General features: G+C 43.3%; 1 protein-coding gene and 2 long non-coding RNA genes across 9 annotated transcripts; 2 read left to right on the forward strand and 1 right to left on the reverse strand.

The window, feature by feature from the left end:
* The first annotated feature begins 14,919 nt into the window (after positions 1-14,919).
* On the forward strand, positions 14,920-15,651 carry LOC147992863 (uncharacterized). Its single transcript, XM_087539159.1, has one exon. The coding sequence runs from the start codon at positions 14,920-14,922 to the stop codon at positions 15,649-15,651; it is 732 nt and encodes a 243-aa protein (XP_087395285.1).
* A 7,154-nt stretch (positions 15,652-22,805) lies between these two features.
* LOC125530426 (uncharacterized) lies at positions 22,806-28,333 on the reverse strand. Of its 5 annotated transcripts, none has more exons than XR_015609784.1 (4): positions 27,047-28,333; positions 25,166-25,277; positions 24,189-24,414; positions 22,806-23,354 (listed from the first exon to the last, which is right to left on the reverse strand). It is a non-coding gene; the product is annotated as an uncharacterized LOC125530426 (long non-coding RNA). The 5 variants fall into 5 exon arrangements; XR_015609782.1 differs by having other exon boundaries at positions 22,813-23,354; positions 24,163-24,414; XR_015609786.1 differs by lacking the exon at positions 22,806-23,354 and having other exon boundaries at positions 24,051-24,414; positions 27,047-27,122; positions 27,532-28,333.
* Positions 28,334-28,539: 206 nt separating this feature from the next.
* LOC147992864 (uncharacterized) lies at positions 28,540-31,950 on the forward strand. Of its 3 annotated transcripts, XR_015609789.1 has the most exons (4): positions 28,540-29,095; positions 29,195-29,317; positions 29,416-31,320; positions 31,622-31,950. It is a non-coding gene; the product is annotated as an uncharacterized LOC147992864 (long non-coding RNA). The 3 variants fall into 3 exon arrangements; XR_015609787.1 differs by having other exon boundaries at positions 28,556-29,095; positions 29,416-31,950; XR_015609788.1 differs by having other exon boundaries at positions 28,557-29,086; positions 29,416-31,950.
* Positions 31,951-72,089: the final 40,139 nt, after the last annotated feature.

Raw genomic sequence — 72,089 nt, forward strand, 5'->3', positions numbered from 1 at the left:
GCAATTGCCAATTGATTTAGGAGACAAAGACCCTTCAGAAGCAATCCAAGACTTGTCTATTGGCAAAATTCGTCCAACGGAGGTGAAGGAGAGTACCTCGTCCGTCCAAGTGGAAGCTTCTACTTCACGACAAGGTGAACCAAGAATTGACGCGGAACCATCCACAAGTGGGACACACCAAGATGAAGAAGACGAGGAAATGCATCAAGACAAACCTCAACAACCTCCTTCTCCACCACAACAAGAGAACGACAACGTCAACAATGAAGAAGGCCAAGAAGAAGAACAAGATGAAGAAGATGTTCAACGAAGACCCAAGCAAAAGCTCTCACGAGTTCGAGCAAGAATTGCCAAAGATCATCCCGTCGAGCAAATCTACAATGATTTTCAAACCGGGAGAATCACTCGCTCAAAAACTTGTTTAGCTAACTTTTGTGAAAACTATTCATTCATCTCTAGCATTGAACCTATGAAGGTTGAAGAAGCATTGGAAGATCCAGACTGGATAAACGCCATGCATGAAGAGCTACACAACTTTGAGAGAAACCAAGTTTGGACATTGGTTGAGAAGCCCGACGACAACCACAACATCATTGGTACCAAATGGGTGTTTCGCAACAAGCAAGATGAAGATGGACAAGTGGTTCACAACAAAGCATGTCTCGTCGCCCAAGGGTACACACAAGTCGAAGATATGGACTATGGTGAGACATATGCTCCCGTTGCTAGACTTGAGTCCATTCGCATATTACTTGCCTATGCTAATCACCATAATATCACCTTGTACCAAATGGACATTAAAAGTGCTTTTCTAAATGATGAAATAGAGGAGGAAGTTTATGTCAAACAACCTCCCGGCTTTGTCAATCCTAAGAAACCAAATCATGTTTACAAACTTCACAAATCCCTTTATGGTCTTAAACAAGCTCCTAGAGCATGGTATAAATGCTTGACCAAGTTCCTTATTGCAAGTGGTTTTGAAATTGGAAAAATTGATTCCACACTTTTTAATAAAAGGGTTAATGGAGAACTATTTGTATGCCAAATTTATGTTGATGATATCATATTTGGTTCAACTAACCCTCTTTTTAGTGAAAAGTTTGGAAAGCTAATGTCGGAGAAGTTTGAGATGTCTATGATGAGTGAACTCAAATTCTTTCTCGGTTTGCAAATCAAGCAAACTAAGGAAGGTACATTTGTCTCTCAAACGAAGTACACCAAAGACTTATTCAAGAAGTTCAATATGCAAGAATGCAAAGGTATGCCTACACCCATGCCTACTAGTGGACATCTTGATTTGACCAAAGATGGTGAACCGGTTGATCAAAAGGTTTATCGCTCTATGATTGGTTCATTATTATACCTATGTGCTTCACGTCCCGACATTATGCTAAGTGTGTGCATGTGTGCACGATATCAAGCTGCTCCTAAAGAATGTCATCTTAAGGCCGTGAAAAGGATAGTGAGATATTTAATTCATACACCAAATTTTGGCATTTGGTATCCTAAGAGGTCTTCTTTTGATCTTGTTGGCTATTCCGACTCGGATTATGCTGGAGACAAGGTTGATAGAAAGTCCACTTCGGGTACTTGTCAATTTCTTGGTAGATCTCTTGTGTCTTGGTCTTCCAAGAAACAAAACTCGGTATCCTTATCCACCGCCGAAGCGGAATACATTGCCGCTGGTTCATGTTGTGCTCAATTACTTTGGATGACCCAAACTCTTAAAGATTATGGGATCTATGTGAAACATGTTCCATTGCTTTGTGACAATGAAAGTGCTATCAAAATTGGTCATAATCCTGTACAACATTCTCGAACTAAGCATATAGAAGTTCGTCATCATTTCATTCGAGATCATGTTGCTAAGGGTGACATTGATCTTAAGCATGTTCTCACCGATAAGCAATTAGCGGATATATTCACTAAACCACTTGATGAGAAAGTATTTTGCAGGTTGAGAGGTGAATTGAACATTATTGATGCTTCGAACTTGGAGTAGGAACTCCATTGGATACATGCAAGACATGAGCTTATGACTAATCCATGATATATCTCTTATGATGACTATCTTATGTCTTGGATATATTTGTACCTTGCATGTTATCTAACCCATGTAGGTACTTGGTTGAATCTAATTCCATGAGATTGCAACTCACTCACATCTTGAGCAATCTCTACATCACCAAGTCTCTACACAATGGTGGTTGAAGACAAGGAAGCACAAAACCTTTCAAACATATCCTTTGACAAATTCTATGTTGAGCTTCATTATTGTCATTTTTGGATACACAAGTGCTCTTCCTTGCAAGAACTAACCCATGTAGGTAGATGAACTCAAACTCCAAGTGGTGCTCCCAACTCTTGATGAGCTACATCAACCTTGAGCACCCACACAAGTTCAACCACATGAGCAAGACCCACACCACCACCCAAGGTATGTTATTCCATCTTAGAGAAGCTTTACTCCAAGTCATGAGTCAAAGCAACTCAACAAGATGTGAATACATCAAGATGCTTAAACGAAAAATGGTAACCCCATTTTGAGCTTAAACGATGAGTATGACCTATGATCAAGTGTTCTCACTTGACTCCTAAGTCAATATACTCTAACATAGGTGACTATGTCACCGCCCAACTCTAGATGAAGTTCTCTTGTGTTCTTTTCTGTGTTATTGCATTTGTCTCATGCATATTTATTTTCTTTCTCTTTTTCAAAAAAAAATTCATCTAGATCTTTCAGTTTCTTCTCTTTTCTTTTTGTTTTTGTTATGCATTTTCTGCATCCAATTCCTTGCAAATCCTTCAGATAATTCATTGCAAATCTTTGTGAGATCTTAAATGTTTAGTGAGCTGAGGTGACAAGTGTTTTCTCTGTGTTGAACTCGGTTTCACCGACTTGTAGTTTTCGGTTCAACCGAATCCTTTCGGTACCACCGAAACATGCCACTCGGTGCCACCGACTTCACAACAGGAAAAATAGTTTGCCACTTGTTCTATATTTCTTCTATTCCAGCTCCACTCAATGAATCTTGTCCTCTACAAGCATCACAGTTTTATCCATTGCTTTGTGCTGAGTCTCAAGGACCAAACCCATTCGACAGATTCCAGAAAGCCCTTCTTGGAAATTGATGTCAAAGGGGGAGAGAGATCACATCAAAGATTATCATCTACAAGGGAGAAAGTATTAAGGGGGAGAAAGAGATCTCCAGGGGGAGAGAATACTCAAGGATCCCAGATGCTTGATGTTCAAGAGGAGAGATGCCACATGTCTTTTGGGGGGAAAGACATGTTCATATGTGCTTATTTGCATTAAGTTCTATTCATTTGTATCTTTCAGCTCTGATTTTCTGTTCCCTATCTTCTCCCAATATCCCATGTCAGATTCAGGGGGAGCAAGACACCTAAGGGAAAGAAATCATTCAAATTCATTGCATATCTTTACTCTTGGGGACATGTCTAATCCAATGTGGTACCTTGTAGTCACTCTCTACATGTCATCCCAGTCTTGGTATTCTTGTGGTTTCTTTTGTTTGCTCTGGCTAGTGGATGTACCTATGTTATCTAACCCTGTTTGTGCAGGTTCATTCCATCCTAAGCCAACTTAAGACTACAAGGTAAGTGTATGCATCAAAATCATGAGTATGAGGAATTCTTGCTTATGTACATATTGTTTGCAAGAAGGAATCATGAGCATGAAGGTATTTTCCTTAATAATCTTTTCCTCTGATGCATATGGCCAAGATACATGTAACACATTGCCTACTCTGTCATGATTATGCTCTCACATGCTTCTATATTTTATATTCACATGATTGCATACATGTAGGGGGAGCCAATGTTTGTTACATGTCCTTCCAAAGCTTTACTTACTATTCTTTGTATCTTTATCTAAAGCTTTGATGTATGTTGCCATAAATTACCAAAAAGGGGGAGATTGAAAGCACAAGTGCTCCCTAGGTGGTTTTGGTAATTAATGACAACATATCTCTTGTTGGACTAACGTTTCTATCTAGTATGTTTCAGATAAGTTCAACAATGGAGTGGCATGGACTAAAGGTTGTGGGAACTCCTTCAGGATGCTAAGGACAAAGGATTGGCTCAAGCTCAAATGATCAAGACTCTTCATTTTACATTTTAGTGATCCAAGATCACATTGAGTCCATAGGAAAAGCCAATACTATCAAGGAGGGATGAGGTGTTGCTTAATGAACCTCTTGCTTCATGTGCTTAATGATATGCTCCAAAACCCTCAGCCACTTTCCCACTTCCACATATGACCTAAACCCAAAGCCAAACTCGAACCTACCGATTCTTTCTATCTGGCGCCACCGAGTTTCACTTGTCATAGCCACTGCCAAACCCTAAGCAAATTGGTTCTACTGATGGGGATCTCGGTCTCACCGAGATGGGATTGTAATCTCACTGTGTATGTCCATTACCAAAATCGGTCTCACCGAGTTTAGGCAATCGATACTACCGAGATTACAATGTAAACTCTCTAGTTAACTTATTACCAAAATCGGTCCAACCGAGTTTAGTAATCGGTCCCACCGAGTTTACCTGACCAACCCTCTGGTTAGCTTATTACCAAATCGGTCTCACCGAGTTTGTGTAATCGGTCTCACCGAGATTATGTTATGCCCTAACCCTAACCATATCGGTCCTACCGAGTTGCATGTCAGTCCCACCGAAAATCTCTAACGGTCACTTGGTTTACTAAATCGGTCCGACCGAGTTTGTTGATTCGGTCCCACCGAGATTGGTAAATTGTGTATAACGGTTGGATTTTGTGTGGAGGCTATATATACCCCTCCACCTCCTCTTGACTCATGAAGAGAGCCATCAGAACACATCTACACTTCCAACTCATATGTTCTGAGAGAGAACCACCTACTCATGTGTTGAGGCCAAGATATTCCATTCCTACCATATGAATCTTGATCTCTAGCCTTCCCCAAGTTGCTTTCCACTCAAATCTTCTTTCCACCAAATCCTAATCCTGTGAGAGAGAGTTGAGTGTTGGGGAGACTATCATTTGAAGCACAAGAGCAAGGAGTTCATCATCAACACACCATTTGTTACTTCTTGGAGAGTGGTGTCTCCTAGATTGGCTAGGTGTCACTTGGGAGCCTCCGACAAGATTGTGGAGTTGAACCAAGGAGTTTGTAAGGGCAAGGAGATCGCCTACTTCGTGAAGATCTACCACTAGTGAGGCAAGTCCTTCGTGGGCGATGGCCATGGTGGGATAGACAAGGTTGCTTCTTCGTGGACCCTTCGTGGGTGGAGCCCTCCGTGGACTCGCGCAATCGTTACCCTTCGTGGGTTGAAGTCTCCATCGACGTGGATGTAGGATAGCACCACCTATTTGAACCACGCCAAAAACATCCGTGTCTCCAATTGCGTTTGAATTCTCCAAACCCTTCCCTTTACATTCTAGCAAGATGCATGCTTTACTTTCCGCTGCTCATATACTCTTTGCATGCTTGCTTGATATGTATTGTGTATGTTGAAATTGTGCCTAAAACTCCACTCAAACCGAAAAAGTTTAAAAACTGCAACTTTAGCACTAAGTGTCTAATCACCCCCCCCCCCTCTAGACACATCTACTTCAAGGTCCTACAAAGTGCCTCCTTGTTTTGCAAAAAAAATTATTCATCCCGTTGACAGCTGGGACCCGTCAGATTTGGTGACTGACTTGTGGGCCTACTAAGCGGACGCGTACACACAGCTTTGTCAACTTAATCTACAAATGATTCTAGCAGCTGGACCGTTGGATGTTAATCCAACAACCGTGCTCCTTCTTCAACCTCTGTTCTTGCTCCTGTCTCCCGTGGGCGGCACCGCGGCTGTACTGCCGCGCACCCGTACCAGTGAAGTTTCCCACTCCTCTCCATCTGCACTCCACTGCCCCGTCTTCCCCATCTTTGGGTCGTTCCAGTTTGGGTGCGCTCGGCACGGTGTGGTCAACGTGGTCAACAACCAAGAGTCATCGGAAGATGACTATACGTGAGAGGCTGATAGTGGGGACGCACCACGCCCATGGACGCATGCATGCAACGGAACGCAGCGAGGTCAACGTGGTCAAGGAACGACTTCCATCGGAAGTATACTGTACGTGGAGAGTCTCAGCTGGGTCCACGGCCGCAGCAAGTAAGTGCCTCCTTATTACGCGGAAAATAATGATTCCTCCAACTGACAGCAGGGACCCACTGGACGGGCCACCGTATTTTGCGAAAAAAAAAGTTTGCCCCCTGACTACTGAGACCCACCTGACGGGCCACCGTATTTCATGAAAAAAACATTCCCCCCGCTGTCAGCTCGGACCCACCGGAAGTGCCTCCTTATTACGCATAAAAAATGAATACTCCCCCGGCTAGCTGGGACCCACCTTGGTGGGAGGCTGACTTGTGGGCCTACTAAGTTGACGGGGACGAAGGGCTTTGTCAACTTAGTCAATATGAACGATTCTAGCTCCAGTGACCGTACGATGTCCATCCAACGGCCGTAGTGCTTCTTCAACCTCTGGTCTTCTTGCTCCAGCCGCCCAAAGCAGCGCCGGTCATGTCGCGTGCTCCTGCCTCCCGTGGCCGGCTGTGCTGCCGCGGAGGCCTCACCGCCCCCTACTATTCCCACCGCTGGCTAGGCCCTACGGCGATGGCAGCCTCACACCATAGCCAAACCAGTGAACCCTCGTACTCCTCTTCGCGCGGGCTTCCACTGTTGCGTCTTCCCCGGCTCCGCGTCGTCCCCTTCCTAGGCCTCGCCGTCGTCCACCGCCATGGTGCTCTCCGCGCAGCGTGGTCAACGTGGTCAAGGAATGACTTCCATCGGAAGAGTACTGTACGCGGAGAGGCTGACAGCTAGGTCCACGGCCACAACCCTTTTTTTTGATTTGCCAAGTAAGTCGCTTTGCCAGGCCTATTGGGCTGCAAATCTTTCAAGACGAGGAGAGCTTTCATTCAGCTGGCCGAGAAAATGGCCCATCAGTAATGAGAAATGGGTTGTACATTTTTAAAACACATCAAACCGGCAATTATTTTCAAATATATTTTTTTTCATTTCAAGATTTTAAATTACATTAATTTTTATGCATGGAGAATTTGTTGGATTTTATATTGATATACATTTACTTTTAAAATCAGTTTTAATGTGAGTCGAAATTTCGGGATTAAAAATAGTTCGGACCGCACCGAAATATGCAAATTTTCGTATAATTTTTTAACCATGGCCACAATATGGGCTGTAATGCTAACAAAAAGAATATGGGCTCCAAAAAACCCTTAATAATTAGCAAATGGGCTGTAAATTATTAGAAATAATGGCAGATGGGCTGTATGCTGTTTTCCACATATTTGAGGCTTTCCTAAAAAAAGGTTGCGGCACAAGCAGTGACTGTTGGATGGCCATCCAACGGCCGTCGTGTTTCTTCAATCTCTGCTCTTCCTGCTCCAGCCGCTCAAACAAGCACCGGCGGGACTGCCTGCTCCCTCCTCCCCACGGCCGGCTCTGCTGCCGCGCAGGCCTCACTGCCCCACCGTACTCCCGTTGCTGGCCTAGCCATCCCTCTACTCACCCACACCTGCTATTATTCTCCGGCGACGGCAGACGAACCAGTAAACCCTCGTACAGTCGTACTCCCCTCCACGTGGGAAACAACTGCCGAGTCTTCCCTACCTCCGTGTCGTTCCCTTCCCAGGCCTCGCCGTCGTCCACCGCCCTAGTGCTCGCGGCCTGGTCAACGTGGTCAACGACCGACATGCATCTGAAGTGGACTGTGCGTGGAGAGGCCGACAGCTGGGTCCACGACCGCACGCAAGGAAATGCCTCCTTATTACGTGCAAAATAATGATTCCTCCACCTGACATCAGGAACCCACCGAAAGGCCTCTGTATTTCGCGAAAAAAACATTACCACCGCTGACAGCTCGGACCCACCAGCTATATCTTCGCACGCAAGGAAGTGCCTCCTTATTACGCATAAAAAAATGAATACTCCCCCTATTAGCTGGGACCCAGTATAGTGGCAGGCTGACTTGTGGGCCTACTAAGTTGACGGTGACGGAGGGCTTTGTCAACTTAGTCAATATGCACGATTCTAGCTCCAGTGACCGTACGATGTCCATCCAACGGCCGTAATGCTTCTTCAACCTCTGGTCTTCTTGCTCCAGCCACCCAAACCAGCGTCGGTCGTGCCTCGTGCTCCTGCCTCCCGTGGCCGGCTGCGATGCGGCGGAGGCCTCATCGCCCCCTACTACTCCCACCGCTGGCCAGGCCATCCCTCTACTCACCCACGCCCCCTGTTATTCTGCGGCGACGGCAGCCTCAAACCGCAGCGAACAAGTGAACCCTCGTACTCCTCTACGCGTGGGCATCCATTGTCGCGTCTTCCCCGGCTCCGCGTCGTCCCCTTCCTAGGCCTCGTCGTCGTCCACTGCCCTGGTGCTATCGGCGCGGCCTGGTCAACGTGGTCAAGGAATGGCTTCCATCGGACGTGGACTGTACGTGGAGAGGCTGACAGTTGGGTCCACGGCCGCAGCAAGGAAGTGCCTCCTTATTACGTGCAAAATAATTATTCCTCCACCTGACAGCGGAGACCCACCGGACGGGCCACCGTATTTCATGAAAAAAACGTTTGCCCCTGACTGCTGGGACCCACCAGCTACATCTTCGCACGCAAGGAAGTGCATCCGGGCAAAAAAACGATTCACCCCCTGACTGCTGGGACCCACCAGCTACATCTTCGCAGGCAAGGAAGTGCCTGACAGTCGGGACCCACCTAGTCGAAGCGTACGTAGCGTTGTCATTCTGGTCGCGAACGTGTAGGTACATATATACTGGTGGATGTAGAGGTGCGCATGTGTCGTAGTAGAGGCATGTACGTGTCGTAGTAGAGGCACGCACGTAGCATTACATGTATGTTCAGCGGCCAGGGTGCAAGAAAGAAAATACGGCCACATATGTGTACATATGGGCGGGGTCTCGAACGCCTACTCCTGCATACGTACGGCCAGGGCTCGTGTACATGGCTGGGTCGGAACGGAGAAACAGCGTCGTCGTCGTGTTCATGGGGAGGTAACGGAATGCGCCGTGTTCATGGGGAGGCAACGGAATGCGTCGTGTTCATCTGGAGGCAACGAAACGCGTGGGAGCCAACCGGCTGGGTCGGAACAGAATGCGTGGTCGTGTTCATCGGGAAGGCTTGGACGGAACAGGCGATGGAAACGAGGCCTGGCGTACCGCACAATGGAGGAAACAGACCTCCTACATTCGGAACGGGGTCCTGTTGATCGGGAGGGTCTGGCGTACCGCAAAACGGAGGAAATGGACCTCCTACGGTCGAAACGGGGGTCCTGTTGATCGGGAGGGGTGTGGCGTACCGCAAAACGGAGGAAACGGACTTGTGTTGGAGCGCTACGGTCGAAACGGGGGTCCTGTTGATCGGGAGGGGTGTGGCGTACCAAAAAATGGACGAAACGGACCTCCTATGGTCGAAACGGGGGTCCTGTTCATCGGGAGGGGTGTGGCGTACCGCAAAACGGGACTCCACGGGATACTGTTCATCTCCACCGTCGACCTCCTCCAGCCTCCACGGGCTACCGTCGACCTCCTCCAGCCTCCATGGGCTCCTGTTCATCCAGCCTCCACCGTGCGCTACTCCACCGGCTACTATTCAACCACCCCTCCACGGGCACCCCTCCACCGTCTACTATTCATCCAGCCCTCCACACCACGGGGTCCTGTTCAACCACCCCTCCACGGGCACCCCTCCACCGTCTACTGTTCATCCAGCCCTCCACCACACCACGGGGTCCTGTTCATCCAGAGGCAACGCCACCGCTCACTGTTCATACACCCCCCCCCCCCCCCCGCAATGCTCACTGTTCATCCAATCGATCGGCTTCAGTTAGCAGCAGTAGCGAAGGAATCACTCGATCGGGTTCAGTTAACAGCCATCGATCGATCGCTCGGGTCCAGTAACGCGTAGCCTGCAGTGCAATCGCTCGGGTTCAGTTAGAGCCCAATGCCTCGCTCGGGTTCAGTTAGAGCCAATGCCTCGCACACACGCGCGTACATGTACGAGAGAAACGTGCATCGCTCGGCCCCCGACCTCCCATCGTAATCGGGAACTCCCCGAAATTTTCCTCGCCCTCGCTTCTACCACGGTTTTTTCCGTCATGGACGGCCCAAAGAATGTCATGCAGCTGCGTCTCCGGCCCGCCCAAGACGAAAAGCCGATTTTATGTCATGATTTTTTGTCATAGAAGTAGGATCCCACCACATCTATGATGATACTGGGTTTTTTCACAATTATTGTCATAGAAGTGTCATATGTACGACAGAAAAAAATTGTTCGGCCCAAAATGTCACGGATGTGTCTTTTTTTGTAGTGGTGGTGGTGCATGAAAGGAGGCAAGGCGAGATGGCGGCTCGCCGGGGAGCTGGCACGACGAGGCAGCGCCGTGCTTTGTGATCTTTCGTATGACCAGGAAACGAGCTGAGGGCAAATTCATCCTAACAAATATGTGTTGAATGACTGGACGTGCAAAAGAAGGAAAAAACATCAATTCACGGTATTTTGTCCAGCCATTAGTCAAAGGCGTGGTATATAGTCCAATATAGTATTATAAAAAGAAAGGTGCTATAGGACACTAGTACAGTGCCCGGGCGTTGCTACGAGCTAGAATGCATATAAATAAATCGAATAAATGATTAAATCCGTTCTAAGGTCGAAACTCATTTACTCCTCATATGTTCGTGCGTGTTCAGATAAACTTGTGCCCAACTAGCTCCTCAAAATTCAACCATCTGTACAATATGAGCTCCCCCAAATCCAGCCCATATGTGTGTGGGGGGGAGGGGGTGTCCATACTATCCACCATGTTATCTCCAACGTGTGGTCCTAACACAAAACCCTTCCATTTTTCTGTCGGACCCTCCCCTTCCTGCTCGGTTTCCCGTCATAGCAGGACAATTCTCGCTTGAGTCCTCTCCCTTTAAACTGATGTTACGTACCTCACATTTGCCATGGCACCCTCACTTCTTCACTTCACACTTCCCCACGGATCATCCAGGAGGAGTCTTCTACCAACCGCCCCTCTATCCGCTCTAATCCCTTCCATCCGTATTCGTGTCGACCTGGCACCGCCATCAAGGGGGGCGAAGCATCCATCACTCATGACGCCTTCGAGCCAAGAAGACACATCCGATGTCTCCTGAGCCATTGCCACATTGTAACATGAAGTTGAATGTCGTCCATGACCACGAAACAAAAATATAATGTCCATTGTCAGGCATGCAACTGATACACCGGTGTGTCCATTATTGACTCTTGAAGTAACCAACCAATGAATTGAACCTTCTACCCTAAACAAAAATTCTACGACTTGATGGAAAAAAACCCACTCGCTCATGCAATTTGCTGCAAAGCAATCTCTAATGAAATGTATTTGCTACATTTTTTAAATAGGAAAATTATGCTGATCAGCCAGCCATAACTCAACAGACCAATCCGAACCCACATTTTCTAAAGTAAAGAAAATTATTTTCCTTGATCGATCAAGATGCCAAAGTGTCGTTTGTCCGACTGCTATGTTCTTACACACGCAGAGAAAATTATTTTTCAAATCAAGGAACTAAGAAAAGGAAGAATATCATGATGTTCATGACACTTACCAGGTCTGCCATGCTACCATGGCATCATTTTTTTACTCTCTACCCACATGCCGAGTTGAGAAATAATCTTCAGATATACCCACTGCTGACACACTCACGTACATAATGGCCCTTGGATGATTGATTTGCCTGGCTGTTAACACAAGCACACAACACATAAAATCAGTCAATGGCCACACGTATGCATTGTTTACTTTATTCCAATTGTGATGCAATCGTGATACCTACTCGCCCCGTGCGCTCGCCCGTCACGGTAATTGCCTACTCGCCGCTGGTGCCAACCGCTCGACCTCGCCACCGCCGCTCACCACTCAGTCTCCACCGGCTGCCCATTGCCTCTTGCGCCACCCGCACGCTCGCTCGGCCCAATGTTGTTGATTGGAATGCGGGACTGAAGGTAATCCATGGACAGGTTTTAGTCCTGTTTGGCATCAATCTTTGGTACTTGTCAATCCATCTAACGCACAAAAAAATTGACTCTCAGACAGAAAAGTGATCTAACTCATTTGTCAAGTACCCTGCTCTAAAAACTCTATGACAAATGAATCTAGTAGAAGTAAAAATGGTAAGAAGCCCTATAACATCCCAAATTTTCAATTTGGAATGTTATACATTGGATCATCATTACATATCATATTTTATTTGCTTTTGGTTTCGATCCTAGAAAATTCTACGCAACTCAAGGACCCATGGAGAGAGTTGGGGATTTCATTATTTTCATATTTGAGTTTTCTTAAATTTTGAGAATAGGATCTTTTGATTTTATTTATTTTATCATCAATTATTTCTATTACAAAAATATGAGAGGGGGAATAAAATGACTTTCCCAAAATAAAGAAATATTGAGGATTTAATAAAAAATCAAATAAGATTTTATTTCAGAGTTTTTCGCTATTTTATTTGAATTTAGGAAAAATATGCGTTTTTCAAAATTGCATTTAGGCCCCAAATAAATGTTCACTTTGTCCGGCTTGATTTTAGAAGTCGGGGAAAATTTATTTCGGGATTTTTGGAGTCCGTTTAGTATTTCTTTTTATTTTCCTTCTGGGCGTTATTATTTAAAAAAACGCGCCACCGACCTACGGGCCGTGTCCGACCGGGACTCCGGCCCGACTAGCCTTTATAAGCCGGCCCACCCCCGAGCCAAACCCTAGCCCCAGCCCCGCCCCGCACCTGCCGCCGCCGCCCGCGCCGCCAGCAACGCCGCCCGCCGCCCGCGCCGCCCGCCGCCCGAGGTTTGCCTCGAAATCCGCGCCGCCGTTTTTTTTAGAAAAACCGTTCGGTTTTTCCGTCGATTTTTTTTAGTTTCCGTTTTTTTATTTAGATCGGTTTTTTCGGTTTAGGTTAAATAGCGAGCGTTCGCTCGTTCGTTCGTTTTAACGAACGTATTCATCGTTTAGATCCGGTTAACGAACGTTCGTTCGTTAATCCGTTCGTCGTTTTTCTTTTTCTCGGATTTTTCCGCAATTATTTCTGATCGCGATTTCTGATCCGATTTTCGTTTTAGTATAACTTTTCGCTCGTTTATCGGAATCAGGCGATTCAAACGCCTGGAGTTTCGTCTCGAAACCCTCTATCCGTTTAATCAACTCAAACAAGTTTTTGCTTCTGTAAAATTTGACTTAGGTCCAGATTAGTAAAACGAAGTTGTTTTCTTTTGCCCTTTGACTTTCGTTGCTTCGTTCGATTTGATTCTTTTTGCAAACCGGAGTTCTTAAGTTGAACTTTCTGGTTAGATCTCTTATTTGAGTTTTACCTGTGCATTAGATGAGTACTTATTGTATGCTTGTTTGTTTGTCTGCGATATAATACCCGGAGTGCGCCGCCTGTTACTTCGAATCTCTAGGTTTCGCGGATCATCAGCAAGGGAAGTAACACTTTGATCATACCTCTTTTACTACCCAGTTTTACTGCATTAGATCAATCCTCAAACATTGCATGATTAGGATCTAATCAAATTGTGGGATGGGATGTAGTTGAGGTAGTACCTATTACCTGCTTTTATTATCAAACCTTTGGGAGTTACTTCTACGTTTGCTTATTATGCCATGCTATGCTAGTAGACGTGGATTGGGTGAGTGATATCCATGACAGATGTGAGATTGTTAAATTAATGGTTTACCTAAGGTGGCAACTTAAACACACATCTGGGTGGATTGAGGTACCTAAGTATTCCAGGATTGCCTGTTGTTTTTTTCTTCATGGACCGCCACCCAGGCTCAAAGGGATCATGAGATTATTCATACTAGAAACTTCCGTGTGCAGCCGCAAGCCCATAGTTGACTAAGTCGTGCGAACTCTTACAGTGGTAGACTAGCAGATGTAGGGGATGTAGGTGGTACGGTCTATCACATCGTAAGGTGCTAGCACTTCTGAAAGACTATGTCTCGGTCATCCGTTTCTCAAACACCATGTAGTGCGAGAAATCCAACGAAGGCGATCGAGTCTTGTGGGGAAAAGTGCGCAAACCTCTGCAGAGTGTACAAACTAATCATGGTTAGCCGTGTCCCCGGTTATGGACATTTTGAGTATCTAGTACTTGGATATCATGTGAATCTCATCATGTTACTCTAAATTAATGTCGTTGGGTTTAATGATGATTACTTTAATTGAGATTGAGGATGCTGTCTACCATTCTCAATGTTTAACAACCACCATGATAGTTAAATAAATTTATTCCTTTGCAGTAGGGAAAAATTGGCTTTACGCAAAACTGTAACCATAGAGCTTTCCACCAGCCATATATGCATGTAGTATAGGCTTTATCATTCATTACTCTCTATGTATTACATTGCCAGCATATTCCATGTGTTGACCCGTTTTCGGGCTGCAACGTTTCATGTTGCAGACTTTTCAGATGACGAGTAAGGTGCCTATTAGGTCGTGGTTCTATACTCAGTGATGCCGTTGGAGTTGATGGACTCGCTTATCTTCCAAGCCTTCCGCTGTTATCGTTATTAGATGGCCTTAAGCCATATTTATTGTAATAAGTTCTCTTTTGAGACATTCGATGTAATAAGTGTGTGATTGCTACTCTGTTATAAATCCTTCGAAGTACTGTGTGGTGTCAGCATTACTGATCCAGGGATGACACCTAAGCACAGAGATCAGACTGTTTGAGGTCTGGTCGCTACAGAGATGGTATCAGAGCACACGCTGACTGTAGGACACGACCACTAAGATAAAGCCCTAGATCACTACTCTCTTCTCATTTCTGACTCCTCATCTTTTCTACTCTTTTAGGATGACGGAAGCGAGGATCAAGTTCACGCAACCGGATGAAGATACACCTTTTGGACGACACCTCAAGGAAGTCACTAAGTACCTGAACATCGGAATACCAAGCTTCACCGGGACCTACAACGCCACTTTACCCGAAGAGGAGCGCTGGAAGATTCAAGCTCAAGTTTCAGGAAGGACGTTCGCGCCAGTCACGGAGCCCATAGAGTGTGTTTTCAATGCACCAACCTGGAGTCTAGGAAAGAGCATGGCAGCTCACATAACCATGGGACGCATTGGAGAAGTTTATCAAGAAGACCTCAAGGACACTATCTACCAGATTTGCAGACGCCGAGATGAACAATGGGAGATAGTTAGCACCAAGAAGGATAGATCCATTGCAGATTTCATCCAAGAGTTAAACCAGCACATTCGACGCCAGGAAAACCAGATGTGCGCAGACATGATGGAGTTGAAGAAAGCAAAAGCCAAGATTATCGAGCTAGAAGGAGAGTTGAAGGCCACTCGCAAGGACTACATGGATAAGATCGTAGCCCTAGTAAGAAAAAACGGCGATCTTAAGGAGAAGATTGAAGAACTCATGGGAAATCCAGCACCCGGAGGAGAAGATGAAGATTGCACCTGTCCAGAGAACTACATCATCATCGATGACACCGATTCCGATCCTAGTGATGATGATTTTGAAGACGAAGCTGGAGCAGATATCATGGAGTCTTCATCAGAGCAGTTTTTCTAGTAGACTACCATAAACACTAGTAGTGTTCCACCATGTACATAGTATAGTCCATGCACTTTTGCGATAGTTCTAGACCGATTGTATGCCCTTGTTTGTTTGAATGAAGTGATTTGTGTGCATTTGCCTCATGTGCATTTGGGTAGTGTTTTCTCTTTAGACCTCATTCTATTCTTAATTCTCATCTTTTCTAAACCCTCAGATGCCTCCGAGACGTGACAATGGATTTTCTTTCCCACCGGAGCTTACTAAGTTGATCCAGCAGCAGAATGCTTTGATGCAGTTGTTAGTCCAGAACCAAAACAACAACAACAACAACAACAACAACAACAACCCACCGCCGCCACCACCAGTTGATCACTTAACCCGTTTTCTTAGGCTGAATCCGCCGGTGTTCTCTAGTAGCACCGAGCAGATAGTAGCAGATGATTGGCTCCGCAAGACAGGGAGGGAGTTGACCACTGCAGGATGTACAGATGGGGAAAAGGTGAAATTTGCCACACATTAGCTTGAAGGACCCGCAGCAGCATGGTGGGAGAATTTTACAGCCACTTACCCTGTAGACACTATCACATGGGATCAGTTTCAGCAAGCTTTCCGCACTGCCCATGTTTCAGTAGGAGCTATGGCCATGAAGAAGCGTGAATTTCGTAACTTGCGCCAAGGAGGACGGACAGTTGGCCAGTATGTGGATGACTTTAGTAAGCTAGCACGTTATGCCCCAGATGACATTGCTACGGATGCAGCAAAGCAGGAGAAGTTTCTGGAAGGACTGAATGACGAGCTGAGTATGCAGCTGATGGTAGCAAGTTTCAACAACTACCAGGAATTGGTAGATCGTGCTCTTATGATTGAGGGGAAGCAGCAGCAGATTGAAAACCGCAAGAGGAAGTATGGACAGGGGAGGTATAATTCTGAAGCTCAGTAGAAGCCTCGTCTTACCCCTAAACCGGGAGTTCATTTTCAGCATACCCATGGAGGAGGTAGCTCGCACAACCATAATGGCCACAAGAATGGTAATGGGGATGGAGGAAGCAATGGCCAGAACCATACCACCGCATCAACCCCAGCCAAGAGAGACCTGAGCCAAGTCACCTGTTTCAAGTGTTCAAAGACCGGACATTATGCCAATGAATGTCCTGAAGGCCAGAATGGCAATGGAAGCTCTGGAAAGAAGCCTAACCCTTTCAACAGGGGACAGGTGAACCACGTTAACGTGGAGGAGGTTGAAGCTCAGCCTGATGCAGTAATCGGTAAGTTTTTGGTTAAGTCATTTACTGCACTCGTTCTTTTTGATACTGGTGCATCGCATTCATACATCTCAAGGGGATTTGTGGATAAGTATAACCTGCCAACCCAAGCCCTTAGGTCACCCATCTTAGTAACCTCGCCTGGAGCAGAGTATATGGCTAGTCAATGGTGTGATCGGTTACCATTAAGGATTGGTAACTATGTGTTTCCCTCAGACCTAATAGTATTGGAATCTCAAGGATTGGATGTGATATTAGGCATGGATTGGTTATCAAAGTACGAAGGGAACATTGAATGCGCTAGTAAGATAATCTTGCTTACGACGCTAGAAGGAAGAAGGATCAAGTATGTATCATGGCATGTGCCGAAAAGGATTCAAGTAAATTCCTTAACAGGAGTTGTACAGGAGGAAGTACCAGTGGTAAAGGATTTTCCGGACGTATTTCCAGAAGAGTTGCCAGGCATGCCACCGGACAGAGATATTGAGTTTTTGATTGAGCTTTTACCAGGCACCGGGCCCATATCGAAGCAACCATACAGGATGCCCGCAAAGGATTTGGTGGAGATTAAGAAGCAGATTAAGGAGTTACTGGATAAAGGTTACATTCGCCCAAGTTCTTCGCCTTGGGGATCACCAGTACTTCTAGTGGAAAAGAAGGATGGATCGTTAAGAATGGTTGTTGATTACCGCGGATTGAATGAAGTAACGATCAAGAACAAGTACCCACTAACGATGATTAATGATCTGTTTGATCGGTTGCAAGGAGCTAAAGTGTTTTCCAAAATCGATTTGCGATGAGGGTACCATCAGTTGAAGATTCGAGAGCAGGACATACCTAAGACAGCTTTCACCACAAGATATGGGTTGTATGAGTACACCGTTATGTCATTTGGTCTGACTAACGCACCTGCCTATTTCATGAACATGATGAACAAAGTGTTTATGGAGTTTTTGGATAAGTTCGTCGTAGTGTTCATTGATGATATTCTGGTTTACTTGAAGAATGAAGAGGAACATAAGGAACATTTGTGATTAGTACTTGAGAAGCTCAGAGAACATCAGTTATATGCCAAGTTCAGCAAATGTGAGTTTTGGTTGAAGGAAGTAGGATTCCTCGGACACGTTATATCCGGAGAAGGAATAGCGGTTGACCCCACAAAGGTTATCACTGTGACCAATTGGGAAGCACCAACAACAGTTGGAGAGATCCGGAGTTTTCTTGGACTCGCAGGATACTACCGGAGATTTATTGAGAACTTCTCAAAGATTGCAAAGCCTATGACGGAGTTGCTGAAAAAGGATACCAAGTTCATATGGCCCGAGGAGTGTGAGGCTAGTTTCCAGGAGTTGAAGAAACAATTGGTTACCTCACCAGTGTTGATTTTGCCAGACCAGACCAAGGATTATGAGGTGTATTGCGACGCTTCACGTCGAGGACTTGGAGCAGTGCTTATGCAGGAGGGAAGAGTTGTTTCGTATGCTTCACGACAACTGAAGCCTCACGAATTAAATTATGCCACGCATGATTTGGAGTTAGCAGCCGTAGTGCATGCATTGAAAACATGGAGACATTTCCTCTTTGGAAACCATTGTGAGTTGTACACGGATCACAAGAGTTTGAAGTACATTTTCATGCAGAAGGAGTTAAACCTCAGGCAAAGGAGATGGTTGGAGCTCATCAAGGATTATGATACGAGGTTGCATTATCATCCTGGAAAGGCTAATGTAGTAGCTGACGCATTGAGCCGTAAGAGCCATGTCAATACCCTAATGACGGGAGAAATACCAAAGGAGTTAGCCGAGGATCTTCATGAGCTATGTTTGGAAATAGTTCCGAGAGGCTATGTAGCAGCATTGGAGGTTCAGTCAACTTTGATGGATAGAATCAGAGAAGCTCAGAAGACTGACAAGGAGATTGCTTCTATAAAGGAGAAAATGAGCGAAGGAAAAGCTAAAGGATTTCGTGAGGATGAGCACGACACCCTATGGTTTGAAGATCGTGTCTATGTGTCCAATGACCCAGAGATCAGGAAGTTAATTCTGCAAGAGGCACATGATTCACCCTATTCGATTCACCCAGGAAATACCAAGATGTATTTGGACTTGAAGGATACATTCTAGTGGACCGAAATGAAGAAGGATATTGCGGAGTATGTAGCAGTTTGTGATGTATGTCAAAGAGTAAAGGCAGAGCATCAGAAGCCAGCAGGATTGCTACAGCCATTGCCGATACCCGAATGGAATGGGATAAGTTAGGCATGGATTTTATCACGGGATTACCCAGGACTCGTTCAGGCTATGACTCGATTTGGGTTGTAGTTGATCGGTTGACGAAGGTAGCTCATTTCATCCAGTAAAGACCACTTACACTAGTGCTAAGTTGGCAAAGGTATACATGACCAGGATCGTATGCCTGCATGGAGTTCCGAGGAGTATCGTATCAGATAGAGGAACCCAGTTTACCTCAAAGTTCTGGAAGCAGTTGCACAAAACTTTGGGTACCAGGCTAGAGTTCAGTACAGCTTTTCATCCATAGACGGATGGACAGACCGAGAGAGTCAACCAGATTTTGGAGGATATGCTGAGAGCTTGTGCGCTAGATTACGGATCTAGTTGGGACGATAATTTACCATATGCAGAGTTCTCTTACAACAATAGCTATCAAACCAGTTTGAAGATGGCCCCTTTCGAAGCCTTGTATGGAAGGAGGTGCAGGACACCGTTGTCGTGGGACGAAGATGGAGACCGCCAGTTGTTTGCACCTACCTTGATTAAAGAGTCTGAACAGAAGGTGAAGTTGATTCGCGGTAGGCTCAAGGTAGCACAGTCCAGGCAGAAGAGCTACGCAGATTCTAAGCGCAAGGAGACAGTTTACGAAGTCGGAGACAGAGTTTATCTTCAAGTATCTCCACTTCGAGGAATTAAGCGTTTTGGAGTTAAGGGAAAGTTAGCGCCACGTTTTGTAGGACCATACCGAGTTTTGGAGCGTATGGGAGAAGTGGCCTACAAGTTGGAATTGCCCGAAGGATTGTCAGGAGTTCATGATGTATTCCACGTTTCTCAGTTGAAGAAGTGCCATGCGGAGATGGCTGACAAACCGTTGAGAGATACAATGCCATTGGAAGCAATTCATTTGGATAACAATTTGACCTATGAGGAGAAACCAGTTAAGATTCTCGAGTTTGCCAGCCGAGTCACCCGCAGCAAGGTTATCAAGTTTTGCAAAGTTCAGTGGAGTCACCACACGGAGGATGAATCCACCTGGGAACGAGAGGAGGATTTGCTGAAAGACCACCCTCACCTATTTTCTAGCCAGCCCGAATCTCGAGGGCGAGATTCATCTTAAGGGGGGTACGTTTGTAACATTCCAAATTTTCAATTTGGAATGTTATACATTAGATCATCATTGCATATCATATTTTATTTGCTTTTGGTTCCGATCCTAGAAAATTCTACGCAACTGAAGGACCCACGGAGAGAGTTGGGGATTTCGTTCTTTTCATATTTGAGTTTTCTCAAATTTTAAGAATAGGATCTTTTGATTTTATTTATTTTATCATCAATTATTTATATTACAAAAATATGAGAGAGGGAATAAAATGACTTTCCCAAAATAAAGAAATATTGAGGATTTAATAAAAAATCAAATAAGATTTTATTTCGGAGTTTTTCGCTATTTTATTTGAATTTAGGAAAAATATGTGTTTTTCAAAATTGCATTTAGGCCCCAAATAAATGTTCACTTTGTCCGGCTTGATTTTAGAAGTCTGGGAAAATTTATTTCGGGATTTTTGGAGTCCGTTTAGTATTTCTTTTTATTTTTCTTCTACGGTTATTATTTAAAAAAACGCGCCACCGACCTACGGGCCGTGTCCGACCGGGACTCCGGCCCGACTAGCCTTTATAATCCGGCCCACCCCCGGGCCAAACCCTAGCCCCAGCCCCGCCCCGCACCCGCCGCCGCCGCCCGCGCCGCTAGCCGCGCCGCCCGCCGCCCGAGGTTCGCCTCAAAATCCGCGCCGCCGTTTTTTTAGAAAAACCGTTCAGTTTTTCCGTCGGTTTTTCGTCGGTTTTTTTAGTTTCCGTTTTTTTATTTAGATCAGTTTTTTCAGTTTAGGTTAAATTGCGAGCGTTCGCTCGTTCGTTCATTTTAACGAACGAATTCGTCGTTTAGATCCGGTTAACGAACGTTCGTTCGTTAATCCGTTCGTCGTTTTTCTTTTTCTCGGATTTTTCCGCGATTATTTCTGATCGCGATTTCTGATCCGATTTTCGTTTTAGTATAACTTTTCGCTCGTTTATCGGAATCAGGCGATTCAAACGCCTGGAGTTTCGTCTCGAAACCCTCTATCCGTTTAATCAACTCAAACAAGTTTTTGCTTCTGTAAAATTTGACTTAGGTCCAGATTAGTAAAACGAAGTTGTTTTCTTTTGCCCTTTGACTTTCGTTGCTTCGTTCGATTTGATTCTTTTTGCAAACCGGAGTTCTTAAGTTGAACTTTCTGGTTAGATCTCTTATTTGAGTTTTACCTGTGCATTAGATGAGTACTTATTGTATGCTTGTTTGTTTGTCTGCGATATAATACCCGGAGTGCGCCGCCTGTTACTTCGAATCTCTAGGTTTCGCGGATCATCAGCAAGGGAAGTAACACTTTGATCATACCTCTTTTACTACCCAGTTTTACTGCATTAGATCAATCCTCAAACATTGCATGATTAGGATCTAATCAAATTGTGGGATGGGATGTAGTTGAGGTAGTACCTATTACCTGCTTTTATTATCAAACCTTTGGGAGTTACTTCTACGTTTGCTTATTATGCCATGCTATGCTAGTAGACGTGGATTGGGTGAGTGATATCCATGACAGATGTGAGATTGTTAAATTAATGGTTTACCTAAGGTGGCAACTTAAACACACATCTGGGTGGATTGAGGTACCTAAGTATTCCAGGATTGCCTGTTGTTTTTTTCTTCATGGACCGCCACCCAGGCTCAAAGGGATCATGAGATTATTCATACTAGAAACTTCCGTGTGCAGCCGCAAGCCCATAGTTGACTAAGTCGTGCGAACTCTTACAGTGGTAGACTAGCAGATGTAGGGGATGTAGGTGGTACGGTCTATCACATCGTAAGGTGCTAGCACTTCTGAAAGACTATGTCTCGGTCATCCGTTTCTCAAACACCATGTAGTGCGAGAAATCCAACGAAGGCGATCGAGTCTTGTGGGGAAAAGTGCGCAAACCTCTGCAGAGTGTACAAACTAATCATGGTTAGCCGTGTCCCCGGTTATGGACATTTTGAGTATCTAGTACTTGGATATCATGTGAATCTCATCATGTTACTCTAAATTAATGTCGTTGGGTTTAATGATGATTACTTTAATTGGGATTGAGGATGCTGTCTACCATTCTCAATGTTTAACAACCACCATGATAGTTAAATAAATTTATTCCTTTGCAGTAGGGAAAAATTGGCTTTACGCAAAACTGTAACCATAGAGCTTTCCACCAGCCATATATGCATGTAGTATAGGTTTTATCATTCATTACTCTCTATGTATTACATTGCCAGCATATTCCATGTGTTGACCCGTTTTCGGGCTGCAACGTTTCATGTTGCAGACTTTTCAGATGACGAGTAAGGTGCCTATTAGGTCGTGGTTCTATACTCAGTGATGCCGTTGGAGTTGATGGACTCGCTTATCTTCCAAGCCTTCCGCTGTTATCGTTATTAGATGGCCTTAAGCCATATTTATTGTAATAAGTTCTCTTTTGAGACATTCGATGTAATAAGTGTGTGATTGCTACTCTGTTATAAATCCTTCGAAGTACTGTGTGGTGTCAGCATTACTGATCCAGGGATGACACCTAAGCACAGAGATCAGACTGTTTGAGGTCTGGTCGCTACAAGCCCTCAGCTCAAACTATAACATAACTAAAATTAATTAATTTAACAATTGTGCTTCAATAGTTGGAACACTACAGTTTTCTTTATATGGATTTATACTAAAGACAATTTAGGCATGGAAGAGAAAAACATCACCTCCAATCATTAATATCCCAATATTTTGACATAGATTTGGCACTAACTTCTCTAGATGAACAATGATCCCAATGTCCCTCTTGCTGGATAGCAAGTCCAGTGTCAACGGCAATACGCAATAGGGAGCGACATCTGAAATCTTGGTGTCCATAGCAATTAGAGTCCTTCTCAAGAACTTATCCTGCTTCGATAACCACATATGAACCAACCATAGAAGCGTGAAAAGTGAATGCGTTATTGGTGCATATAGAGGACTACATATCACATTCTCTTGCCATCTCTCAAACTTAACGGTCACATCTCGTTTCTTCTGATTCCACACTGTTCTCTCTCAAATTAATTAGTGATTGCATCACAACACATCGGATTATCTTGATCAACTCCTAACAGGATTCAAGTCAGCATTGAAATCTACAGGGAGACCATGGATCAGTAATATGAGAAAGGAAAGTCATGACAGAAATAATGAAGATATTATAATCACTTGATATATAAGCGTGCTGATTACATAGTAGTGTAAAAACAACTGATTGGAACAATACAAACAGAACTGAAAATTTCCTATTAAGTGAGGAAATCAAAAATATTGTCCAGCTTACTAAAAATCATGCTTCATTTAACAACATAAGAGCTCAAACTAAGTTCATGTGGCTTCTGTTCAAGAAAGAGTTCAGTAGTATAGTGATCATGAATTGTTCAGCACAAGAAAAAGAAGTGCATGGCGGTTTTACCAGACAACGCGATAGCAACGGCACAACCGCACACACACGCTGAGCAGCAGCAACAGCAAGCACATAGCGTCACAGCGATACACAGCGGGAATGGCATACCACGCACACATGCGCAGCAGCAACAGCCACACGCGCACATCAGCAAGCAAGCGCGCATGCCAGCGGATATAAAAATCTTAATGGCGGCCTGTCTCCCTCAAACCTCCTCGGCAACCCCACTGAACTTGTCACCTCATGCCCCTCCTGTCTCTCTCACTCTCCCTTCCATCCAACAACGCCCTGCCTTCCAGCCATCGTTCTCGTCTTTCTCGGATTGATACAAAAAATAGGGTAAATAATTGGATGCTTACTTAGCATGTTGTAGCAACCTTGTAAGTGAATCAATGGGACAAGGGCTTATATATATTTGGACGTACATAGAAATTAGATATTTCCTAGTTGTTTGCATAACAAAAAACATACTGGCTGCAAGAGAATGAAAGACTAACCTATTGATGAGCACAACAGTACATACCATCCCATCATGATGTTGCCACCATCTCTCACACTTGATGATTACATCTTGTTATTTCTAACATGTACACCATCGGGCGATTGCTTTATTAGAAATATATTTACACAATATGATCAGAGCAACATCAAGGAGTCGGATGCTGGTGCACAGATTCTCCTCAAATTCCACATGCAACCCTTGTAGAGAAGAACGACATATTTTTCTTAGGTGATTTTTGATTGAGCTCCTACAGAAAAACTCAAAGAAATCATGAGGAGCATGGAGCCATGCAAACTAATTATAGTAAATCATGAGAGAAGAAGCCTCTCAACCTACTACAGGGAATCGAGTCAACATTAATTCGTGTAAGAATTAAACCGTAATGTAGATCAACAACCCAGTAGTTGATAAGATAACCCTGACACAACCCATTAATACAATATATAGTCACGTGAAGTAGACTGAGATTGTGTAGATATCATGATCTACGAACCGTATCTATGAATATTGATTGCAAAGTCACAAACAGAACCTCCTGACATTACAAAACAAATGTTTCATCAACAGAAACTATAGCGAATGCCAATTGGATTATATAAGTAAGACAGAGACATCGAAAAAAAGAAAAGATAATTCAAAGAGCATATATTCTATTATCTTACTTGACATCACAGAGAATGCAAGTCAAAGATATTGCGATACATCTTACCCTTCTATAAATTGACTGCAAGGCACAATCCCCAGCAAAATATACATAATGAATTGCTCCTATGGTCCAAGTATTGCATAAATAGTTATATATAGACTATTCAACAGTGAGCAAAAACTTGGCATGTACTACCAAAATCCCTTTGCTATGGAGCTTAGTCTGCATGTCTATTCGTCTTTCTGTAAATCAGTTGTGGCCAAGGTGTGCTGACAGCTCACCAGCCTCTCCCCGTTTACCAATAAAATCAAAGCAGCTCAAAGCAATAAAAAAATAACATAGATATATCTACCTGATGTAATTGCTTGTAACTCCAGAGTGTTGGTAGAGTCGAGAAGAGAACACCCAGCCAGTGTTGGTAGAGTCAAGAAGAGAACACCCAGCCAATGTTACAGCAGATCGATCTGCAATTGTAAATCATTAGAGGTCGTTGTAAATCAATCTGCAAGAGATGGAGATGCGACTGGAAGCTTACGGATTAGATGCATCAGAACAGCCATGGCGACGGTGGGCGGGCAGAAGCGATAATAAAACCAGTGGGAGGGGGACGAATAAAAACCCAACGAAAAAACCGACAAAACTGGGAGGTGGGATCGTTACTGGGGGAATTGGGAGGTGGGAGGGAGGACGAAATAAACCCAGAGGAGGTGGGACGAAAATTAACCGTGGAACGAAGACTACCAACTGAGACATTAGGAATAGAGATCGGTAGGGGCTTCTTCCCCCTACTGGTCTAGACCTGATAAACACAAGCGGTGAAAGGATGAGAAAATTGTGAATCAACCAGACATTTGAACAATCTGGCTAACCCATAAAACTAACAAATCTAAGCTGGAACTGCAAGCTAAGCTGAGACAATCAAAAGTGTGAAGATGGACTGATGAAGGTAAAGTAACCACTTGAGAAAGAAAATAATAAAGCAACAGGGACAACAACGATGCCGCTCTACAATCGTCTCTCTAATTCCATTCCCCTAGCTTGCCCTCTCATTTCCTTGCACATCAACCAGAACATCTGACCAAGATCAGAGAGAAGCAGCCGTGGGAGGGCGTTGCAAGGTGATGAGTTGCGGCACGTTCGATCAGGCGTCGCTGTACTAACAGCGAGGGAGCTCCGCGGTGAAACCACCTATCAGCCGTACCTTGATAAGGACCTGAAGAAGCCTTCGGTTCAGGGTCCGAAGAAGAATACATGTACATGGAAGGTGGAGCATAGGGTGTTGTCCGCTCTTTTGCGATTTATTGCCTCATGGCAAGGGATCGAGAAGGATGCGACACCATTGACCACAACAAAGGCGAACAAAGAAATCAGCCATCAACCTTATCCTCTCCAATCACGTTGGGTGTCCCATGGTGCTGAGTGCAACTGTCGTCCCCCTTATCCTCTCCAACCACTGAACCCCGTGATGCCCAGCCGCTATCTCACTCCTGCTCTCAAATAGCCGCCGTCGCGCTCCTGCTCCCGAACGGCCGTCGTCGCTGGACTGTGCTCCAAGTCACCGCCGCCGCCTGACTGCTTTCTCCTCGTCAACCCCCTCTCACTTGATCTCAATCTAGAATCCCCCCTTAGCTCCTTCGACCGATGAGAGAACATCTCTCACTGATTTTGCCACTGATCCTTGAGAAAAGGACAACATAATGATTTGGTGGAGATCCTCAATGTTTTGGCCGAAAAGGATAGTATAATGAATTTTTTAGACACCAAAAGGAGAGACCACACATAATATGTTTTTCTTAGGGAATGATGCAGATAATATGTAAGGAAATACTAACAAAGAACATGTCATAGGGTTGAGCTGAAACTTCACAAAACCTAATGCATGAACGGTACAGGAGTAGTACTATAGTAGGGCCAAGTAGCATAGCTACAAGTTTCACCAAAGACACCGCCTGAATGGTATCTGTACAACAAGAGCATCTACTAACAGAATGAGGGTATAAAACATACCTCCAGCAGACATGTGGGCTGTGACCCAAGAGCCTCCAGCATCCTGATCACAGGAACCGGCTCTTTCGCCGCGCCAGCAAGTTCTGGGTCACCACCCCTCATGGTACCTCCATGTACAATACTGAGAAGCACACATAAACGAACCTGCAACGCTCAAATCGAACACACAAATTTACTAAAGTACAGCTGCACACCTCGTCAAGCATCTCAACGGTACAAGGCTTACCGGAATGCCATGCGCTGCGTGCAGAAGAAAGGATGTGGCATCCACATATAGTGTGTCATCGGTGGCAAAGTCTCTACTGTGGAATTTAAGCAGACAATTAAGATGCAGTTGTGATATTTCCAATTCAATGCATACACAAATTTGGGTTTAATCTCTCTAACTGAAATAATGATTAATTGTATGAAACAACATTCAGCTAGAAACGTTATATCTCAAACAAAACCCATGTTTAATCATAGATGGCATGCTCCTTTGTCCTTTAGATGTACATGTAGTAAGAGAATATCTATTACTCCCTATTAGATAACAGAAAAGAACAAAAAGAGAAATAATCAACAATAATGGTAACCAACAAGATATAAGGAGCATAGGGATGTCCATATGAGTGCAGTCATCGCCAACCAAAAACAATTTGCTCTACCCAGATTATAAACCTGCAGCCACTTAAAATAAAATTAAGATTTGCATCAATCAAGGGTTTTTACCAACTCAAAATCAGCACCCAAGAAATTGGCAATATCGAACCAGCCAAGTCCCTTTGAAATCCGGGTTGGGCACTCCATGGGTTTGTGTTGAGAAGGACACCAACGTCCAGTGGGCATCCCCAACGTCTCCCATCGCAGCCTCGCAGCTGCAGCCTCCCCCTCCTCCTTCCTCCCCCCTCTCTCCCTCCACCGTCTCCTCCTTCAATCACCACATCCCCGGCGACCCCGAGAATCCGAGGCGTGATCCCCCCAAATCGCACCCCATCTCCCTCGACAAAATCCCAACAAATCTCGCGTCACATCATGGGTGCAAGAATCATGAATCCCCAAGTATATTCATCAACAATCCGGGAAGAAACCCCCTGCCCGCTCTGGTCCGGCCACAGACCTACTGCTCCCCATCACCGCGCCACAGCCCCTCCACCCGCTGCCGGACCCCACCACCCGTCGCTACTGCTCCCACCGCCGCCACCGCCTCCCTCCCAACCGCCGCCGAACCACTACCACCGCGACCTCGATCCAAATAAGAGGCACGGGAGCAGGAAGAATGGCCACCGACGACGGATGGCCGGAGAAGAAGACCGTTGGTGGCGCCCTACCCGGACGGACCGAGCGAACCCGTGCTCGTGTGTATGCCTCCAAGCCGATGCTCGACCCGGCACGGGGGAGGGGCTGGCCCCAAGGAGCGGGGAGCCGGCGAATCTGTAGGTCAGGTGCTGGGCGGCGCCCTCCATCATCGTCGTCGTTTGGGGAGGGGCGCGGTCTCGGTCGAGGCGGTGTGGGGCGGGCGGCACGGGGCAGGAGGTGGCGGCGGGATGGAGGTGGAGATAGGATCGAAGGGGCGAATAAAAACCCGATGAAAAAAACCGACGAAAGTGGGAGGTGGGATCGTTACTGCGGGGGAATTGGGAGGTGGGAGGGAGGACGAAAAAACCCAGGGAAGGTGGGACGAAAATTAACCGCGGAGACTATCAACTGAGACATTAGGAGTAGAGATAGCAGCAAAGTCCCGGAAAAGATGTGGCATTTACTCAAATTGCCCTCATTTGATCAAAAAAATAAATAATCAAATTGCTCTCTTTACTGCTGGAGTATGTGCTATCCGCCCACAGCCCATGCGTTCGTCTCTTCCTTCCTTTCCGTCCTACCCCTATATTGCCCGAAGCCGCCGAATCTCGCCGCCGGCGCTCCCCAGTCGCCACTGCGCCACTCCCTCCCTCCCTACGTTCCTCCAGACTGCTCCGTGCTGTCTCACGCGCCTCCCTGTATTCTCATCTCCAGGCGCCACCGTCTCGATCGACCGTCGGCGCCGCCGTCTCGATCCACCGCCGGCGCCACCTCTCGATCGACAGCCGGCGCCACCTCTAGATCTACCGTCAGCGCCACCGTCTCGATCGACCGCCTGCGCCACCTCTCGATTGACCGCCGGCGCCATCGTGTCCTACCGCCTCGACCGACTGCCGATCTCAAAGATCAAGTTTTTCCCACGGCCAGACGGAACCTCCTCTTCCTGATACCACACACGGGGAGGGGAGGATGCGCACCCGAGTGATTGGTAATTGCGGTACCCATCTTCCCTTCTCATCCTCTAAATCCCTCTTCTACAAACAAACAAACAAAAATCTGAGTTCTGGTGACACTCTATTTATGTCTTATTCTTCAGGATCCCAAGGATGGAGTGGTTTATTGGTTCTCTAGGCTCCGACCTATATTTTCTTTCTCAAAATTGTTTCTCACAACTCAGATGAGATAGCTTGTTGGCTAGTAGCTTGGGGTTTCCCCATAGGTAATTGATATAGGACATGATAATTTCACATTTGATATTGATAGTACTTGATACATGCTCGCTTCAGTTTATGCATCTGAATCTTCTTCTATGTGTAGTTGCTTTCAAGATGGTTTCCATTTATCACAGGAACCAACAAGTAAAGAGGAATGCATCTTGCCCAAAGCAGCGGCTAATTCTTACTGGCGCATGTATGCAGGCATAAGTACAAGCTAGAAACAATGCAGCGATCCATAAATGTTGAGTCTGAACCTGTGTCGTTAACTGACTTGCTGAGGTATGATCAATGCATAGGTTAAGTTGGGTAATGCCGAGTTACATGTGACTTTTCCTCACCTTCCTCTTGATACATTCACATGATTTCTAGTACAAGTGTTGTACCCAGTTATGTGTAATATGCTTACTGCCTATTTCTTATTATACATGTACAGGAAGTTAGTAACCTCAAATAGTTAATTTTGTAGAAAATTTGGTAGCCTCGAATAATGATTTTTGTCACCTTAGCCAATGTGCTTTTTGCCACACCACTGTGACAAGATTCCCTTTGGCTTGCCAACTTGTGGCTTCATTTGTATTGAACTAACCTTAGGCAAGTTAGGCAAATAATGTGTAGCAAAATGGGGCATTGCAAGGCATATGCACTGCTTTTTTACAGAAAAGAATATCAGCTTCCCACTAGGAATTTTACAAGCATTTAGCTGCTCACATGTTATTTGTTTTATACACAAGAGTGTTTGACTAAGTTCCCCAGACATGTATCTGACCCTTCGCTGTCCCAGTAATTATCTCCATAGATTCCTGTTCATAAAAAATGCTTTCAACATATGCTAAGGCTTCAGCTATTGAGCTTCTGATGGGCTTCTGTTGCGGAAGACCTACTGCCCTAACTGCATTTGTATCTTCTGAAATTTCTGTAATAGTTGCCGCATTTGCTAGGTTTATAATCTTCATTCTGCCAATCTTTTCACCTGCAATGAATAATACCCCTATTAAGTCAGGCGAAACGATTGGAAGAATGAAGATTATAAACTTGTATCAACCGCAGCTAATGAATGAAATAATACCTGTTCTTGTGTCATGCGATCTCAAATAGGATATTAGTACATCGGATGCTTCGTCGATTGTATAACAGTGTAGCCTCCATGAAGGCAGGAACCTGATTCGCCTCAGCAGTTCTCCCTTATCATCAAACAAGGAAACCTGATTTCTATATCTCACCAATAATAGTAGCTCATCTTCAGTCTGTAGGATGTGTATCCCCCTTGGATCACTCTTACCAACTGATTTAGCCACAGAAGGCTCTTCTTTGAGCTGGATCATAATTCAGGAGGAGCAAACACTTGTAAGTTGAGATCAAGGTTTCATAATAATAAAATCTAGTTACTTGTATGTAATAAACCTACATCTGTGATTCGGACTCGCATATTTTCCTCTTGTAGCACCACTTTAGTTGAAATAGATTGTATGAATATAACTTCACTGTAATTCTTGAGAGGAACATAACACCTTTCTGTCAGGCCTCCGGTTTTGAGAGAGTGTGTTTGGATAGGAAAGAGGCCCTTCAGGTCAGGTCTGTGGCTTGTCACTAAGATATTATTGCTGCAATACATATAAGTTGTCAGTATGCAACAGTGAAAACAAATGCTGCCTTTTGAAGCCTAGACTAGTACCTCAGATTGTAGCACTCCATGCCTGGCATTGTGATCTGATGAAGTAAACTGCCGTTCCTTGTGCTAAAAATTCTCATAACGCTGATGGGAAAAATGTTTGTTTATTTTATTAGATTAGACAACAATAAATAAATAAATAAATAAATAAAATACAAACAAATATTGGAAAGTGTTCAATTTATGTGTACCTAGTTTTTTTAGAAAATACCACTGCCTTTTCAGCACCGGCAGATAATTTCACATGTTCCGGATTCGTAATTTCAGATACAGAAAACATTCTTATCTGTTGGGGCACGCGGATCGCCATCCTTATAGACCTAGAAATGAAACCAGGTAGGATCAAAATGCACAATTCTTTTGTTTCAAGTTATGTAGCTGATAGAATGCTAAATATTTGTTAGAATGCTAAATGTTCTATTATAAGAAAGGAGGCATAACAATGTCATATATATGCACAGGAGAAGTTTTATGTGGTAGCTTTCCAATATGCAACCATTCTGTCCTCCAATCCTGTTTTATGTTATGTTCTTTTTAAAGCACCATATATATCTGTTAAACTGCAGCCTTGTAACTAGGTTTGGTTCTGAAATATCATATTGATATTGATTTCTACTGAATATCCCCTTCTCTACAGGTAACTTGGGCCGTCTTGACAGCGAGGCTCCACCGTTCCTCTACTTGCTGCAGCTGCCCACGCCCCTCTCTACTTGCTCCACCTGTGATTAGTTGAATCTTTTTGTCGTTGTCATTAACAGCTGCTACTCTAACAATGTTTCGACACTATTGTTGTGCTGGTCCTTCTACTGTTGTTTTCTTTCATTCAACAGTATAACAACAGTACTGTTTTGAACTTGTAAGTTTTGTGATGTTGCTTGTTTAGTTCTGCAGAAATACAACAACAAGCAGTACTTAAGAGTAATACTGATGCTCATGAATACAGTAATAAAACTTACTCGAGTGGTACTTTGGCGCATCTTATATCAATCGACCTCGAGAGCGTGAACTGTGAGACGCATATAATCCAGTTTGCATTTTTGTTCCAGAGAAGAGACAATATCTTCTGATCTACTTGGTTATTCAAAGCGCATAGACGCTTGCCGTTTCTCCTGTTGAAGGCAATGCAGAGCCCTGATCTGGCCAAAGCAATGAGGATTCTGTCAACTTGGAACACCATCTTGATATCTCTTTCTTCAGAAACTTGCAGTTGCCTGAACTTCGTGGCAAACTTTGAATGATAAGCTTTGTATTCCTCCTACATTCAGTACACACAATCTTGATTAGAATCCAGACGCGCATAATCTCATTGATCAGAAGCATAATCTAACTATCACATTGATAAATATACAGAAACGAGGGAAAGAAATGAAACCAGCGCAATCTTGATCAGAATTCAGACGAAATATAATCTCATTGTTCAGAACATTGCCACATTGATGAATTGCAGAAACGAGGGGAACGAATCAAAGCAGCGAAGTGACAAACTATACCTGTAGGCACATGTTCCCCCTCAATAACCGTGCGTCTCCTAGCCGGGTGACGAATCCTAGCTGACGTTGATCCAGTTTTTGAACGAAGTTCTGCTGTCGTTCTGTCGTTGCAGGTGGCCCGGCTGCAGCGGCGCCTCCATTCTGCCGGCGCCCGGCAATCAGCCGCTCATCGGAGGCGACTCCCCCGTTCGACGGCGCAGCCGCACCGCCGCGCTGGGGCCCGCGAGTGCTGCTGTCTCCCGCGGTTCCCGATGCCACGGCGAGTACGTTGCCGCCGGCCCTCGTGAACGCGTCAGTTGTTCTTGGCCACTCGCCAATTAAGTGGCCGCCGCCGCAGTGCTGCAGCCCATGGCCGTCCGTGGACGCGGCCGCCCCGGCGCCCCGGCGGTCGCGGGTGGTGCTGCGACGGTGCCTCGTCGTCCGGTGCGCCGTCGTCTCCGCTGTCCCCTCGCGGCCGCCATACCGAGGCCGAGGGCGCCCTCTCTCTGCTCCCTCCCTGTCTCCCTCCATTGACATCGTGAAGATAACTGAAGCAGAGGCGCAGCGAATCAAGAACCGAAAGAACTGGGAAAGAGGTAGGGTGAAATTTTTACAGAACAAGAACTCCAAGAAAATGAAAGAAAACGGTGGCCAAGAAACAGAATCGAAGACTACATTGCCTTTTTCGATTTGGACGCAGCCGGGGGTCTCCGGGAAGAGCGTCGACAAGAACGTCGCCGCGGGTCTCCGGGGGTCTTCGACAAGAACGTCGCCGGGGACAGCGACAAGATGGACGCAGCGGGAAGAAGACGACCTATTTTTTTTGGCTGTTTTCTTGGGCTTTTGCTCTGTGATCGAACGGGATTAATACGCCGGAGAACGGGCCACACCCACCCCATAGCTATATCAGCGGGCCACGGCCCAGTTGCACAGCTCAGGCCTGACCCCCTTTATTTTTTCCCATGCGCTAACCTTGAAAAAACACGCTTCCAATGGTTCAGGGAAAGTCTGACTGCGAGTTTTTTTTACCAAAAAAGATATATATTTAAAATAATTTTCATAAATTAAAAATTGCACCAACGTGAAAAATGTTCAAGACTTGGAAAAATTCTGTAAATTTGGAAAAAGTTCAAGAATTTTAGAAAGTTTGTGGATTTTTAATAAAAAATTCAAGGATTGATAAAAATGTTTGCCGATTTGAAAAAATCTCATGAATTTTCAAATGTTCATGAAGTTTAAAAAATGTTTGTGAATTTTAAAAAATCATGAATATAAAAAATATTTACTAAAATGGGCTACAATAGGATATGCAACTCATGGTGGTCAGTTTGCTTCTATGCAAGGATGGGGTTGGGGACGTGGAAGAGCGGGGCGTGGGCATTACGCACCCAGGAAGAGATCGTCTCGGGTGCCAATCTGGCTACTAGAGAGGAGCTGAAAGATACAACATGGAGTCTGCTAAAACATACTCCATCCGTCCCAAAATTCTTGTCTTAGATTTGTCTAAATACGGATGTATCTAGTTACGTTTTAGTGTTAGATACATCCGTATCTAGACAAATATAAGACAAGAATTTTGGGACGGAGGGAGTATTGAGCATCCGGATGGAGGGGGGACAGTCAGTATAAAAAAGAAAACTTCCCAGAAGCTTGACATGCAACAACAAGAGGGGTCATGCAAGGGAATCATGTTGACGAGATGAAGGGGAAGTAGGGTGAGAAGGTAGCTGTGTCAATAACCGAGGTAGGTGCTAGCCTGGTGCTACCTCCACCGCCATAGCACATGCTACATAAAGAGTGTAAGCATGCGAAGAAGGGGCAATCACCAAGCAAGGCTAGTATATCTGAAAATCGGCAACCTCCCTCGAGGAGGGCCGTCAGGAACAATGAATACACTTTGTTGGAATCATCGCGGACTTGGCAATGTCGCGACAATTCTGGAACTTTACAACCTTACGAAGGATTTTTTGCCGAGCTACTCTTTACGTGGTTGAAACGTAGATTTCTAAATAGCGGGTGCAGGGAATGGCTAATACTTTGGGTTTCCATGGAGGTTTTGCGGGTAATTGTGATGGAAGGAGTGGTGGTCTGTGTAACAACTCAAGAAAATCTACCTTGTTTGTAGTACTTATGGCATGAATGTTTATGTGATGGAGTTATTTTTATTTTAATAATGGCTTGAAAGTTTCACCTGAAACTTAAATTCTTGATCACTTCCAAAAAGCCAATTCATAGCTTCCCAAAAATTCCAACTTCACTTTCAACTTCTCTCATTAAAGGCTTCTAAATTTGAGTTGCAAATTAAACCTCCAAACCGCAACCATAAATCACATTCACTGCCTAATAACACTTCCTAAAATTTGAACACGGTTGGAGTTGGTTTGGTTTAGATTTTGAATTTAAACTAGCGAAAGAGCCCGTGCGTTGCAACGGGAGAGAAAACATAACACACGCCCTTAACCCAACAACCATCACTCAAGACCACAATACGTCCATCTCCTTTATTTTAGCGAGGCATTATATTTGTGTTGCCGCTTATCCTCCTTCTCACCCTCGCCGGCGATGGCTTCGGTGTTCACACAAAACAAAACAAAACAAAACAAAACAACACGTGTTTGAATATCGTTAATCCTAAGGCGGATCGCCGCCGGTACGAAAGAAAAAGGATCATGCGCTATAAATTAAAGTTTGATTCTAAAACAATATTTTAAAAATAACAAGTAAAATTAACATCGTATTCATATTCCACAGATTTTTCTAATCAAATTTTATATATAACATGTTAAAATCGGAGTTACGGTTTAAAAGATACGTATAATTTAGAAAATCATTTGTTTAACTTAAGTATCTTCCAAAATAATATTTAAAAATACTTAACAGGTAAAAATAATCTCATATTCATATTCTACGTATTTTTCTAATCAAATATCATATATAATATGTTCAAATCAGAGTTACGGTTTAAAAGATATGGATAATATAGAAAAGCATTTGTTTGACTTAAATATGATCCGCGGATGAATTACCTAAAAGATCAAGGTTTTTTTTGAAAAATGTAAAATAACTGTTCGGCTGTGACTTAAAACAGGACTGCGGGTTGAATTCTCTGAAATAGAGGGACTTTTCTGAAAAATGCCATGACAGATGATACGTCTCCAACGTATCTATAATTTTTTATTGTTACATGCTATATTATATTCTGTTTTGGACATTATTGGGCTTTATTATACACTTTTATATCACTTCTGGGACTAACCTATTAACCGGAGGCCCAGCCCCAGAATTGTTGTTTTTTGTCCGTTTCAGTGTTTCGCAGAAAAAGAATATCAAACGGAATGAAACCTTCGGGAACGTGATTTTCTGAACGAACGTGATCCAGAGGACTTGGAGTCTACGCAAAAGCAACGAACGAGGAAGGCACGAGGTATGGGTGTCGGGTTTCGTAGTAATTTCAAAAAATTTCCTACGCACACGCAAGATCATGTGATGCATAGCAACGAGGGGGAGAGTGTTGTCTACGTACCCAACGCAGACCGACTGCGGAAGCGCTGACACGACGTAGAGGAAGTAGTCGTACGTCTTCACGATCCAACCGATCAAGCACCGAAACTACGACACCTCCGAGTTCGAGCACACGTTCAGCTCGATGACGATCCCCGGACTCCGATCCAGCAAAGTGTCAGGGAAGAGTTCCGTCAGCACGACGGCGTGGTGACGATCTTGATGAACTACAGCAGCAGGGCTTCGCCTAAACTCCGCTACAGTATTATCGAGGAATATGGTGGCAGGGGGCACCGCACACGGCTAAGGAATAGATCACGTGGATCAACTTGTGTGTTTCTGGGGTGCCTCTGCCTCAGTATATAAAGGAGCCAAGGGGGGAGGGGGCGCCGGCCAAGGGAGGAGGGCGCAGGAGGAGTCCTACTCCTTCCGGGAGTAGGACTCCCCCCCAATCCTATTCCAACTAGGATTCCCCAAAGGGGGAAAGAGGGAGAGGGGGGTCGACCACCTTCTCCTAGTCCTAATAGGACTAGGGGAGGGGGAAGTGGCGCAGCCACCTTGGGCTGCCCCTTTCTCCTTTCCACTAAGGCCCACGAAGGCCCATATGGTTCCCGGGGGGTTCCGGTAACCTCCCGGTAACCCGGTAAAATCCCGATTTCACCCGGAACACTTCTGATATCCAAATATAGGCTTCCAATATATCAATCTTTACGTCTCGACCATTTCGAGACTCCTCGTCATGTCCGTGATCACATCCGGGACTCCGAACAACCTTCGGTACATCAAAATGCATAAACTCATAATATAATTGTCATCGTAACCTTAAGCGTGCGGACCCTACGGGTTCGAGAACAATGTAGACATGACTGAGACACGTCTCTGGTCAATAACCAATAGCGGGACCTGGATGCCCATATTGGCTCCTACATATTCTACGAAGATCTTTATCGGTCAGACCGCATAACAACATACGTTGTTCCCTTTGTCATCGATATGTTACTTGCCCGAGATTCGATCGTCGGTATCCAATACCTAGCTCAATCTCGTTACCGGCAAGTCTCTTTACTCGTTCCGTAATACATCATCTCACAACTACCATATTAGTTGTAATGCTTGCAAGGCTTATGTGATGTGTATTACCGAGAGGGCCCAGAGATACCTCTCCGACAATCGGAGTGACAAATCCTAATCTCGAAATACGCCAACCCAACATCTATCTTTGGAGACACCTGTAATGCTCCTTTATAATCACTCAGTTACGTTGTGACGTTTGGTAGCACCCAAAGTGTTCCTCCGGTAAACGGGAGTTGCATAATCTCATAGTCATAGGAACATGTATAAGTTATGAAGAAAGCAATAGCAACATACTAAACGATCGGGTGCTAAGCTAATGGAATGGGTCATGTCAATCAGATCATTCAACTAATGATGTGACCTCGTTAATCAAATAACAACTCATTGTTCATAGTCAGGAAACATGACCATCTTTGATTAACGAGCTAGTCAAGTAGAGGCATACTAGTGACACTTTGTTTGTCTATGTATTCACACATGTATTATGTTTCCGGTTAATACAATTCTAGCATGAATAATAAACATTTATCATGATTATAAGGAAATAAATAATAACTTTATTATTGCCTCTAGGGCATATTTCCTTCAGTCTCCCACTTGCACTAGAGTCAATAATCTAGATTACACTGTAATGATTCTAACACCCATAGAGCCTTGGTGCTGATCATGTTTTGCTCGTGGAAGAGGCTTAGTCAACGGGTCTGCAACATTCAGATCCGTATGTATCTTGCAAATCTCTATGTCTCCCACCTGGACTAGATCCCGGATGGAATTGAAGCGTCTCTTGATGTGTTTGGTCCTTTTGTGAAATCTGGATTCCTTTGCCAAGGCAATTGCACCAGTATTGTCACAAAAGATTTTCATTGGACCCGATGCACTAGGTATGACACCTAGATCGGATATGAACTCCTTCATCCAGACTCCTTCGTTCGCTGCTTCCGAAGCAGCTATGTACTCCGCTTCACATGTAGATCCCGCTACGACGCTTTGTTTAGAACTGCACCAACTGACAGCTCCACCGTTTAATGTAAACACGTATCCGGTTTGCGATTTAGAATCGTTCGGATCAGTGTCAAAGCTTGCATCAACGTAACCTTTTACGGTGAGCTCTTTGTCACCTCCATATACGAGAAACATATATTTAGTCCTTTTCAGGTATCTAAGGATGTTCTTGACCGCTGTCCAGTGATCCACTCCTGGATTACTTTGGTACCTCCCTGCTAAACTTATAGCAAGGCACACATCAGGTCTGGTACACAGCATTGCATACATGATAGATCCTATGGCTGATGCATAGGGAACATCTTTCATATTCTCTCTATCTTCTGCAGTGGTCGGGCATTGAGTCTTACTCAACTTCACACCTTGTAACACAGGCAAGAACCCTTTCTTTGCTTGATCCATTTTGAACTTCTTCAAAATTTTGTCAAGGTATGTGCTTTGTGAAAGTCCAATTAAGCGTCTTGATCTATCTCTATAGATCTTAATGCCTAATATGTAAGCAACTTCACCGAGGTCTTTCATTGAAAAACTTGTATTCAAGTATCCCTTTATGCTATCCAGAAATTCTACATCATTTCCAATCAGCAATATGTCATCCACATATAATATCAGAAATGCTACAGAGCTCCCACTCACTTTCTTGTAAATACAGGCTTCTCCGAAAGTCTGTATAAAACCAAATGCTTTGATCACACTATCAAAACATTTATTCCAACTCCGAGAGGCTTGCACCAGTCCATAAATGGATCGCTGGAGCTTGCACACTTTGTTAGCTCCCTTTGGATCGACAAAACCTTCCGGTTGCATCATATACAACTCTTCTTCCAGAAATCCATTCAGGAATGCAGTTTTGACATCCATCTGCCAAATTTCATAATCAGAAAATGCGGCAATCGCTAACATGATTCGGACGGACTTAAGCATCGCTACGGGTGAGAAGGTCTCATCGTAGTCAATCCCTTGAACTTGCCGAAAACCTTTTGCGACAAGTCGAGCTTTGTAGACAGTAACATTACCATCAGCGTCAGTCTTCTTCTTAAAGATCCATTTATTCTCAATTGCTTGCCGATCATCGGGCAAGTCAACCAAAGTCCATACTTTGTTCTCATACATGGATCCCATCTCAGATTTCATGGCTTCAAGCCACTTTGCGGAATCTGGGCTCACCATCGCTTCTTCATAGTTCGTAGGTTAATCATGATCTAGTAGCATGACTTCCAGAACAGGATTACCGTACCACTCTGGCGCGGATCTTACTCTGGTTGATCTACGAGGTTCAGTAGTATCTTGATCTGAAGTTTCATGATCATTATCATTGGCTTCCTCACTAGCTGGTGTAGGTGTCACTGAAACAGTTTTCTGTGATGAACTACTTTCCAGTAAGGGAGCAGGTACAGTTACCTCGTCAAGTTCTACTTTCCTTCCACTCACTTCTTTCGAGAGAAACTCCTTCTCTAGAAAGGATCCATTCTTAGCAACGAATGTCTTGCCTTCGGATCTGTGATAGAAGGTGTACCCAACAGTTTCCTTTGGGTATCCTATGAAGACACATTTCTCCGATTTGGGTTTGAGCTTATCAGGTTGAAGCTTTTTCACATAAGCATCGCAGCCCCAAACTTTAAGAAACGACAACTTTGGTTTCTTGCCAAACCATAGTTCATAAGGCGTCGTCTCAACGGATTTTGATGGTGCCCTATTTAACGTGAATGCAGCCGTCTCTAGAGCATAACCCCAAAACGATAGCGGTAAATCAGTAAGAGACATCATAGATCGCACCATATCTAGTAAAGTACGATTACGACGTTCGGACACACCATTACGCTGTGGTGTTCCGGGTGGCGTGAGTTGCGAAACTATTCCACAGTTTTTCAAATGTACACCAAACTCGTAACTCAAATATTCTCCACCACGATCAGATCGTAGAAATTTTATTTTCTTGTTACGATGATTTTCAAGTTCACTCTGAAATTCTTTGAACTTTTCAAATGTTTCAGATTTATGTTTCATTAAGTAGATATACCCATATCTGCTTAAATCATCTGTGAAGGTGAGAAAATAATGATATCCGCCACGAGCCTCAATATTCATCGGACCACACACATCGGTATGTATGATTTCCAACAAATCTATTGCTCTCTCCATAGTACCGGAGAACGGTGTTTTAGTCATCTTGCCCATGAGGCACGGTTCGCAAGTACCAAGTGATTCATAATCAAGTGGTTCCAAAAGTCCATCAGTATGGAGTTTCTTCATGCGCTTTATACCGATATGACCTTAACGACAGTGCCACAAATAAGTTGCACTTTCATTATCAACTCTGCATCTTTTGGTTTCAACATTATGAATATGTGTATTACTACTATCGAGATTCAATAAGAATAGACCACTCTTCAAGGGTGCATGACCATAAAAGATATTACTCATATAAATAGAACAACCATTATTCTCTGATTTAAATGAATAACCGTCTCACATTAAACAAGATCCAGATATAATGTTCATGCTCAACGCTGGCACCAAATAACAATTATTTAGGTCTAATATTAATCCCGAAGGTAGATATAGAGGTAGCGTGCCGACCGCGATCACATCGACTTTGGAACCGTTTCCCACGCGCATCGTCACCTCGTCCTTTGCCAGTGCCCGCTTATTCCGTAGTCCCTGTTTCGAGTTGCAAATATTAGCAACAGAACCAGTATCAAATACCCAGGTGCTACTGCGAGCTCTAGTAAGGTACACATCAATAACATGTATATCACATATACCTTTGTTCACCTTGCCATCCTTCTTATCCGCCAAATACTTGGGGCAGTTCCGCTTCCAGTGACCAGTCTGCTTGTAGTAGAAGCACTCAGTTTCAGGCTTAGGTCCAGACTTGGGTTTCTTCTCTTGAGCAGCAACTTGCTTGCCGTTCTTCTTGAAGTTCCCCTTCTTCTTCCCTTTGCCCTTTTTCTTGAAACTAGTGGTCTTGTTAACCATCAACACTTGATGCTCCTTCTTGATTTCTACCTCCGCAGCTTTCAGCATTGCGAAGAGCTCGGGAATAGTCTTGTTCATCCCTTGCATATTATAGTTCATCACGAAGCTCTTGTAGCTTGGTGGCAGTGATTGGAGAATTCTGTCAATGACGCAATCATCCGGAAGATTAACTCCCAATTGAATCAAGTGATTATTATACCCAGACATTTTGAGTATATGCTCACTGACAGAACTGTTCTCCTCCATCTTACAGCTATAGAACTTATTGGAGACTTCATATCTCTCAATCCGGGCATTTGCTTGAAATATTAACTTCAACTCCTGGAACATCTCATATGCTCCATGACGTTCAAAACGTCGTTGAAGTCCCGATTCTAAGCCGTAAAGCATGGCACACTGAACTATCGAGTAGTCATCAGCTTTGCTCTGCCAGACGTTCATAACATCTGGTGTTGCTCCAGCAGCAGGCCTGGCACCCAGCGGTGCTTCCAGGACGTAATTCTTCTGAGCAGCAATGAGGATAATCCCCAAGTTACGGACCCAGTCCGTGTAATTGCTACCATCATCTTTCAACTTTGCTTTCTCAAGGAACGCATTAAAATTCAACGGAACAACAGCACGAGCCATCTATCTACAATCAACATAAACAAGCAAGATACTATCAGGTACTAAGTTCATGATAAATTTAAGTTCAATTAATCATATTACTTAAGAACTCCCACTTAGATAGACATCCCTCTAATCTTCTAAGTGATTACGTGATCCAAATCAACTAAACCATGACCGATCATCACGTGAGATGGAGTAGTTTTCAATGGTGAACATCGTTTATGTTGATCATATCTACTATATGATTCACGCTCGACTTTTCGGTCTCCGTGTTCCGAGGCCATATCTGCATATGCTAGGCTCGTCAAGTTTAACCTGAGTATTCTGCTTGTGCAAAACTGGCTTGCACCCGTTGTAGATGGACGTAGAGCTTATCACACCCGATCATCACGTGGTATCTGGGCACGATGAACTTTGGCAACAGTGCATACTCAGGGAGAACACTTCTTGATAATTTAGTGAGAGATCATCTTATAATGCTACCGTCAATCAAAGCAAGATAAGATGCATAAAAAGATAAACATCACATGCAATCAATATAAGTGATATGATATGGCCATCATCATCTTGTGCTTGTGATCTCCATCTCCGAAGCACCGTCATGATCACCATCGTCACCGGCGCGACACCTTGATCTCCATCGTAGCATCATTGTCGTCTCGCCAATCTTATGCTTCCACGACTATCACTACCGTTTAGTAATAAAGTAAAGCATTACATCGCGATTGAATTGCATACAATAAAGCGACAACCATATGGCTCCTGCCAGTTGCCGATAACTCGGTTACAAAACATGATCATCTCATACAATAAAATTCAGCATCATGCCTTGACCATATCACATCACAACATGCCCTGCAAAAACAAGTTAGACGTCCTCTACTTTGTTGTTGCAAGTTTTACGTGGCTGCTACGGGCTTAAGCAAGAACCAATCTCACCTACGCATCAAAACCACAACGATAGTTTGTCAAATAGACTCCATTTTAACCTTCGCAAGGACCGGGCGTAGCCACACTTGGTTCAACTAAAGTTGGAGAGACAGTCGCCCGCAAGCCATCTATGTGCAAAGCACGTCGAGGGAACCGGTCTCGCGTAAGCGTACGCGTAATGTTGGTCCGGGTCGTCTCGTCCAACAATGCCGCCGAACCAAAGTATGACATGCTGGTAGGCAGTATGACTTGTATCGTCCACAACTCACTTGTGTTCTACTCGTGCATATAACATCAACATAAATAACCTAGGCTCGGATGCCACTGTCGGGTTGGGTAGTAATTTCAAAAAATTTCCTACGCACACGCAAGATCATGTGATGCATAGAAACGAGGGGGAGAGTGTTGTCTACGTACCCAACGCAGACCGACTGCGGAAGCGCTGACACAACGTAGAGGAAGTAGTCGTACGTCTTCACGATCCAACCGATCAAGCACCGAAACTACGGCACCTCCGAGTTCGAGCACACGTTCAGCTTGATGACGATCCACGGACTCCGATCCAGCAAACTGTCGGGGAAGAGTTCCGTCAGCACGACGGCGTGGTGACGATCTTGATGAACTACAGCAGCAGGGCTTCGCCTAAACTCCGCTACAGTATTATCGAGGAATATGGTGGCAGGGGGCACCGCACACGGCTAAAGAATAGATCACGTGGATCAACTTGTGTGTTTCTGGGGTGCCTCTGCCTCAGTATATAAAGGAGCCAAGGGGGGAGGGGGCGCCGGCCAAGGGAGGAGGGCGCAGGAGGAGTCCTACTCCTTCCGGGAGTAGGACTCCCCCCCAATCCTATTCCAACTAGGATTCCCCAAAGGGGGAAAGAGGGAGAGGGGGGCCGGCCACCTTCTCCTAGTCCTAATAGGACTAGGGGAGGGGGAAGTGGCGCAGCCACCTTGGGCTGCCCCTTTCTCCTTTCCACTAAGGCCCACGAAGGCCCATATGGTTCCCGGGGGGTTCCGGTAACCTCCCGGTAACCCGGTAAAATCCCGATTTCACCCGGAACACTTCCGATATCCAAATATAGGCTTCCAATATATCAATCTTTACGTCTCGACCATTTCGAGACTCCTCGTCATGTCCGTGATCACATCCGGGATTCCGAACAACCTTCGGTACATCAAAATGCATAAACTCATAATATAACTGTCATCGTAACCTTAAGCATGCAGACCCTACGGGTTCGAGAACAATGTAGACATGACCGAGACACGTCTCCGGTCAATAACCAATAGCGGGACCTGGATGCCCATATTGGCTCCTACATATTCTACGAAGATCTTTATCGGTCAGACCGCATAACAACATACGTTGTTCCCTTTGTCATCGATATGTTACTTGCCCGAGATTCGATCGTCGGTATCCAATACCTAGCTCAATCTCGTTACCGGCAAGTCTCTTTACTCGTTCCGTAATACATCATCTCACAACTACCATATTAGTTGTAATGCTTGCAAGGCTTATGTGATGTGTATTACCGAGAGGGCCCAGAGATACCTCTCCGACAATCGGAGTGACAAATCCTAATCTCGAAATACGCCAACCCAACATCTATCTTTGGAGACACCTGTAATGCTCCTTTATAATCACTCGGTTACGTTGTGACGTTTGGTAGCACCCAAAGTGTTCCTCCGGCAAACGGGAGTAGCATAATCTCATAGTCATAGGAACATGTATAAGTTATGAAGAAAGCAATAGCAACATACTAAACGATCGGGTGCTAAGCTAATGGAATGGGTCATGTCAATCAGATCATTCAACTAATGATGTGACCTCGTTAATCAAATAACAACTCATTGTTCATAGTCAGGAAACATGACCATCTTTGATTAACGAGCTAGTCAAGTAGAGGCATACTAGTGACACTTTGTTTGTCTATGTACTCACACATGTATTATGTTTCCGGTTAATACAATTCTAGCATGAATAATAAACATTTATCATGATTATAAGGAAATAAATAATAACTTTATTATTGCCTCTAGGGCATATTTCCTTCAATGGGGGCGCGCCTACCCCCCCAGGCGCGCCCTCCACCCTCGTGGGCCCCTTGTTGCTCCACCGACGTACTTCTTCCTCCTATATATACCTACGTACCCCCAAATTACCAGATACGGAGCCAAAAACCTATTTCCACCGCCGCAACTTTCTGTACCCGAGAGATCCCATCTTGGGGCCTTTTCCGGAGCTCCGCCGGAGGGGGCATTGATCAGGGAGGGCCTCTACATCATCTCCAAGGCCTCTCCGATGAAGTGTGAGTAGTTTACCTCAGACCTTCGGGTCCATAGTTATTAGTTGGATGGCTTCTTCTCTCTTTTTTGATCTCAATACAATGTTCTCCCCCTCTCTTGTGGAGATCAATTCGATGTAATCTTCTTTTGCGGTGTGTTTGTCGAGATCCAATGAATTGTGGGTTTATGATCAAGATTATCTATGAACAATATTTGAATCTCCTCTGAATTATTTTATGTATGATTGGTTATCTTTGCAAGTCTCTTCGAATTATCAGTTTGGTTTGGCCTACTAGATTGATCTTTCTTGCAATGGGAGAAGTGCTTAGCTTTGGGTTCAATCTTGCGGTGTCCTTTCCCAGTGACAGTAGGGGGCAGCAAGGCACGTATTGTATTGTTGCCATCAAGGATAAAAAGATGGGGTTTATATCATATTGCATGAGTTTATCCCTCCACATCATGTCATCTTTCTTAATGCGTTACTCTGTTCTTCATGAACTTAATACTCTAGATGCATGCTGGATAGCGGTCGATGTGTGGAGTAATAGTAGTAGATGCAGGCAGGAGTCGGTCTACTTGTCTCGGACGTGATGCCTATATACATGATCATACCTAGATATTCTCATAACTATGCTCAATTCTATCAATTGCTCGACAGTAATTTGTTTACCCATCGCAAATACTTATGCTCTTGAGAGAAGCCACTAGTGAAACCTATGGCCCCCGGGTCTATTTTCCATCATATTAATCTTCCAACACTTTGCTATTTTTATTGCCTTGTATTTTACTTTGCATCTTTATCACAAAAATACCAAAAATATTATCTTATCATCTCTATCAGATCTCACTCTCGTAAGTGACCGTGAAGGGATTGACAACCCCTTTATCGCGTTGGTTGCGAGGTTCTTGTTTGTTTGTGTAGGTGCGAGGGACTTGCGCGTGGCCTCCTACTGGATTGATACCTTGGTTCTCAAAAACTGAGGGAAATACTTACGCTGCTTTACTGCATCACCCTTTCCTCTTCAAGGGAAACCAACGCAGTGCTCAAGAGGTAGCAACGGACGACCAGAAATCCAATTTGATTTATTATTAGGTAGAGATAGTTTGAAATTAATTTAAACTTTCTAAAATTTCCCAAACGACTTTATAAAATCTAGCACTAAAAACCATTCACATAAATGCCTCCATTCCATTTTTCTCCTTCCCTTAACTTCCCCTGCATTTCTCCCTTTCTCTCTTTATTTTTGTAGAATATGAGAGTGGCAAAAGTTCGAAATAGTCAAAAACCAAGAGAGTTCATGACCGTACATCCCGTGGTGTTTAACACACATGGCAAAGTGATGAGTGATATTTTTACACTCATTCACTTTTTTTTAAACCGAGATATTTCATCTAAAAAGAGATATTCGCTCCGATATTGCTACTAATGACTAATGAATGCAAATGATTCCACAAATCGTCTCTCTGATGTGTTTCCACAGGAAATGGGCAAAAAAGGGAAGAAATCACGTATGGGAATGGAATGGAAGGAAAATGGAGGAAGAAAGAATCAACAAGAAGCGTCTGCGCGAAGACAAAGCAAAATACGACGTTCCATATGGGCGCGCGCACCTGTATGATTGTCCGTTTGGCATGGATTTCGAGGCAAGTTGTCCACCTGTGCAACTTCTATTAAAGGGACCCCATCGAAATGTCAACATAACAACGAGCATGGATTCCAGAACCTCTTCATCATCATCTTCATCCACAAACCCTAGCCGCTAACATTTCCCTCTCCATAGCCATCTCCACCACCATAGTGGTCTCTCATCTAGTTCATACTTGTAATCATGCATCACACAAGGCATCCGCTGTAAGGCATATTTGTGATAGCCTGGCTTGTTAGGGATCATAGACTACTGATATCAATAAGGAATTCCTTCTTTTCTGGGAGCCCATTCAGACAGAACTCCAAAGTTAAGCGTGCTCAGCTTGGAGTAGTTTCAGGATAGGTGACCGACCGGGAAGTTGCCCCCGGGTGCGCACGAGTGAGGACAAAGTGCGCAGAAAAGACTAGTATTGGTCTGTGGGGGCTAGTCTAGATCACGTCAGGGGTAACAACCACCAGCGAGTGTGTCTGGGGCGTTACAAGTTGGTATCAGAGCCGACCCTCACGGTTACACGGATGTTTGCGGACAGGTGCGCGGTCATGTTGTGCATGACATTTGTGACCCGTCGTGGCACATGGCATGGCACATGTGCCAGACTGGATGCACAGACGTATGTGCCAAGAGGGAACGTTCCTGTAGCCCGACGAGGACGTCGGTTCCTCTAAGTGGGGGTGTATGTGATAGCCTGGCTTATTAGGGATCATAGACTACTCATATCAATATTTTCTTCTCACAAGTGTGTGTAGTTGGGGCATGAGCCTTCCAACCCAAGGTATTTGTTGAGCGGATCAATGGAAGACTTGGACATAACGTCCCGTATGTGTGAAATAAAATTGTTCCGTGAAGATGTCTCTTGTCTTGTCTGCGATCTTCATCCCTGCAGGTACCCAGGATCATGGAGATCGAGCACCAATGATTCTAGGAGTGAGGAGACCGTGAAGTGTTATACCAAACACCAGTGATAGTAAAGTTCATTAGGGTAACATGGATCGTATCCTTGGCGATAAATGAGGTGTAGTCATTAAACACCCAAAGTGTTGGAACTATGCCCTAGAGGCAACAATATTTGTATTATTATATTTCCATAATTATAATTAAGTGTTTATATTTCATGCTATAACTGCTATGATCCTGAAATACGCGATTCAGTGGAAAACTCATATGCACGTGTGAAATGATAACCAGATAAAATAAAGGTTCCTAGTCTCGCCTCTAATATTAGCTCAAGTGTTGTTGATGATCACGTTTTTTGAATCTTAGGATATCGTTAAGTGTAACGATAGCCCTAAAACAACATTTAGATTATGACTTTGGAAGAGCGATCATATTGAATCGAGCCAAACTTGTTTGTTATGAATTGAGATAATATATATCGCATGTAATAAATTGTAATAACACAGAGTGTTAATGTGTGATTTTGCTCCTTAGACCATGAGAAGAGTATTGTAGTCACTTTTTACCGTACCATGGGCTTTGGGGTTGCTCAAACGTCACTTGTAACACGGTGATAATAGCGACAACTTATAGGTTCACCGAAAAGTTTGACAAGGGACTAGATAGCTCGAGAGTGGGACTTGCTCCTCCGATGATGGAGAGATATTCCTAGGGCCCTCTCGGTGCGATGACATCCATCATCGTCTATCCAGACACAAGTGACTCCTTCACGGGGATGCTGAAACACAATAGCGAGAAAGAAGAACAAAATCGGTAACGAGGATTTTGGTATAGTGAGCATGGCGATGACTCAGGAGGATACCGATGCATCCGGTGTTTTGTAAAGTATCACAAAGCAAAGGGGACATCACATGATAACCAAAGGTTCACTCGAATATCATATTCGTGTTCTCATAGGGATCGACATGGACATCACAGTTCTGTTGTCGGTCATTGAGCAAACGGTTTCATTCATGTCTATGATTTACCGAACCTACGGGGTCACAAGTTTAAGGCAATCACGACTTGCTGAGTATTAATAGGATGAGAGTGATGAGAATATATTTTTGGAAATTATTTCATTAATATTCTGAATAGTTCTGAGAGGACCTGGAAGCGTTTCGGGGTCACTAGAAGGGTGTCGGTGAATATCGGGTAATACAGATAAATATATATGGGTGGAAAATGTTTTCAGTGATGTTAAATTATATATATAATGGTCTGAAATTATTTAGAACTATTTTATATTTAATTTAATATCAACGGGCCTTAAAAGGCCAAGAGGTGGAAGGCAACTTGGGCTAAAAAGGCCCAAGTGGGAAGGTGCCCCCTTCTCCTATGGAAGGAGGCCGAATTGGGGACGGGGACAAGTCAGACTCCTCCCTCCCTAGGCCGAATCACCAAGGGGGACTCCTTCCCCCTTGGTGGCAGACCTCCCTCTCTCTCCCCCTCCAACCTATATATACTAGGGGATTTTGCTCTTTTGTATACACAAGTTTTGGAGCCTCCTCTCATTTTTTCTAGTTCTAGTTGGTCCTAGTTGACTACTTAGAGCTAGGCTAATCCTCTTGTCCTCATAATTAGAAGCCATGTGTGGTTCTAATCTCCTCCCTCTAATTCTCCGGTGACAATCCGCTCTGGATGGTGAAGCGCTGCCGGATCGTGAAGGCTTCACGCTTCCAACAAAGTAGAGAGGCCGTGCTTTCGGTCTTCAGTTCGAGAGATTGTTCGTGGGTGGTACGCGGGATTGTTCATCGATGGTTCGAGGAACTCCAAGTATGATCTACATTGTCACATTCATCTTACGCTACAACTTGGTGACGGTAATGATCGTGATCAGAACCCGTTATGCATCTTCATACTAATCTTGGGTGATCGCATGCGTGATTTTTTTTGTTTTCTACTACGTTTCCCAACAGTGGCATCAAGAGCAGTTATATGAGTAGGTGCAGGTTGCGAACTAGATCACATGTGATTGTGAGGGTTGATGTTCTTGCTATGCTTCCCTCGAGTGTTGCTTTGGTTCAATTCATCAACGATATGGTGTCTCTTTTTACAAGTTCTAACAATCAATCGGCTCTGGCTGTTGACGATCTGCTAACAGTTCCTTGGGCTTCACCATAGTTGAGAATAGTGAACTGTCATGTACACAAGAGTGTGCTGAAGATAAATGATCTGCTAGGGGGTCACATGTATTTGATGGAGTTTAGTACGGGACTAGAGATTTTAATTAAGTCTATTGTTTCACACACCCCGAAACTTAATCTAGCATCAAGGATCATCGGCAAAATTATGGACGTAGGTAGCTAGTATTACTTGTTAAAACTGGTTAACCACGAACTAAAATTTTGCTAAAACCTATTAGAGGACGTCTAACTTGGTTTTGCAGGGTATGCATATGATGTGGTATAGCCTTCGTCATGATAATGAGTTTATGTACGAGATGGTTATATGTTGTATGTTAAGTGGCCTGCGCGTCTCAGGATGATGGCTGGGGCCACGAGATTGCCACGTTAATGTAAATATCATAGAGATAACCTACAGACTACAGATGACGATGGCAAATGTACACAGAGGACCCCGACGTGGAGAAGGTCTACTTGGTGCGGGACGAGGAGCTATAATTTCGTGCCAGAACGGAATTTCTGAATGGTGCCACAATAATGTTTTTTGAAATGGTCGCCACGACAACATTTCCTGAAATTGCCGCCACGGCAACGTTTTTGAAACGGTTGCGACGGCAAAGAAAGATTGGTCGTCACGACGCTTCAACAGGAGATTCAAGATGATCACGGAGATTCACGATGCCCATGGCTATACCATATCATGCTTTTATTGTTTGCCTGAGATTTTTATCCCTTTGTTGTTTGTACCCTTTAATTGCGTGTAGTCAATTATTAGGGTGATCTCTCACAGTAAATATCAAGTTAAAAGATGTTCTTCCCAGTGTTGCAACCATCTATAACATGTGGCTTTCCGGAGTACGTCATGTCCACATGGGTACAAACAGATCGTGAAGTGTAAGACGGGCGAGGTCAGACCAAGCAAGCAGATAACACTCGACTGTCTTGAAGTTCTAGCGGAATCATTTTGAGCTCGGAGTACGAAGCATCGAAAGATGAACAAGAGTCCTATGGTGATATGATCGGCAATAGTTTGCCCACCGGTCAAAATTCTCATCATCAGTGATGTCCACATCATTGGCTGAGAACTAGATTTGGATCTTGAATCACTTAAAATCAATTATGAGAGATATTGATTTGAGTGGGAGCACAATTATGTACTATTAGTTTAGTTTAATCACTAGTGCAAATTATTTATGAACAATGTCTATGTGTAGTTTGTATTATAGTTGTAGAATTATGGCTCACAGTTCCACCTTTTTTATTCAAATTGATTAGCTGTTATTTATCTAGTTGAATCTTTATGATTGAGAGGATCGTCCTCTAAAACTACCAAGAAGGACTTTGTCCTACTGCGTGCTTACAATACTCTCTTGCTAATGCTATGGATGATGAGACTCACGTCCTTCGATCCAACAGTTAGAATTGCATTATGGTCTAATTGCTTTCGAGAAACCCGAACTTAAAAATGTTTGGGATAGTTATGTGATATTCTTGGAACCGCAAATTGTTTTCAGAAATAAACAAGGATTAAAAGATATATGATATCTAAAGAAATGTTTTGTTTGCAAGATCTAGTGAAGCATTCAACTATGTTTAAGACTAAAATGTGTAATATCCAGAAGAACACCAGTCATGAGTTGACGGCGAGAACTTAAAGATAAAGAAGAGAACCAAATGATGTATTGAGACTTACATACCTAGGGAAGTTCAGGGCTCATGCCACTCTTAAAAGTTAGATGATTCTTCTGTTGAGTGGGATAAATATTGAAAGTAAAACTATGAGAAGTTTAGATGCGGAAGGAAAAGAAGACTGGAATGTACAGCTCATGTATGAATTTCATACAAGTTATAAGATGTAGAGAAAGTCGATCAAGTAAAGTGTGATTCTTTAGAATTGTGATTAAATTGTTAAACACTAAATTCTTCAGGAATTGCTGTTAAAAGTTGATCACAAATATACCGACTCGATTGCATGTTGTTGCGAATCAATGCAAGAATTATTACAGCCTAATATGACCAACAAATAAATGATGTTAAAATATGTGTTGAAAATTTTGTAATAGCTATGATACTTTTTCATCGACATATTATCTATGAATTATCATGATAATTAATTTTAGAGTTTTGTACACTCTAGCCCATTGAATAGAAGTTGCAAGGAGGTTGTTCATAAGAGAACAATAGTTGTTCGATGTAATGAACAAAATGGCCATACTCCTACTGTGAATATGATTTGAGTTATGAATATTGATGATAAAAAATGAACATCCATAAAACTGACGCTAAATGTCGCAATACTAAAAGAACAACACATATGCGTGGCACTACATTTAGTCACATTGAAGAACCCCGCATGGAGAAATTCCATAGTGATGGATTTTGAAGTCATATGATTTTCAACTTTTGTCCAAATAGTGAAGTAAACTAAAATACCGTTGACATGCCATAAAGAACGAGCAACAAAATAAACTGGAAATGTGCATATTGATGTTTGTAGTCGAATAAGTGTTGTTGCAAGTAGTGGATTTATCTATCTTCAAGGATGACTCAAGTAGATATTTATTTTTACTAATTGAGACATAATTTGTATCTTTTGAAATAAAAATTATTGTAACAAGAAAATTATGTTTGTACAATTGGATTGTATAAAAGAATATTTGAGTTACAAATTTAGCGAATGTTTGATGAGCTATAAAAGAATGTTAGAGCTTTCACCTCCTAGAAACACCACTAAGAGTAGAGTGTTTTGAGTAGATGTAGTCTAGCTATGTATGGCATGGTGAAATCAGAGATGACATTGACTATTCCGCTAATATACTTTTAAATGTGATGCTTTAGAGACTATGGCTTTTACATGGAAAAGAGCGCCATCAAATTTGTTGAAATAAGTGTTACATTGTAGGTTATCCCAAATGCTTGGGTATTCCTCTATCACTACACCGGGGCAAAGTGTTTTGTAACAGAGTGAGGAAACTTTGAAGAAAATGTTTTCTACAAAAGAGTCAGTGGGAGGACAGCGCAATTTGACGAGATTATAGAATCTTCGTAAACATGTCAAATAAAAGAAACACTAGAAGTGGTTCTAAATTTTCTTACCGCGACTGATACAGAAGTCTCTACATGGGATAGAGACTTCTGTCGAACATGCAACTGAACTATATAGGTTTGGCGAATTCGTGCAGACCTGTGTGGTGTGCAGACAAAATATTGCTGAACAAACAATGAACCTATAATTCAAAGAGAAGCGTTGATGGACCTTGACTCCGGAATTGGTTGTACGCCAAAATAATTCGAGATAGTATCCATACACGTAATTCAAGTTTAGAACTTGATAGACCCTCTGAAAGACTTAAAGTCTAAAGTGTAGTGATGGATCTATAGATTGAGAAAGATAAAAATGTTTTATAATGCTTGACTTGTTGCAAATAGTTTATGACAAGATCAAGGACTTGATTATGACGAGATTGTCTCATCATAATAATACTTAAAGTCAGTTCAAATTAAACTAGCAATTACTAAATATTTCAGTTATGAGATATAACAGATGGATGTCAAAATGATTCCCACGAGATGGAAATAGAACCAAGGTTGTATATCTGACACTGTCCACAATAATCTTCTCGGTCAAGATGATGCTAGTAAGTGTGCAAACATGAAGAGCCTGTAATGATCGGAAGCAAGCATAGTGGAGCTTAAATATTTGTTTTGATGAATTGATCAAATAATATGATTTCATTGATAGAAACAAAGACGTTTGTATTTACAAAAAAATAAGTGGGAGCGTGATAATATTTCTAAACACTATCTGTGCATGACATAGTGTTGATTGGAAATTATATAATTTTTGACGCAGTTTAAGATTTTATTTAAAATAGTTTTTCAATTAAGTACTTAGGCAATGTAGTCTTTGTATTAGACATAATAATATATGGACATAGTAGTGTCTAATCGGACTTAGCCAAAATATATATTAACAAAATACCAGTTTAGTATGAAAAACGCCAAGAGTTTTTTATCAGTCACATGGAAGGAGTTCTTAGCAAGAATTGGTCCCTTTAAATACTGATGAGTGAAATACATAATTTCAATCACACTTGTGTTAAATCCATGGTATGTAAATAACCAGAGATGTCCAGTACTCCAAGTAAGTTGTGCGTAAAGTTACTGGAATGGTCAAATTATTGATCATATGACAACAGTAAAAATGTCTTTGAGTACTAACAACATGTTTATCACATATGGAGAAAATGAAGAGATAGTTATAAGGAGTTACATCAATACATGCTTGATGTAAGTAGTACATCAACAAAAATCTTCAATCTGTGCTCCAAGCAAATTTCAATTTAAATTAGATAATTTATGGTGGCACAGTAAGTTGGAATTGATCCAAGAAAGTTAATGTGGTGAATTCTATAACAGAAGGCTGAGTATATTGTCGCTTTAGAAGCAACAAGAGGGTGATGAATCAAAGGTTCATTTATGAACTTGATATGGTTTCTAGATGATTGTGCAAATAGAACACTGTTCCCAAATAGTGGTTCTATAGCTCAATCTAAGGAATCAAAGGTCTTACCAGTGATTCCGTATGTACCAAGCTTGTTTCACACAAATTATGAAGTTATGTGAAAGCATGATGGATGCATTGAAATAAAAATGATACACACGAATCTGAAGTTGTTAGATTTGATAGGACGAAGTCTATACCACAAGCAAAGCATGGACTGACATCAGATTGCCATTGGTGTAAAAGTTGAAAGTGCTAACTAGATTATTGACTCTAGTGCAAGTAGGAGACTGTTGGAAATATGCCCTAGAGGCAATAATATTTGTATTACTATATTTCCATATTCATAATTAAGTGTTTATATTTCATGCTATAACTGCTATGATCCCGGAATATGAGATTCAATGAAAAACTCATATGCACATGTGAAATGATAAACGAATAAAATAAAGGTTCCTAGTCTCGCCTCTGAGACTAGCTCAAGTGTTGTTGATGATCATGTTTTCTGGATCTTAGGATATCGTTAAGTGTAACGATAGTCCTAAAACAACATTGAGATTATGACATTGGAAGAACGATCATATTGAATCGCTCCAAACTTGTTTGTTATGAATTGAGATAATATCATCTGTAATCAATTGTAATAACACAGAGTATTAACGTGTGATTTTGCTCCCTAGACCATGAGAGTATCGTAGTCACTTATTACCATACGATGGTCTTTGGGGTTGCTCAAATGTTACTTGTAACACGGTGATCATAATGACAAGTAACAGGTTCATCGGAAAGTTTGACAAGCGACTAGATAGCTCGAGAGTGGGATTTGCGCCTCTGACGATGGAGAGATATTCTTAGGGCCCTCTTGGTGTGATGACACCCATCATCATCTGGCCAGGCATAGGTGACTACGTCACGGGGATGCCAGAACACAATAACGAGAAAGAAGAACAAAATCTACATAGGTAACACATATTGTTTAGGGAATCTGTGACCTCTGACGTGAAAGGTGAAGATATCTATGAGGACCGAAGACAATATGAGATAATGGCGATCCATTGAACTTAATGCTTGGTTCTGGTCCAAGGACCTTGATTATGGAAACGACCACTCTGTGGCAACGGAGAAGCAGGACCATTGAATGAAATATAATCCTCCGTGGAGGAGTTTCAAAACTTTAGGGAGAACCGCCTACAGAACACTTATATAAAATCCTATGAGTACACTACAAGGTAACTGGTATTACTGTCGGACTGACACACTTTATGTATTCTTACCATGAGCTGAAATCTTTCCACACATAATCTCTTCATTGCAGGCAATACAACCTTAATCTAGTTCATGCTATTTACTTTTATTAGTTCTCTTAGTTGTTACTACAATTCTCTTTATATTTGTCAAACTGGTTTATTCGTGGCTTAGGACAGTAACGATATTTGCAGAAGCACCATCAGTTACTTCACATAAGAACCGTGACGCCTTGTGTGTGATAGAAACACTACTGTATATACTCTCCTCCACTCTTCGTTAGGACGATTATTCATTGATATACTTCTGCGAAAGTGGTACACCACCCTGTTTGGCTTGCAGGCATCAAAGCATTTTTTGGCGCCGTTGTCGGGGAGCTAAGCGCGGAGTATTTGCTTCGTAACTGCCTGTGCAGGTGTTGTTATTGTAGATGCTTCCTGTAACTCACAGGGGATCTACTCGTTTGGGAAAATCGTATTTACCAGATTATGTTGCTCGTTTTTCTCAAGAGCAACAAGCTTCATTAATAGAAAAATACAAAAAAAGGTGAAACTATTGAGCTTAATACTTTGTTTGTAGAAATGTCGATTACTCGGAAGCATAAGAAGACTATTAGGGATCATTGTGCTTCAGCATTGTTTCTAGATCTCCTATAGTATATCCTACTAATTATGCTAAAGAGTACTCAGGTTGACTGTGATCTTATTGCAGAAGTTAGAAAGCACGCCTTTGCAACAACGCAACATGACCAATCTCCTCCGCAAGGTCACGCTCCGGCGTCAGAGGCGGCGCCCACGCTGACGTTGTTGCTAGGGAAGCTCTGCGACACCATGCGCCCGTCGTAGCACTGCTCCTTGTGGAACGACACGACGCGCGCGTCCTCACGCCCCTATAAGTTTGTGGCTGGTGTATGATTGCAAAGTTGCCTTTTTCGTGGAGAAATTTCGCCACTACTCCAGATGAAGGAGGAGACGACGACAAGGACGGCTCCAGCCCCAACCCTTTGATCGGTGGGTTGATCAGAATGGAGTGGAAGGAGACTGAGAACGAGTCAATTAGATTCAAAGTTCTAGTCTAAATTCTGAATTTCGTTTTAGTAAGTTTTATGTAAAATATTTTGAATTTGTGTAGAATTTCGTTTTAGTAAGTTTTATGTAAAATATTTCAAATTTAGCACTGAATTTAGCCCCAACATGCCACCGAATTGTTGTTGCTTCATTAAGTTTTGGGTTTTGGTTAGAATGATAATTTTTTAGTCGAGCAAATGTGCTGCTTTAAAGGATGCTCAGTTGTTTACTCCTTCAAAATTTAGGAGATCAGTTAGAGTTGCTTTTTTTAACACATTATAGACGCAAGCGCTCATACATACGTGTATGCACACCCTACCCCTGTGAGCACCTCCGAGAGACTGGGCCGGCATATCATCTTGAGATTTACGTCTACGGGAACGTCTCCTCCGACTGAAAGCACATCGCCGAAAATACGTCTCCTCCCACTGAAAGCGCATCGCTGAAAATTCTGAAATAAATTCAGGAATAATGCGAGCACCAGGACTTGAACCCTGGTGGGCTGTGGATACCACTGTCCTTCTAACTATCCAACCACAGGTTGGTTCATGGTTAGAGTTTCTTTTACGTTACTCTTTCCTGTAGTAGAGCTTTGCATTGTGGGGCCCAACATATTGCCATCTGGAGAAATTAATTAGCAGTACAAAATTAGTACAAAATTGAGTCACTTATTTTGGGACGGAGAGAGTACACGGCAACCGGTTATGGATTTGAATTGACACAACATCTGTGGTTAAAGCTCTCAACTTTTGACTTATGAAAAAACTGTTGGGTTTCGTAGTAATTTCAAAAAAATTCCTACGCACACGCAAGATCATGTGATGCATAGCAACGAGGGGGAGAGTGTTGTCTACGTACCCAACGCAGACCGACTGCGGAAGCGCTGACACGACGTAGAGGAAGTAGTCGTACGTCTTCACGATCCAACCGATCAAGCACCGAAACTACGGCACCTCCGAGTTCGAGCACACGTTCAGCTCGATGACGATCCCCGGACTCCGATCCAGCAAAGTGTCGGGGAAGAGTTCCGTCAGCATGACGGCGTGGTGACGATCTTGATGTACTACAGCAGCAGGGCTTCGCCTAAACTCCGCTACAGTATTATCGAGGTATATGGTGGCAGGGGGCACCGCACACGGCTAAGGAATAGATCACGTGGATCAACTTGTATGTTCTAGGGTGCCTCTACCTCAGTATATAAAGGAGCCAAGGGGGGAGAGGGGCGCCGGCCAGGGAGAGAGGCGCAGGAGGAGTCCTACTCCTTCCGGGAGTAGGACTCCCCTCCAATCCTATTCCAACTAGGATTCCCCGAGGGGGAAAGAGGGAGAAGGGTGGCCGGCCACCTCTCCTAGTCCTAATAGGACTAGGGGAAGGGGGAGGTGCGCAGCCCCTTGGGCTGCCCTTTTCTCCTTTCCACTAAGGCCCATGAAGGCCCATATGGTTCCCGGGGGGTTCCGGTAACCTCCCGGTAATCCGGTAAAATCCCGATTTCACCCGGAACACTTCCGATATCCAAATATAGGCTTCCAATATATCAATCTTTACGTCTCGACCATTTCGAGACTCCTCGTCATGTCCGTGATCACATCCGGGACTCCGAACAACCTTCGGTACATCAAAATGCATAAACTCATAATATAACTGTCATCGTAACCTTAAGCGTACGGACCCTACGGGTTCGAGAACAATGTAGACATGACCGAGATTCGTCCCCGGTCAATAACCAATAGCGGGACCTGGATGCCCATATTGGCTCCTACATATTCTACGAAGATCTTTATCGGTCAGACCGCATAACAACATACGTTGTTCCCTTTGTCATCGGTATGTTACTTGCCCGAGATTCGATCGTCGGTATCCAATACCTAGTTCAATCTCGTTACCGGCAAGTCTCTTTACTCGTTCCGTAATACATCATCTCACAACTAACATATTAGTTGTAATGCTTGCAAGGCTTGTGTGATGTGTATTACCGAGAGGGCCCAGAGATACCTCTCCGACAACCGGAGTGACAAATCCTAATCTCGAAATACGCCAACCCAACATCTACCTTTGGAGACACCCGTAATGCTCCTTTATAATCACCCAGTTACGTTGTGACGTTTGGTAGCACCCAAAGTGTTCCTCCGGCAAACGGGAGTTGCATAATCTCATAGTCATAGGAACATGTATAAGTCATGAAGAAAAGCAATAGCAACATACTAAACGATCGGGTGCTAAGCTAATGGAATGGGTCATGTCAATCAGATCATTCAACTAATGATGTGACCTCGTTAATCAAATAACAACTCATTGTTTATGGTTAGGAAACATAACCATCTTTGATTAACGAGCTAGTCAAGTAGAGGCATACTAGTGACACTTTGTTTGTCTATGTATTCACACATGTATTATGTTTCCGGTTAATACAATTCTAGCATGAATAATAAACATTTATCATGATTATAAGGAAATAAATAATAACTTTATTATTGCCTCTAGGGCATATTTCCTTCAGTCTCCCACTTGCACTAGAGTCAATAATCTAGATCACATCACCATGTGATTAACATCGATAGTTCACATCATCATGTGATTAACACCCATAGTTCACATCGCCATGCGACCAACACCCAAAGGGTTTACTAGATTCAGTAATCTAGTTCACATCGCTATGTGATTAACACCCAAGGAGTAATAAGGTGTGATCATGTTTTGCTTGTGAGAGAATCTTAGTCAATGGGTCTGCCACATTCAGATCCGCATGTATTTTGCAAATTTCTATGTCAACAATGCTCTGCATGGAGCTACTCTAGCTAATTGCTCCCACTTTCAATATGTATCTAGACCGAGACTTAGAGTCATCTAGATTTGTGTCAAAACTTGCATCGACGTAACCTTTTTTACGACGAACCTTTTTGTCACCTCCATAGTTGAGAAATATTTCCTTATTCCACTAAGGATAATTTTGACCGCTGTCCAGTGATCTACTCTTAGATCACTATTGTACTCCCTTGCTTAACACAGTGTAGGGTATACAATAGATCTGGTACACAGCATGGCATACTTTATAGAACCTATGGCTGAGGCATAGGGAATGACTTTCATTCTCTTTCTATCTTCTACCGTGGTCGGGTTTTGAGTCTTACTCAACTTCACACCTTGTAACACAGGCAAGAAACTTTTTCTTTGACTGTTCCATTTTGAACTACTTCAAAATCTTGTCAAGGTATGTACTCATTGAAAAACTTATCAAGCGTCTTGATCTATCTCTATAGATCTTGATACTCAATATGTAAGCAGCTTTACCAAGGTCTTTCTTTGAAAAAACTCTTTTCAAACACTCCTTTATGCTTTACAGAATAATTCTACATTATTTCCGATCAACAATATGTCATTCACATATACTTATCAGAAATGTTGTAGTGCTCCCACTCACTTTCTTGTAAATACAGGCTTCATCGCAAGTCTGTATAAAACTATATGCTTTGATCAACTTATCAAAATGTATATTCCAACTCCGAGATGCTTGCACCAGTCCATAGATGGATCGCTGGAGCTTGCATATTTTGTTAGCACCTTTAGGATTCACAAAACCTTCTGGTTGTATCATATACAACTCTTCTTTAATAAATCTATTAAGGAATGTGGTTTTGTTTATCCATTTGCCAGATTTCATAAAATGCGGCAATTGCTAATATGATTCGGATAGTCTTAAGCATAGATACGAGTGAGAAACTCTCATCGTATTCAACACCTTGAACTTGTCGAAAACCTTTGCGACAATTCTAGCTTTGTAGATAGTAACACTACTATCATCGTCCGTCTTCCTCTTGAAGATCCATTTATTTTCTATGGCTTGCCGATCATCGGGCAAGTCAACCAAAGTCCATACTTTGTTCTCATACATGGATCCCATCTCAGATTTCATGGCCTCAAGCCATTTTGCGGAATCTGGGCTCACCATCGCTTCTTCATAGTTCGTAGGTTCATCATGATCTAGTAGCATGACTTCCAGAAAAGGATTATCGTACCACTCTGGCGCGGATCTTACTCTGGTTGATCTACGAGGTTCAGTAGTATCTTGTTCTGAAGTTTCATGATCATCATCATTAGCTTCCTCACTAACTGGTGTAGGTGTCACAGAAACAGTTTTCTGTGATGTACTACTTTCCAATAAGGGAGCAGGTACAGTTACCTCATCAAGTTCTACTTTCCTCCCACTCACTTCTTTCGAGAGAAACTCCTTCTCCAGAAAGTTTCCGAATTTAGCAACAAAAGTCTTGCCTTCGGATCTGTGATAGAAGGTGTATCCAATAGTTTCCTTTGGATATCCTATGAAGACGCACTTCTCCGATTTGAGTTTGAGCTTATCAGGATGAAACTTTTTCATATAAGCATCGCAACCCCAAATTTAAGAAACGACAACTTAGGTTTCTTGCCAAACCATAGTTCACACGGTGTCGTCTCAACGGATTTAGATGGTGCCCTATTTAACGTGAATGCAGCTGTCTCTAATGCATAACCCCAAAACGATAGTGGTAGATCGGTAAGAGACATCATAGATTGCACTATATCCAATAAAGTACGGTTATGACGTTCGGACACACCATTACATTGTGGTGTTTCAGGTGGCATGAGTAGTGAAACTATTTCACATTGTTTTTAACTGAAGGCCAAACTCGTAACTCAAATATTTGTCTCCGCGATCAGATCGTAGAAACTTTATTTTCTTGTCACGATGATTTTCCACTTCACTCTGAAATTCTTTGAACTTTTCAAGTGTTTCAGACTTATGTTTCATCAAGTAGATATACCCATATCTGCTCAAATCATCTGTGAAGTTCAGAAAATAACGATACTTGCCGTCAGCTTTAACACTCATCGGACCGCATACATCAGTATGTATTATTTCCAATAAGTCAGGTGCTCGCTCCGGAGAACGGAGTCTTAGTCATCTTGCCCATGAGGCATGGTTCGCAAGCATCAAGTGATTCATAATCAAGTAATTCCAAAATCCCATCAGCATGGAGTTTCTTCATGCGCTTTACACCAATATGACCTAAACGGCAGTGCCACAAATAAGTTGCACTATCATTATTAACTTCGCATCTTTTGGTTTCAATATTATGAATATGTGTATCATTAAGATCGAGATCCAATGAACTATTTTCATTGGGTGTGTAACCATGTAAGGTTTTATTCATGTAAACAGAACAACAATTTATTCTCTTACTTAAATGAATAACCGTATTACAATAAACATGATCAAATCATATTCATGCTCAACGCAAACACCAAATAACACTTATTTAGGTTCAACACTAATCCCGAAATTATAGGGAGTGTGCGATGATGATCATATCAATCTTGGAACCTCTTCCAACACACATCGTCACTTCACCCTTAACTAGTCTCTGTTTATTTTGCAACTCCCGTTTCGAGTTACTAATCTTTAGCAACTGAACTAGTATCAAATACTGAGGGTTTGCTATAAACACTAGTAAAGTACACATCAATAACATGTATATCAAATATACTTATGTTCACTTTGCCATCCTTCTTATCCGCCAATCACTTGGGGTAGATCCGCTTCCAGTGACCAGTCCCTTTGCAGTAGAAGCACTTAGTCTCAGGCTTAGGACCAGACTTGGGCTTCTTCACTTGAGCAGCAACTTGCTTGCTGTTCTTCTTGAAGTTCCCCTTCTTCCCTCTGCCCTTTTCTTGAAACTAGTGATCTTGTCAACCATCAACACTTGATGTTTTTCTTGATTTCTACCTTCGTTGATTTCAGCATCACGAAGAGCTTGGGAGTTGTTTCCGTTATCCCTTGCATATTATAGTTCATCACGAAGTTCTACTAACTTGGTGATGGTGACTAGAGAATTCTGTCAATCACTATCTTATCTGGAAGATTAACTCCCCCTTGATTCAAGCGATTGTAGTACCCAGACAATCTGAGCACATGCTCACTAGTTGAGCGATTCTCCTCCATCTTTTAGCTATAGAACTTGTTGGAGATTTCATATCTCTCAACTCGGGTATTTGCTTGAAATATTAACTTCAACTCCTGGAACATCTCATATGGTCCATGACGTTCAAAACGTCTTTGAAGTCCCGATTCTAAGCCGTTAAGCATGGTGCACTTAAACTATCAATTAGTCATCATATTGAGCTAGCCAAACGTTCATAACGTCTGCATCTGCTCCTGCAATAGGTCTGTCACCTAGCGGTGCATCAAGGACATAATTCTTCTGTGCAGCAATGAGGATAAACCTCAGATCACGGATCCAATCCGCATCATTGCTACTAACATCTTTCAACACAATTTTCTCTAGGAATGCATTAAAATTCAACGGAACAACAGCACGAGCCATCTATCTACAATCAACATAAACAAGCAAGATACTATCAGGTACTAAGTTCATGATAAATTTTAAGTTCAATTTAATCATATTAAGAACTCCCACTTAGATAGACATCCCTCTAATCCTCATCACGTGATCCAAATCAACTAAACCATGTCCGATCATCACGTGAGATGGAGTAGTTTCATCGGTGAACATCATTATGTTGATCATATCTACTATATGATTCACGCTCGACCTTTCGGTCTTCGTGTTCCGAGGCCATATCTGTATATGCTTGGCTCGTCAAGTATAGCCTGAGTATTCCGCGTGTGCAACTGTTTTGCACCCGTTGTATTTGAACGTAGAGCTTATCACACCCGATCATCACGTGGTGTCTGGGCACGACGAACTTTGGCAACGGTGCATACTCAGGGAGAACATTTCTTGATAATTTAGTGAGAGATCATCTTATAATGCTACCGTCAATCAAAGCAAGATAATATGCATAAAAAGATAAACATCACATGCAATCAATATAAGTGATATGATATGGCCATCATCATCTTGTGCTTGTGATCTCCATCTCCGAAGCACCGTCATGATCACCATCGTCACCGGCGCGACACCTTGATCTCCATCGTAGCATCGTTGTCGTCTCGCCAATCTTATGCTTCCACGACTATCACTACCGTTTAGTAATAAAGTAAAGCATTACATCGCGATTGCATTGCATACAATAAAGCGACAACCATATGGCTCCTGCCAGTTGCCGATAACTCGGTTACAAAACATGATCATCTCATACAATAAAATCCAGCATCATGCCTTGACCATATCACATCACAACATGCCCTGCAAAAACAAGTTAGACGTCCTCTACTTTGTTGTTGCAAGTTTTACGTGGCTGCTACGGGCTTAAGCAAGAACCAATCTCACCTACGCATCAAAACCACAACGATAGTTTGTCAAATAGACTCCGTTTTAACCTTCGCAAGGACCGGGCGTAGCCATACTTGGTTCAACTAAAGTTGGAGAGACAGTCGCCCGCAAGCCATCTATGTGCAAAGCACGTCGAGAGAACCGGTCTCGCGTAAGCGTACGCGTAATGTTGGTCCGGGTCGTCTCGTCCAACAATGCCACCGAACCAAAGTATGACATGCTGGTAGGCAGTATGACTTGTATCGTCCACAACTCACTTGTGTTCTACTCGTGCATATAACATCAACATAAATAACCTAGGCTCGGATGCCACTGTTGGGTTTCGTAGTAATTTCAAAAAATTTCCTACGCACACGCAAGATCATGTGATGCATAGCAACGAGGGGGAGAGTGTTGTCTACGTACCCAACGCAGACCGACTGCGGAAGCGCTGACACGACATAGAGGAAGTAGTCGTACGTCTTCACGATCCAACCGATCAAGCACCGAAACTACGGCACCTCCGAGTTCGAGCACACGTTCAGCTCGATGACGATCCCCGGACTCCGATCCAGCAAAGTGTCGGGGAAGAGTTCCGTCAGCATGACGGCGTGGTGACGATCTTGATGTACTACAGCAGCAGGGCTTCGCCTAAACTCCGCTACAGTATTATCGAGGTATATGGTGGCAGGGGGCACCGCACACGGCTAAGGAATAGATCACGTGGATCAACTTGTATGTTCTAGGGTGCCTCTACCTCAGTATATAAAGGAGCCAAGGGGGGAGAGGGGCGCCGGCCAGGGAGAGAGGCGCAGGAGGAGTCCTACTCCTTCCGGGAGTAGGACTCCCCTCCAATCCTATTCCAACTAGGATTCCCCGAGGGGGAAAGAGGGAGAAGGGTGGCCGGCCACCTCTCCTAGTCCTAATAGGACTAGGGGAAGGGGGAGGTGCGCAGCCCCCTTGGGCTGCCCTTTTCTCCTTTCCACTAAGGCCCATGAAGGCCCATATGGTTCCCGGGGGGTTCCGGTAACCTCCCGGTAATCCGGTAAAATCCCGATTTCACCCGGAACACTTCCGATATCCAAATATAGGCTTCCAATATATCAATCTTTACGTCTCGACCATTTCGAGACTCCTCGTCATGTCCGTGATCACATCCGGGACTCCGAACAACCTTCGGTACATCAAAATGCATAAACTCATAATATAACTGTCATCGTAACCTTAAGCGTACGGACCCTACGGGTTCGAGAACAATGTAGACATGACCGAGATTCGTCCCCGGTCAATAACCAATAGCGGGACCTGGATGCCCATATTGGCTCCTACATATTCTACGAAGATCTTTATCGGTCAGACCGCATAACAACATACGTTGTTCCCTTTGTCATCGGTATGTTACTTGCCCGAGATTCGATCGTCGGTATCCAATACCTAGTTCAATCTCGTTACCGGCAAGTCTCTTTACTCGTTCCGTAATACATCATCTCACAACTAACATATTAGTTGTAATGCTTGCAAGGCTTGTGTGATGTGTATTACCGAGAGGGCCCAGAGATACCTCTCCGACAACCGGAGTGACAAATCCTAATCTCGAAATACGCCAACCCAACATCTACCTTTGGAGACACCCGTAATGCTCCTTTATAATCACCCAGTTACGTTGTGACGTTTGGTAGCACCCAAAGTGTTCCTCCGGCAAACGGGAGTTGCATAATCTCATAGTCATAGGAACATGTATAAGTCATGAAGAAAAGCAATAGCAACATACTAAACGATCGGGTGCTAAGCTAATGGAATGGGTCATGTCAATCAGATCATTCAACTAATGATGTGACCTCGTTAATCAAATAACAACTCATTGTTTATGGTTAGGAAACATAACCATCTTTGATTAACGAGCTAGTCAAGTAGAGGCATACTAGTGACACTTTGTTTGTCTATGTATTCACACATGTATTATGTTTCCGGTTAATACAATTCTAGCATGAATAATAAACATTTATCATGATTATAAGGAAATAAATAATAACTTTATTATTGCCTCTAGGGCATATTTCCTTCAGTCTCCCACTTGCACTAGAGTCAATAATCTAGATCACATCACCATGTGATTAACATCGATAGTTCACATCATCATGTGATTAACACCCATAGTTCACATCGCCATGCGACCAACACCCAAAGGGTTTACTAGATTCAGTAATCTAGTTCACATCGCTATGTGATTAACACCCAAGGAGTAATAAGGTGTGATCATGTTTTGCTTGTGAGAGAATCTTAGTCAATGGGTCTGCCACATTCAGATCCGCATGTATTTTGCAAATTTCTATGTCAACAATGCTCTGCATGGAGCTACTCTAGCTAATTGCTCCCACTTTCAATATGTATCTAGACCGAGACTTAGAGTCATCTAGATTTGTGTCAAAACTTGCATCGACGTAACCTTTTTTACGACGAACCTTTTTGTCACCTCCATAGTTGAGAAATATTTCCTTATTCCACTAAGGATAATTTTGACCGCTGTCCAGTGATCTACTCTTAGATCACTATTGTACTCCCTTGCTTAACACAGTGTAGGGTATACAATAGATCTGGTACACAGCATGGCATACTTTATAGAACCTATGGCTGAGGCATAGGGAATGACTTTCATTCTCTTTCTATCTTCTACCGTGGTCGGGTTTTGAGTCTTACTCAACTTCACACCTTGTAACACAGGCAAGAAACTTTTTCTTTGACTGTTCCATTTTGAACTACTTCAAAATCTTGTCAAGGTATGTACTCATTGAAAAACTTATCAAGCGTCTTGATCTATCTCTATAGATCTTGATACTCAATATGTAAGCAGCTTTACCAAGGTCTTTCTTTGAAAAAACTCTTTTCAAACACTCCTTTATGCTTTACAGAATAATTCTACATTATTTCCGATCAACAATATGTCATTCACATATACTTATCAGAAATGTTGTAGTGCTCCCACTCACTTTCTTGTAAATACAGGCTTCATCGCAAGTCTGTATAAAACTATATGCTTTGATCAACTTATCAAAATGTATATTCCAACTCCGAGATGCTTGCACCAGTCCATAGATGGATCGCTGGAGCTTGCATATTTTGTTAGCACCTTTAGGATTCACAAAACCTTCTGGTTGTATCATATACAACTCTTCTTTAATAAATCTATTAAGGAATGCGGTTTTGTTTATCCATTTGCCAGATTTCATAAAATGCGGCAATTGCTAATATGATTCGGATAGTCTTAAGCATAGATACGAGTGAGAAACTCTCATCGTATTCAACACCTTGAACTTGTCGAAAACCTTTGCGACAATTCTAGCTTTGTAGATAGTAACACTACTATCATCGTCCGTCTTCCTCTTGAAGATCCATTTATTTTCTATGGCTTGCCGATCATCGGGCAAGTCAACCAAAGTCCATACTTTGTTCTCATACATGGATCCCATCTCAGATTTCATGGCCTCAAGCCATTTTGCGGAATCTGGGCTCACCATCGCTTCTTCATAGTTCGTAGGTTCATCATGATCTAGTAGCATGACTTCCAGAAAAGGATTATCGTACCACTCTGGCGCGGATCTTACTCTGGTTGATCTACGAGGTTCAGTAGTATCTTGTTCTGAAGTTTCATGATCATCATCATTAGCTTCCTCACTAACTGGTGTAGGTGTCACAGAAACAGTTTTCTGTGATGTACTACTTTCCAATAAGGGAGCAGGTACAGTTACCTCATCAAGTTCTACTTTCCTCCCACTCACTTCTTTCGAGAGAAACTCCTTCTCCAGAAAGTTTCCGAATTTAGCAACAAAAGTCTTGCCTTCGGATCTGTGATAGAAGGTGTATCCAATAGTTTCCTTTGGATATCCTATGAAGACGCACTTCTCCGATTTGAGTTTGAGCTTATCAGGATGAAACTTTTTCATATAAGCATCGCAACCCCAAATTTAAGAAACGACAACTTAGGTTTCTTGCCAAACCATAGTTCACACGGTGTCGTCTCAACGGATTTAGATGGTGCCCTATTTAACGTGAATGCAGCTGTCTCTAATGCATAACCCCAAAACGATAGTGGTAGATCGGTAAGAGACATCATAGATTGCACTATATCCAATAAAGTACGGTTATGACGTTCGGACACACCATTACATTGTGGTGTTTCAGGTGGCATGAGTAGTGAAACTATTTCACATTGTTTTTAACTGAAGGCCAAACTCGTAACTCAAATATTTGTCTCCGCGATCAGATCGTAGAAACTTTATTTTCTTGTCACGATGATTTTCCACTTCACTCTGAAATTCTTTGAACTTTTCAAGTGTTTCAGACTTATGTTTCATCAAGTAGATATACCCATATCTGCTCAAATCATCTGTGAAGTTCAGAAAATAACGATACTTGCCGTCAGCTTTAACACTCATCGGACCGCATACATCAGTATGTATTATTTCCAATAAGTCAGGTGCTCGCTCCGGAGAACGGAGTCTTAGTCATCTTGCCCATGAGGCATGGTTCGCAAGCATCAAGTGATTCATAATCAAGTAATTCCAAAATCCCATCAGCATGGAGTTTCTTCATGCGCTTTACACCAATATGACCTAAACGGCAGTGCCACAAATAAGTTGCACTATCATTATTAACTTCGCATCTTTTGGTTTCAATATTATGAATATGTGTATCATTAAGATCGAGATCCAATGAACTATTTTCATTGGGTGTGTAACCATGTAAGGTTTTATTCATGTAAACAGAACAACAATTTATTCTCTTACTTAAATGAATAACCGTATTACAATAAACATGATCAAATCATATTCATGCTCAACGCAAACACCAAATAACACTTATTTAGGTTCAACACTAATCCCGAAATTATAGGGAGTGTGCGATGATGATCATATCAATCTTGGAACCTCTTCCAACACACATCGTCACTTCACCCTTAACTAGTCTCTGTTTATTTTGCAACTCCCGTTTCGAGTTACTAATCTTTAGCAACTGAACTAGTATCAAATACTGAGGGTTTGCTATAAACACTAGTAAAGTACACATCAATAACATGTATATCAAATATACTTATGTTCACTTTGCCATCCTTCTTATCCGCCAATCACTTGGGGTAGATCCGCTTCCAGTGACCAGTCCCTTTGCAGTAGAAGCACTTAGTCTCAGGCTTAGGACCAGACTTGGGCTTCTTCACTTGAGCAGCAACTTGCTTGCTGTTCTTCTTGAAGTTCCCCTTCTTCCCTCTGCCCTTTTCTTGAAACTAGTGATCTTGTCAACCATCAACACTTGATGTTTTTCTTGATTTCTACCTTCGTTGATTTCAGCATCACGAAGAGCTTGGGAGTTGTTTCCGTTATCCCTTGCATATTATAGTTCATCACGAAGTTCTACTAACTTGGTGATGGTGACTAGAGAATTCTGTCAATCACTATCTTATCTGGAAGATTAACTCCCCCTTGATTCAAGCGATTGTAGTACCCAGACAATCTGAGCACATGCTCACTAGTTGAGCGATTCTCCTCCATCTTTTAGCTATAGAACTTGTTGGAGATTTCATATCTCTCAACTCGGGTATTTGCTTGAAATATTAACTTCAACTCCTGGAACATCTCATATGGTCCATGACGTTCAAAACGTCTTTGAAGTCCCGATTCTAAGCCGTTAAGCATGGTGCACTTAAACTATCAATTAGTCATCATATTGAGCTAGCCAAACGTTCATAACGTCTGCATCTGCTCCTGCAATAGGTCTGTCACCTAGCGGTGCATCAAGGACATAATTCTTCTGTGCAGCAATGAGGATAAACCTCAGATCACGGATCCAATCCGCATCATTGCTACTAACATCTTTCAACACAATTTTCTCTAGGAATGCATTAAAATTCAACGGAACAACAGCACGAGCCATCTATCTACAATCAACATAAACAAGCAAGATACTATCAGGTACTAAGTTCATGATAAATTTTAAGTTCAATTTAATCATATTAAGAACTCCCACTTAGATAGACATCCCTCTAATCCTCATCACGTGATCCAAATCAACTAAACCATGTCCGATCATCACGTGAGATGGAGTAGTTTCATCGGTGAACATCATTATGTTGATCATATCTACTATATGATTCACGCTCGACCTTTCGGTCTTCGTGTTCCGAGGCCATATCTGTATATGCTTGGCTCGTCAAGTATAGCCTGAGTATTCCGCGTGTGCAACTGTTTTGCACCCGTTGTATTTGAACGTAGAGCTTATCACACCCGATCATCACGTGGTGTCTGGGCACGACGAACTTTGGCAACGGTGCATACTCAGGGAGAACATTTCTTGATAATTTAGTGAGAGATCATCTTATAATGCTACCGTCAATCAAAGCAAGATAATATGCATAAAAAGATAAACATCACATGCAATCAATATAAGTGATATGATATGGCCATCATCATCTTGTGCTTGTGATCTCCATCTCCGAAGCACCGTCATGATCACCATCGTCACCGGCGCGACACCTTGATCTCCATCGTAGCATCGTTGTCGTCTCGCCAATCTTATGCTTCCACGACTATCACTACCGTTTAGTAATAAAGTAAAGCATTACATCGCGATTGCATTGCATACAATAAAGCGACAACCATATGGCTCCTGCCAGTTGCCGATAACTCGGTTACAAAACATGATCATCTCATACAATAAAATCCAGCATCATGCCTTGACCATATCACATCACAACATGCCCTGCAAAAACAAGTTAGACGTCCTCTACTTTGTTGTTGCAAGTTTTACGTGGCTGCTACGGGCTTAAGCAAGAACCAATCTCACCTACGCATCAAAACCACAACGATAGTTTGTCAAATAGACTCCGTTTTAACCTTCGCAAGGACCGGGCGTAGCCATACTTGGTTCAACTAAAGTTGGAGAGACAGTCGCCCGCAAGCCATCTATGTGCAAAGCACGTCGAGAGAACCGGTCTCGCGTAAGCGTACGCGTAATGTTGGTCCGGGTCGTCTCGTCCAACAATGCCGCCGAACCAAAGTATGACATGCTGGTAGGCAGTATGACTTGTATCGTCCACAACTCACTTGTGTTCTACTCGTGCATATAACATCAACATAAATAACCTAGGCTCGGATGCCACTGTTGGGTTTCGTAGTAATTTCAAAAAATTTCCTACGCACACGCAAGATCATGTGATGCATAGCAACGAGGGGGAGAGTGTTGTCTACGTACCCAACGCAGACCGACTGCGGAAGCGCTGACACGACATAGAGGAAGTAGTCGTACGTCTTCACGATCCAACCGATCAAGCACCGAAACTACGGCACCTCCGAGTTCGAGCACACGTTCAGCTCGATGACGATCCCCGGACTCCGATCCAGCAAAGTGTCGGGGAAGAGTTCCGTCAGCATGACGGCGTGGTGACGATCTTGATGTACTACAGCAGCAGGGCTTCGCCTAAACTCCGCTACAGTATTATCGAGGTATATGGTGGCAGGGGGCACCGCACACGGCTAAGGAATAGATCACGTGGATCAACTTGTATGTTCTAGGGTGCCTCTACCTCAGTATATAAAGGAGCCAAGGGGGGAGAGGGGCGCCGGCCAGGGAGAGAGGCGCAGGAGGAGTCCTACTCCTTCCGGGAGTAGGACTCCCCTCCAATCCTATTCCAACTAGGATTCCCCGAGGGGGAAAGAGGGAGAAGGGTGGCCGGCCACCTCTCCTAGTCCTAATAGGACTAGGGGAAGGGGGAGGTGCGCAGCCCCCTTGGGCTGCCCTTTTCTCCTTTCCACTAAGGCCCATGAAGGCCCATATGGTTCCCGGGGGGTTCCGGTAACCTCCCGGTAATCCGGTAAAATCCCGATTTCACCCGGAACACTTCCGATATCCAAATATAGGCTTCCAATATATCAATCTTTACGTCTCGACCATTTCGAGACTCCTCGTCATGTCCGTGATCACATCCGGGACTCCGAACAACCTTCGGTACATCAAAATGCATAAACTCATAATATAACTGTCATCGTAACCTTAAGCGTACGGACCCTACGGGTTCGAGAACAATGTAGACATGACCGAGATTCGTCCCCGGTCAATAACCAATAGCGGGACCTGGATGCCCATATTGGCTCCTACATATTCTACGAAGATCTTTATCGGTCAGACCGCATAACAACATACGTTGTTCCCTTTGTCATCGGTATGTTACTTGCCCGAGATTCGATCGTCGGTATCCAATACCTAGTTCAATCTCGTTACCGGCAAGTCTCTTTACTCGTTCCGTAATACATCATCTCACAACTAACATATTAGTTGTAATGCTTGCAAGGCTTGTGTGATGTGTATTACCGAGAGGGCCCAGAGATACCTCTCCGACAACCGGAGTGACAAATCCTAATCTCGAAATACGCCAACCCAACATCTACCTTTGGAGACACCCGTAATGCTCCTTTATAATCACCCAGTTACGTTG

This window comes from Triticum urartu, chromosome 1A (genome assembly GCF_056163025.1).
Source record: "Triticum urartu cultivar PI428250 chromosome 1A, HENAU_Tu73, whole genome shotgun sequence".
NCBI lineage: Eukaryota > Viridiplantae > Streptophyta > Magnoliopsida > Poales > Poaceae > Triticum > Triticum urartu.

Excerpts from the sequence above, each read along its gene's own strand:
- LOC147992863 (XM_087539159.1), top strand. The coding sequence starts at position 14,920 with ATGACGGAAGCGAGGATCAAGTTCACGCAACCGGATGAAGATACACCT.